This window comes from Diuraphis noxia, unplaced genomic scaffold (genome assembly GCF_037042655.1).
Source record: "Diuraphis noxia isolate RWA-SAM2 unplaced genomic scaffold, SU_Dnox_SAM2 contig0003, whole genome shotgun sequence".
NCBI classification, from domain to species: Eukaryota; Metazoa; Arthropoda; class Insecta; order Hemiptera; family Aphididae; genus Diuraphis; species Diuraphis noxia.
Window position 1 is genome coordinate 63,229,201 of NW_028301713.1, and position 64,246 is coordinate 63,293,446.

The following is a 64,246-nucleotide window of genomic DNA, read 5'->3' on the forward strand; positions in this document are numbered from 1 at the left end:
GCGTACAATATGTGCTTTTGATGCGGTATTATAGGAATTTGGATCTATCATCTATAATGTCGGCCAAATATATAATATAGTTAATCAGCAGCAGTCGTTTGAGGCATGACTTAAAATATAATATGTTTAATATATCTAACTGTATTGATGCATGTAACTTGATTTAAAATTAAAACATTAAAAAAAACCCTGGTAATATAATATAATATTACCAACATTTAAATTTGCCAACATGCCAATATTATGTAATTAAATCAAAACTAACAACAGACAATAATGGATTCTGCTCAACTTACATTTTTCACGTTGTGTGTACTGTGTATATATAATACAACAACTGATACAATCACATGTGTGGCCATCAGGGGCGTAGGTATAGATTATTAATGGTGGGGGGGGGGGGGGTCGACTTAAATTATTAGTAAATATTCAATACCTAAAAATTCTTTAGGATCTGTCACAATTTTTAAAAATTCATCATCATTTCGTACGTCTTCTAATGTTTTTTTTACGATATCTATACATATTTGCATGCTTCGGTTAAATCAATATTTTGGGTTTGAAGAATTTTAATAAGATTTGATGTGAATGACATGGATAACGTCAAAAACGTGCTGTGTTGACGTTGGTCACCGTGGCAAGATCGCGAACGTCGCGGCGATCGGCAGTGAGCGTTTTAAATATAAATGACAAAACGAAAAACAATTTGAAATAAATAATTCTGATTGTATATATATAATATAAATTATAAAAATTAATAAATTACCTGTTTTGACTGGAAAATAGTATTTAGGCAAACGTAAAATGAGGTCTGAGACAATTATTACAAATATTACAATGCGCGACAGCTCCAGGATAAAATGGCCTGATGTAAATCGGCGATTACGTAATTTCAAACTCAGTTATGAATTCTTATACTTTTGATAAACTATTATTAGCAGTATTGCTGGTATACGGTCGTATGCGTCGTGGGTAAAAATAAGACCGTCGGCTGCCGTCGAGCATGCAATTTTGTAGTTACTATTTTATATATAGCTATTACAATATTGAATATAACATTAGATATCTATCTAGATAATCATAATTTTTCGTAACAAACTCGTACTTGTAAAATTGTATTACAAAAATATTCATCTCCGCTCTTTTGATTATAATTTAGCAATATATTGATCGCTTTCTTATTTTTAACTAAAAAGTAACTTTTATTATTTGTAGAATCTATATGCAATTTTTTCCTGATTATTATTATTATATAATAACCGATTGGGATCTTTTAATGGGGGTGGTTAAACCCCCAAATCTCCCTTACTTACGCCCCTGGTAGCCATCACGTCGTCTGATGACCTTAAGCTTTTAGGCTTATTTGGATGAATGATAGAAGAAAAATGTATATGAGTATCGCTGCTATGCCCTGTAATGTATACATAATATACCGTTCCACTTGATCACGCGCGTTGTTAGCACCTCCGGTTTTCAAACCTCAAAATATTGTAGCCTTATCAAATTACATTAATTTAAAATTGGACATCCACGTATGAAAATGATCAAAATTTTAGTTTTTAAAATACAGAGATTATCGCAAAACATATAATATTTTTTAACTATTTAAGTATTATTTTACTTGCATTCAATAAACCAGTTTAATGTGTATATAAAAACATAATAATTTTACTTTTATTATAAATTCCAATGATTGCAGTTTACATATTTTTAAATAGTTGTACGTTAGGTAAAACTGTATTGATGTACTATTTTTTTTTATATTTTAACTAGCTTTTAGTTGGCAGAAGTATAATATTATGTGTGATGGTAACTGATAAGTAGTTATGTGAAAGTATGTGACTTATTGGCGTCCTAACCTAACCTAACTTAACCGAGTGATAGATTTCTAAGTTACTACGTATAGCAATAAAAACATAATTAATATTTTATATTTAAACTAACCCGTTACTCGTTAGACCGCAATCATAAAATCAATTGACATTTCTAACTCATAATGGTAAATCATATTTTTCTATTTAAAAATATTTTTTAACCATTTGTATAACCTTACCTTTCACACAAAACACCATACTTTTTCAATACCTAAGTATTTTTTTCTAATTGGCTTTTGAGAATAATGTTAAATATCTCATAAAATATGATGGTCAAAATCTTTAATGCGATTTTTTTTAGATGGATTACAACTTTGTGGTTCATTGAAAAAATCCAACTTGATTCAAAACTTTCTTAAATCGTAGGAAATAGATTTGTTCTCAAAAGTCATGTAGTCATATGATTATCTGATGAAGGTATTAAAAAAAATAATGTTTCCTTGAAATCTTTTTGTATATGCTTAAACAAAAATAAGAAAATGCCAAATATATAATATAAGTAGGTAAATATAACAAAATAAAATTCTGCTAAAATAATTAAATAAGTAATACAAATATATATATATATATTTTTTAATTTTATGGCATAAAATTAATAATAACAATTATTGACTAGTTTATGGTTGCGATTTATGATGTGATCACAATGACGTATCTACAGTTAAACGGTGTGGTGGGAGGGACAGAGGATGCTAACATCATTCCCAATTATTGGATGACGAATCAGCACTGCAGTTGATCTTTTGCGTGGCCACATCACCGTACGCTATGGTGAACACGCTCTTTTTCTCCAACATTTGCACAGACCTGCAGCCGTGTGGCGGCAACGACGTGGATAACCGCCTACGGGCCAGGGCCCGAGACCTGAGCGATGGCGTCATGTATTGTAACTGCCTGTCCAGGTCAAGCTCACGAATACTAGAATAGGACCGGGACTTGCGCTTATCCACGTCCGCAGACAACGACGACGCAGACGACGTGGCAAACAGCCTCCGACGTCCCGGTCCCGTCCTCGTCCCCACTCCGGATTCCCCAGCTACCGATCCCGATCCACCCTCTACCGATCCTGTTCCCGTGGCACCACGTCCCGCCAATGACGACCGTAAGCCGCTGCTGGCGCCCGAACCGCTGCCCGTTTCCTCCATGATCGGACTGTTGAACAATTGTCTGCGAGGCACGCTGGTCGCCCGGCGCGGACAGTGCGCAGATCTAGAACACTCCCGGTCGTCGTAACTCCGACTCCGCCTGCCGCCGCCGCCGCCAGTGGCACGCAAACACGATCTGGTCGTCTGAGTGCCGGCGTGCATCTCCGTTTGCGTGGCTATGTTAGCTCCAGGCAAACTCCTCGTCTCCAGCTTCGTCATCAATTTCTGTTGTTCTTCCGCCAAAAACCTGTAAAAATTATTTCACAACGAGTACTTAGATATACTCTGATACGACAGCTATATAACCATGCAGTTATAAATGAACAAATTATTTTCCTCACTTGGTCAATAAAACGTCTCTTTGGAATGCGGTCATCTTCTTTTGTTCTTCGTCGATATCATCTTTTTTTATTTCTTCGCGTTGCGTTTTTTCCGCATTTCCCTTGACGCTTCCGTTGTATTGATCTTCAACAACGCCCTCGTCCGGTTGGCTGTTCAAAAACTTGTTCATAATTACCTTTTTCCCGGCGAATTCGTCAAAAGCGTTGAATCCGCCCATATTGGACGCCGAGTCCATTACTTCCAACGAATCGTTGGACATTATACGTAAGATTTCCGCGTTGCCTTGTTTGAAAAACATTTCTTGTCTTGTGTCGGTCGTCTCGTCAGACCAAGACCTCCGTTTGTCTATGATCCTATATTCATTGCCTTCGACGTCCTCTATGAGCAATGACTCTGCGCTCGCTTTTTTCTTGACCATATTCGGTATCACCATTGTCCTTGTCCTTTTCGCTATTCGGATCGGAGTTACCGGTTTTTCGCTCAAAACATATACCTTTTGCCTAGGGTTGTTTTCAGTCGATTCGGTAGAATTCAGGGAAGGTGCTTGAATACCTTTGTTTTTCGTGTTACGGTCGACATGATGGAGTTTACTGAAAATTTATATAATATAAAATTAAAATAAACTACAAAACGAAATATCAGCAAACATAACTTAATTTTATTTCGTCACGTTTAAATGAGCCATAATCATTCCTGAAAAATGATTATATAACTTAATAGGTACCTAACACTCAATGCTACATTATAGGTGTTGTTATAACCTTATGTAGTATTGTAGTCATGTCATTCACTATTGTCTATTAGTCGTGAAAAACTTATAAACATCAAATTTGATTTATAGCAACCATTATTCAACGATAATCGGTATCGATTTGTTTCATTTAGAAGTTTGGTTCCTAAATGAACACCTGAGAAATCTCATAGTTGTATTACCTATATGTGTAATTTTTTTTCGTTACTGTATATGTGTATATACTGTAGTATATTATAACTTACAACATATGGTTGCAAAATGTGTAGGTATATTTAAATAAATAAATTAAAATAAATAATTTCAACAACATAAATTGTGAATTATCGATCAATAAAAATAAATATTCCATTCGCTATATTATGTCTGAATACATACAATATATTATAAATGGGGAATGGTAAACTCCTACAAATGTAGTGTAATCTCCTACAAAAGATAGTGTTAACTCCTATAAAAGATAGTGTTAACTTCTACAAAAATATCAGTCTTGCAATATATCAACACATACAAAAAAAAATTGTTTGAAAAATATAATAAAAATGTTAATAAAACAATAATCATTATCATTTACGTTAAAAACAAAATTTTTAAAATATAATAAAAGTGTTAATGATAAAATAATAGTCATAAACATTTAATCCTAAAACAAAATATGTTTGAAAAAAATTATTAAAATTATAATAAGACTATAGCCATAATTATTTAATCCTAAAACAAAAATTGTTTGAAACATATAATAAAACAATAGTAATAATCACATACGTTTAAAATAAAAATTTCCATGTAGGAGATTATAATATCTTTGATTTTCAGGTAAAAATTTTAAAAGGTTATTAGTGTAGGAGCTTACATTTAATGATGATTCAGGAAAAAGGTTATTCGTGTAGGAGTTTACATTTGGCCTTATAAATGTATCTTAAAATACATACCTCTACCTGGAAATATACCATTACTTTTATTTTTATGTAAAAATTATCACAAAATTAAATTGAAATGCAATTTTTGTACACTCACTGTAATACTACATTAAATATTTATTTCCGTTTTATTTAAATATATTTATTTAAATTTTAAATTAATATTTTAATATGCTCTAAATTGTTATGTTCAAAATGCACACAATTTTCAGCACTTAGTGATTTGGTGGTTATCTTCTCTGTTAATATAATATATTTTCAAAGAAGAAATATTTATATTATTACACAGATTTAAATAGTTAATATTTAGTACACCCTTATTATTAGTATTAGTTTATGATTTCCAGTATTTAGTATTTACAACAGCGGTCTTACCTAAATATATTATCTAAAAAGAGCTTTTAAGACTATCACTCTAGAAGATTATTTTTGATCTTTTAGTCATACTAATAATATGTTATCAATACGAATTTTTATTATTCATGTGTAGTATTATAATCAATACTACAGACACATGTTCTTTTATTTATTTTTATTTCTGTTCTATAATTAATGAAGCTTAAACAAGTTTTTATGAAAATTAATGATAAGTACACTGAAGGAACTGAAAATATTGCAAATGTCATGTGAATTTTTCTTAAACTCTAATACTGTATTGCAATTTACAATCCTATACTATTGTCAACTTGATTTTATTAAAAACACTGAAAAAAATAACTAAATTATTTAATTATCTGGAAAATGAATAAATTACCTAATAATTTATTACTTATATTAATACATTATAATATTATGCATGATAATTTCTAATGTATTATTATAATTGAAATATTTTTTAAATAATTATATACAAGGTTATTTACTGAGATTTAAAATGCGATTGCAAATATTGTATTTCATTTTATTTATATTATTCATATTCATCCAGGTATAATTTTGATTGTATACTATTTAGAAATACAAATATAAGTTTTTTAATGACTGAACAGTTTAAAATTTTAAATATTTTTATCTTAATATCGAAAAAGATTAGATTGACAATTTAGACATTTAGTTTAAGAAATCAGTACTATTTTTTTTTAAATTACCAACATGAAATGTATCTGCCATTTTAAAATATTATATACTTATATAAAATACATAATATATGTATATATTTGTTATATAAAATATTATACAAATAAATAATATTTTTCTACTAACGAACTGTTTGAAGTAGCTTATAAGTTATATTTAATACTCACTTGTGAATATATCGAAGATATTGTTGGTAACAACAGCAAAACAACAATGATAAGGCCGCCAACAATATGGCCAGTAATAATAATAAATTCAACCAGAAAGAAAGATTTTTATCGTTGCGGTAATCCACCTATAAGTAGACATTTCCTAATTTTAGTTACTTCATTAATAATAGTAAAAAAAAAAAAACATCTATAGTAACGATATTATTTTGTTATTTATGATAGACATCTGAGCAGTTTTACTAATATGGTTAAGAAACTTAAATTAATGATTATTGCCATTTTAAACTAGCATTAGTAACTCATTTGTATAATAAACTGTGATAGAGAAGCGCTATTAGGTATAGAATACTTAAGTAGGCATGACAAATATACTTGATCTTCAGTCCAATTAATGAAACGGAAGCCCACCCAACAAAAACCTATGAATACATAAATTATTTATATTTTTTTCTAAACATAGTAATCAGTTATTGCTTATTTTTAATTATTAATGTATACTGTATTGCTGTTCAGATTTTTATAAAATTAATTTCTCCATAAAATTGTTATTTATTCATTTATATATATATATATTCAAGTAATAACTAATGTGTCATTATATTACACTACAGTAAGCTACTGATTGTTGAAAAAAAAAAAATACCAAAGTAATTAAGATTTAATTTTAGTCTACATTCATGGTTTAATGAACCATTTAATGTCTTATATTAATTAAATTAGTCTCAAATGAAGATTTGAAAATTTAAACAGCTTAATTTTATTTTGTATATTTAATACAGATAATATATGTACCACATATAATAGTTCAAAAAACTAATTTAAATTGAAGTAAATTATCATTACGAAATCCATGTTAAGGACTTCTTAAAGATGATTTATGTTATCCAAATATAGGTCTGAATTCATCTGATACTGATAATTTTTTTTATTGATTCGAGGAATCATATTGAACTTATGGACATAGTTTATTTCAATTTTTTAACAAAAAATACTTAAGAAATCCTTTTTATTGCAACAAAGCTGCATACCTACACTATATCGATTTATAATTATAATAACTATATTACTTGGGCCATTTGAACTTCATTGTTGCACTGGGCTAAGTGTTTGCGGAACTCTTCGACATCGATTACGGTATTCGTATTGTACGCAACAGTGGCGGTCACAATATTTCTAAACACAGACAATAATAATAATGATATAAGCTCGTTGTATCGATTAATGGGTTAATATTAATATTGTAAATCTGGAAAATATTATATTGTTATGAGGCGCACGTAAATGTTATATTACATACTTTTCAGTGTTGGCGGCCGGTCGTTGGACGTGTTCATAGTTGGGCTTTATCGAATTGATGGTCACCTTTCCGCCTGTCAGGCGTTCTAACAGATTGTGTACCGCCGCTACATCCATCGAAGCTGGAATGAGAAACGTCATTTGTCTGGCACCGGACGACGGTGGATAAATCCTGACTTGTGTCGTAGACGACCGATGGGGCACACCTGTAGTACAAAACATAATGCATAAATTACAAGTGATTAGGAATAGTATGAGCTCTGCTTCAGACGACCTTCAGTCAGACCTGAAACATGTTAAGGTCTCACCTAAATCGTAAGCCCTGACGGTAAGTACGACGGACGCGCTGTTTGTCGAGTCCCTTCTGGTCCGACTCGAATCGTACAAGTCGCTGGACATGAACAGTTCTCCTGAATACGTATTTGAGTGAGTCGTAAAAAAATACCATGTTTGATTAATTGCCGGTGAGAGGATAAAATTTTAGTTAAGGGGTTTTAGGTGGGCTCTATATATATGCTATATGAACAAAAATACCGGCACGACACGACAATGTGCGCCGCTCGGACACAAAAGAATCGTAAATTGTGAGTATAGCACACTCACACAATATAATAACAAAAATAATAATAAGACAATATTTCATCGGACAAAATATAACGTCTGAGCGCGCGCCAGTGTGTGTGTGCGTGTGTCTGAATATATCTATGAGCCTTACCGGTTTCTGGATTTAGAGTGAAGCGATTGTTGTAGTTGCCGTTTATTATCTCATAACGCACCAAGTTGTTCGGGGCTTCTGCGTCTTTGTCGATAGCCTAAGATAAGAGCAGAACGAAAATATTATTAAAATAATAATATGATCGAGTCGTTTAAAATAGTGTTTGGTTTGTATAGCATGAAATAAAATTATGGAATGCAAATAAAATTATAATACATACACAATACACATTTTCAAGTTTTTAATTCCATATAACTAGCCATAGCATAGTTTTCATTTTTTATCAGGTAGAATCTTGATTAATGACTTAATGTATTACTATACATTAAGTCATTAACTAGATAAATGTAAATATACTTTATATATGATCAATTGTATAGATGGTATTAATGTAAAAGGAAATATTTCGGGAAAGCTATCCATATCTAAGTATACAGAACGAAATATCGGACAAAATATTATATTAATTGTTTTTACCTGGTTTAAGTTCTCAAATTTGAAATGGTTTATGTAAATATAAAATATATATATGTATATGGACGGTCGGTAATTGGCCCACATTTTATCTACTTACTTCGTATAAAATATTTAGTTATGTTTTACTACCAGGAAATTGGGCCATAAATGTTGATCATAAAAATATAAAAGTATATAACGTTGATTAACTAATTATTTTTTTTCTTTTACATATAAAAACTATTTTTTTTAAATTACGCCATACGCAGATTTCACAAATTGAATTGAATAATTATTATAAACATTTTTTTTTCTAATTACTAAATAAATACGATCTGTATAATCTGTAATTTTTTTTCTAATAGATAAAACTACAATTATTTTTTTAAATAATTTAATTCCAATTTTACAAACTCAAATATATTTTTTTTTATTTCATTCAATATATTTTTTCGAATTTAAGTTCGTTTTCTTGCTTTTCTCGTTATTTTTTATTCATGATATATTTATTTAATAGTGGCCAATTACCGGATACGATAATAAAAAATCTGTTATAAATGTAAAACTTTACGGACTCAATAACCGTGTTTGAAAGAAGGTTAATTATTGTGGTACAATTCCCGGACACCCATGACCCATATCTTATAATCGGCCTATCGGTGTCATTAGAAGTGTAAAAATCGTATACTTTGATGAAAGCTCGTTCTGTAAAGTTACGCATATCTTGAGTCAAGACAAATTGGATCGGCATGTCTTGGAAAACTGGTGTTTCGTCGTTTATGTCCAACACGTGTATAATGAGTGGCACGGTTGTCGCCAAACCACGTCCATCCATGTCACGGGCTTCCACATTTAATCTGTATTCTAAAACAAATGGTTAATTGTTCGATGTGAGTGAGATAAAATTAAGTATAAGTCTAATTATTTTTAGAAGTAAACCTAAGTTTATAAATTGTTTTATTTAATAATATAAATTATAATGTGTTTAATGTAAAATAATATGTATTTTTTCATATTAAAAAAATATAACGTTTCATTTTCTATGGATAATAAATAATTTACCTACAAGTTTTTTGATTAATTATTTTGGAATTTAATAAAATAATATTATTTTCCGAATTCTTAAGTTAAACTAATAAATTTACATTGGAGATTAGAATCTATAGTTTGAAGAGAAATATTACAAAACAATGTAAAATCTGCTCTCTATAGACAACATTCAAAATACAAGTTAAACCCCAATACCCCATTATAATACTAATAATAATAATATCAATGCACTCGACGAAACAAACACCATGACATTGATAACCATATAATATATAATATCATTGAGTATAGATAGTAAGTAAGTAGAAGTAAGTAGATACTATCTATACTCAATGATAATATATAAGACTGTGTGCGGTATAATTTAATTTTTTTTTTTCCTTATTAGTTAAGCATCAACTACAAAGGTTATTAGCTTTTTAATAATTTATTGGTTGCGCTAGTAACGGTATTAATGTATTATAGCATTATAATATTATAATATAATAAATGCTATATAGGTTTATATACTACTATTATTTCGATTTCATTACGAGAAATTAATGCCCAGATCTCTCTCGGCTGCTGTGAGACAATTCACGTTATCTGCATAAATATCTAGTGTTATTATTCCGTACAAGTGTAAAATCAACGTCGAGGTTTACGAATATATTATTATGTATGGAATATAACTAATGGGTTTCAAACGCTAGACGTTTCGTAAAGTAGTTTTCTTGTTCTTGATCCATAACGTAAACAAGAAACAGCAGATGAAACATAATTTATTAAATTATTATTAATAAACATTTTAGCCTGTAGTTTTTATTCTGATTTCTGAACGAAGCGAAAAATACGTATTAATTATACAATATATTTATTTTCATTATGGTATATTTTATAGATTCTGGGCGGAGTACCTATGTTATTTTAGTTTTACAAATAACAATAATATTTTTTTAGTATTTCTATAAATAATTTCAGGTTGTAAATTGGATTTATTTGGTGCCTATATTTTGGTGTCAAAAATCAAAAATTCTCAGTAATTTTCAAACTAATCAGGAAAGACAAATAAAGAAAAACGGAAATTTGTACGCGAAACCAGTTTTTGAGAAAATCGATTTTTTTTTATGTTGTACTTGTACTTTTTTGTTACCTATCTATAATTTGTTTATGATCAATTTCTTCGTCATATTCATCATAAGTTATGCATACAACAATTAAAAAATAACGAAAATACATATAAATATATATTATATAATCATGATTATTTTTAATTAGTATTTGAATTTTACTATATAGTTTTGTTAAAATCATGAAAATTATTTGTAGCTAACAATTCATAAAATATTAATTTTAATTTAGGTCTGAAAACTTGATACAATGTTTCTCATAAGTTTTACTTGTAAGAGATTAAAAATATTACCCAACTTTATCAAATTAGGTTTTTTTTAAATTTATTTATTATACCTATGCTGTAGTTATGTTCTCATATAAAACTATGCGCCTATAATTTATAACTTTATAAGTATTTGAACATGCTGTCATTTTTTTACTGTCTTTTTAAATTGTATACTTAAATATTATGTATCATACTGATCTTATTACGGGCGTTCATATTAATAAATAATTCGTCCTTTATTATTGCACTGGTGAAGTACCGCATTATTAAGCATAATGCAAATGTAAGTGCAAACACATGTATGTGTTGGACTTAATGCTTACCCGCAGATTCCTCTCGGTCGAATCCATGATTGTCGTTGGACACAACGATGACACCTGTAATCGGGTCCAGTACCAACGATGAATTCTTGAAGCCCAAAACGGCAGTGTAACGGACGCTGCCAAACAGTCCAGTGTCCAGATCCACGGCCTCGACAGTGGTCACGCGGACTCCGGCCGTGGCGTTTTCAGGCAGCTGGATGTTGTACTCGGCCCTCGTGAACCGCGGGGCGTTGTCATTGACGTCGTCTAAGTACACAACCACAGACGCCCTGGCTTTAGTCCGAGTGCGGTTCGTGTCGCCGCCTCCGCCGGGCACAGATAGCTCGGTCGCCAACATCTACATAACATTGGCAATATCATTATTGTAGTAATTATAATGTCGTCGTTGTTTCGTGATAAACCATTCTGGTGTCATCGGAATCTAAGTTTGTACTTTTATTGGTACTCATTTGGACAAAGCTCTTGAAATCTCAACTGTTGACCGTTTTCATCGATTAGTCAAACCTCTCAGGAATTTATCATGAGTAAAATATAACAGTCTTATCATCACAACGATAACGTCAATTTTATTCATAGAAAATGACGTTCAATTATACTAAGGTACCTACATATTGTGATCAATATGGGTGGGATTTCGATGCACTTTGCATTGTTTTTCAAAGCTTACTGTGCAATGCTCGTCTTGTCACAAATTTATTTTATGTACATTTGAATGAGAATAAGAAAGTTTATTTTGCATTTTTTAGTTTTTAGGTCATTTTCTTAATTTTTTAGGGCATTTTAGAGTTTTTGGAGTATTTTTTGAGTTTTTGGAAACCAAGTGTATGAATTTGAAATTTTATTTTAAGATTTTAAGATTTTTACACCAACATGGTTTTTAAATAAATATAACAGATTATAAGTAGTTACTCCTAATTCGTATTATATTATCGGAAAAGGTTTGAGTAACTTTTTATTGTAATTTATACTAAAATTATTAAAAATTAAAAAATTTGTAGATTTATTGCCCTTTTTTAGGGCATTTTTCGGGGTTTTTAGGGCATTATTTTAAGTTTTTAGGTCATAAAAGCATTTTTTTTAGGACATTTTTCGTGGTTTTTGAGGGCATTAAAATCCCAGCCCTAGTGATCAATCTGCAGTGATCGACAACGAATGCAGATTTACAAAATCACGACAGTAAATTATCCTCAGTAAATACAGATTTATGATTAACCTTCAATTAATATTATATAATTATTAATTAAGAAATAAATGTTAGAACATGATGCTATGGAAAAACGAATATTAAAGTTTATATTGATGTTAAGCCCGTGAATTGACTATTGACTATGGAAGGAAATAGTCAATAAGGGATGGGTGGTTTTAGTATTTATAGAAATATTTTAAACACCACCTACGTTATACTACTATACGGATTATACGTAAATTTATAATTAGATATTTTTCAATGACGAAAAAAAAACACGAAACAATAAAAGTCGTGGACTGTGTTGTACAATGTCGTGCTAGGCGGAGTGTATGCCAAAATCGTCTATACTTAACCTCGAAACGGACCGACCGTCTGCTCTCGTAGTCCAACAAATGGTTGTTGCGCACCATAATGGTGAACCGACTATGTCTGTCAATCACGGCGGGCGTCACTTCAAAAGTTCCATTATTGTTTTCCAAAGTCAGCGAGTACACAGACTCCTTGCCCTATATATATTTATAAACAAATAGAAGAGAGTTTATGCGAGTGCAACGAAGATGTATATTATAAATTTATAAATAATTCAAATACTTGATTGGCGAACGTTTGCAAGTGATGAGCAAAATATTGATCATGATCTTAACATTTTGTTTTGACCTCAAAGTAAATCCAATAAAAAGCTACAGTTTGCACCTGGTCGGGTTAACTGTCATTATAGATACATATTTTATGTATATTTTTCTGGTAAGTCCCAACGACATTTTCTATACCTACATATTATAATACCTACCAGCAGCTACCCACCTACCACCCTCTTATGATCAAATCAGTATACTTGTTTTAATTTTTTTCATCTCGTTCCAACTTAAATTAGTATCATTCAATTATGGTGTATACGCTGTGTATATATTCTATTGGTTATTAGTTTATTGCTTCAAACTCACTAATGTCTATTTTATATGGTTATATATAAAGTATTATACACCCGACTTCCCCTGGCCACCTGTTTACCGTTTTTGGATGGACCTATAAAAAAACAGCCTTTACTAGATTACTGTTATTACCTACACAGGCTACACATTCAGAGAGAAAATCGGGACATCGAGAACGACCATAATGCCAAGAAGAAGATCAATGTTCAATTGTCCACAAAAAATCCACTGTCTTACAGGTATAGGCTATTGACCTTGCTTTGTTCATCACATCACAACCCGCACATTTTAAGACTTATACGTAACAGTATTATACTATTATGTTATATATACGATATACTTACCAAACTGTCATCATGCACTTGCAACACGTAACCATCGGTGAACGCCAATGTCATCCCTTGACCGCTGTTCTCGTTCAGGCGGCAAGCATAACTATGTATACACAAATTATTTATATTTTAATATATTCATGTTGCAGTTACATTAGAATATAGGATGCTCGAAACGCAGGAGTTTCGATATTTTATGTATTCCGAGTTTGTTTAATTTTATATGTAGTACCGCCGTTATTGTCCACATATATATAATATATTTTGTATTTGTATAATATGATTTTAGAACATTTTGTCTTTAATAGATATCTACAATTATTGAAAATTGGAGTGTATAATATTTTTAGTTCACCCGTACTCAAAATACAAGAATAATACAATTTTTGTCTATTAATAATATTAGATTTACATTTGTTTACATAAATTAGGCCTAATATATGTCTCTAAAACTATTGAATTACCCACTGAATCCCATCAATAGTTCAAAATATTATTGTGCAGCTACTTTTTAAAATTTAAATATATAATGGCTCGATGAGAATACCTAGTAGGAAAAATTTTTTTTTAGAGGACAAGCATAGTCATACACCTTATATATGGAATATGTACTTTTCGTTATGGAAATACGGAGGACGGTCGATTACGTCGTCAAGTATAAGCACCAAGTCGGCTAGGGTAGACATGGCTGGAGGCTCTCCAGTTCCAGTCACTTCTTCGTCTGCCATCACGGTCAAAATGGCAGGTTGTTTGCCACCGGTTATTTTAGTCAGCTCCGACATGGACCTCTTCAATTTTACCTCACCTGCGAAAAAATAAAAAAACAACTCGTTATTACTAAAACAAAAGTTAAGTTAACCTTAACCTCGACAAACGGCTGCTAACCTGTGAATAGACCTATTTCGAACAAAACGGTGAAAGGCCTATTTTCCGACACTAAACCATATTTAATTCGCCGAGGTCGACCCCTATCGCCGTCTATTGCCTCCACCTTAGTCACAATATCTCCCTGTTTAATCATAAAACAAATATGAAATAGATGTAAATAAGTTCTAACATAGAATTTCAGATTAAGAGTATTGATATCTAAAAAGAGTTTCATGTTAGACTCTTGCGCATTGTATAATTTCTATCATACCAAAGTATAAAATCGTATTTTTAAACAATTAAAATGCTTAAGAACTGCAGGAATACATGATTGTAAATTTGAAGTTTTTGAATTAATAATATTATATACGTCAATGCCTAACCTAACCTTGCTATAATGGCACAAAGATGAAAGACGAAATATCTATAAATTTGATTTGAAAATCAAAGATGATTTTCTCACTTTAACGATTATAAGAACAATTTTTAAATTTATACTAAGCCCAACTTCATTGTCTTCGTTCATTTTATAACGCTTGACAATAAACAAAAATTACTTTCACAACTCGATTATAAAAACTAATTATTTTATAAAACACACTGATGTCTTTGACACGTTTATTGCATTCACCTCTTATTCTCAAATACGCTTGTCATTTTTACGATTACTAGTCATTCTTCATCCATTGTATATTGACCAACTTTATAATTCCACGCTATTCTCACTTTACTTTTTTACGCACTGGTTTTGTTTTTACATCCTACCTCGATTGAATAAACGTTACTGATAAATAATATTCAGTTAGTAGTAAGTAGCTCAATTTCATCAAAAATGATTTTATATTATTTCTATACAAAAAATGTTATGAAGATGTTAAGATTTGTTATAGAATTATTGTCACTTAATATATAGTACGAACGTATCATTGAGTAACGAATGAGATTTTAAGCAACGACGAAATAATTTATACCATCGCAGTAATTAAAAGCTTGAATTATTTCGATTCGTATGTTCAAAAGATGCGTAAAATAAATCGATATTTATTATTTATAGGTTATAATTTAACAGTTATATTATATACTTATAATTTATTATTTTATTCGTTACTTTTCATTTACACATATATAACTTAATAGAAATAACTATAGAGCCATATAGATGGGTACCCTTAAGAGACACCACACACACTAATGTTGTCTACGTCTTAGAAAATCTTAATATGCCAAAATTACAGTTCATGTTTATATTTGTTAGTTTTTAAATTTTTAATATTAAAGTGAACATTTAAGTGAATTCCTCTTACTATCAAGTGAGGTACTTTAAGGTAACAGCAAATAATATTTCTGCATTTTGCTATAATAGGCGTTTTTTTATTTTTTTTTATTTTAAAGCATGTTATAATAATTTATAGAAACATTTTTAATAAGTCATAACGTATACCAATAACACTAACGCGAAAACACACCTTCAACAAAACACAAACGAGACTCGAGATGGAGGTAAAAATAAGTGTATAACGTTCTTTTACAACTTACTAATGTTTTTTAGTGTGAAGAGGATTACAAAATTTATCATGCATCTCAAGAAAATTTACGATATTAAAGACAATATTTTCTCCACTTATGTCTCATCCACCTAACACCACCTGTACATTCTCTCGCGGTAGTTCGTATAGTCGTCTATCGCGGTTTATAAACATTTTGACGAGTATATGTATTATAAATTTATAAATTAGAAAATACTTTATGACCTACGTATACAGTGAGTAATAATAAGTGCATATTATCTAAATCGAATTCGACGAGGAATTCGATTTCTTCTCGATACACGTTATTATTAAAAGTTTTGTTATTATTATTGTTATTGTTATTGTTATTATTATTATTATCATGTATCATCATAATATATATATAGGTACTCGTATTATTGTTGCTATTATACGAATAATATACAATATTAATATGTGTGTTTGTGTATTTGTGTGAATATATGTGTGTGTGTAAACGATTGGTGGTGGCCTCACAATGGACATGTTGTTATGCAGATGCACTATTGTTTCGAGTCGGGTAAATATCGGCGCAGTGTCTTGCACGTCTTCCACGACCACGATGACCTCGAACGCCGCCGCGTTTCTGGAATCTTTGCCGATCTCTACGTACATATCCAGTGCGACCACTTGCAGTCGGTACATGTTCTTGGTCTCGAAATCCAGCGGCCGAGACACCGATATCGTACCGGTAGTCGTGTCTTTGTTCATGCGCAACCGACCTATGGTCAATTCCGGAGATCCCTAAGACATATGTACATTGCATTATTGCGTATACATGTATGTGACAAAATCTTCTTTTTTTATTTATTTGTATAATAGATGATAAAAAAAAAGATAAATAATAATAATAATAATACAAATACTGATAAATAAGATAAAATATTAAAAATGCATGGTAATATAAAACGAAATATTAAATAAGAGTACAAAAAATAATTTAGTTTTGCGGATATGCAAGCACAACTGCTAAAGTCGATAAAGTGGAGTAGTGCATTTGCTTTATGACGACTGTTGCGTGCGTGATAACTGATAAATAAATAAATATTGTCATATAACGACGTAGTACAGAAACGCTATCATGATATCTGACTCCATTTAAAGTGAAACCAGGTTTTTTTTTATGTATCAATTTAAAAAAAAATTAATTTCTAAATATTATTTTATAATTTCTATAATTAAGTACCTATATATGTTATTATTAGTGGTGGGATTTCGATGCACTTTGCATTGTTTTTCAAAGCTTACTGTGCAATGCTCGTCTTGTCACAAATTTATTTTATGTACATTTGAATGAGAATAAGAAAGTTTATTTTGCATTTTTTGGCATTTTTTAGTTTTTAGGTCATTTTCTTAATTTTTTAGGGCATTTTAGAGTTTTTGGAGTATTTTTTGAGTTTTTGGAAACCAAGTGTATGAATTTGAAATTTTATTTTAAGATTTTAAGATTTTTACACCAACATGGTTTTTAAATAAATATAACAGATTATAAGTAGTTACTCCTAATTCGTATTATATTATCGGAAAAGGTTTGAGTAACTTTTTATTGTAATTTATACTAAAATTATTAAAAATTAAAAAATTTGTAGATTTATTGCCCTTTTTTAGGGCATTTTTCGGGGTTTTTAGGGCATTATTTTGAGTTTTTAGGTCATAAAAGCATTTTTTTTAGGACATTTTTCGTGGTTTTTGAGGGCATTAAAATCCCAGCCCTAGTTATTATAATATACGTTACTTCAACATTTCGATCAACTAACTTTGAGATTATTTGTGTATATAAATAGGTTTTATATTGATTAAACATTGTTGTTATGATTAAAATTTATATTATTTGTATAACTTTTAACATTTCAACTAAATTCCACTTATAAAATCTCCACAAGCTTTGCTCATAGAAGGAATTTCTCGCATAGGTAATTTATAATATTTTATTTAAATTGCTGTACTTTTATCATGAATAATGATGTCTATACCTATTTATATTCTAAGCTAAATCAATTGTTATAATAATAATTATATAACTGATCTTAATAGTAGTCGGTAAATATTATATTAAATATATGAAACAAAAACAGGATTGTAAAAAAAATGTAACTATATGTAAACTAATCACTCATGTTGACTGTCCAACAAAATTAAGATACTGGCATTCGTGCTAGTAACATTACATTAAATAGGTAGCTATGGTTGTTACTGCAGTTAGTGAAAATAATATGTTCTCTCAAAAAGTATATATAGGTAATGCAGAAAGCATCGAATGGCGTAGTTAAATACATGAATTATATAACAAAGATATAAATGAATTAAATATCACTAAAATATGTAAATATACTTATTTCTTTCGAGCTTATTTTTACCAAGTGTTTTTAGAAAGTTATATTATTATTATTATTATTATTAGTGTAATAGTAGGTAAAAATAAAAATATTTATTCACTATAATTATAGGTGTATATTATATACTATATACTTACTAGAGAGTATATAGAATTATATAAACACATATTTAAAAAGTAATCATTGGTAAACAATAAACATTTACTTAATAATAATTACTTGAATTACTTTTATATAATTTCTGCCGATAAATGAATCTATTTTAATTTACTGATATTTTATGTGTATAATGTTATAACTTATAACTGTTATAAAGGATTATGTAAATATTAAAATTTCTCACCCTTAATTCAATACTAGCGGACTTCCTGGATTCCGTATTTTTCTTAACAATCACGTATTCAAGTTCAGTGTTGACTTTGACGTCCTGTTGTAGTGTTTGACGACATCAGTTCGCAAACAAAGTACAAAATAGTTTCGAAGAAAGTGTTTAATGACGAAAAATTCCAAAAATCAATCAAAAACAAACTAGTATTAATAGTCCGTACCTCGGGCACGATAATGATTGCAGGAATGTGAGGGAATATTGTTTCGACGTCACTTCGAGCTTCGGTTGCCACCAGCCGAACTGGTACTGTAGTGGTGTCTCCTCTAGTGTCCCGCACTGTTATCCTGAATTGAAACGTCTGACCTGGAATCAGGACTCGATCCAAGTACACGTCTGCCTGACACCCGGCCGTGGTGTTTGGGGGACACGGGAGATTTTCTATTCTTATCACATAGCTGCCAAAATCTATAATAAAATTTTTAAAAGAGTCAAACTATTAAGCTACGTATTTTCTAATGGCAAGTTATATTATAATTATAGATCATATAGTTTTTGTTAATTCAAGCACTGCTTTTAAAGCAATATTAGGGTTTAAAAACAAACACCCAATATCAATTAAAACCTATTGCAAAACATTTAAGAAATTTTAATTCCTAATTATTTTATAATACCTATAGGTATGTCATTTGAAGTTTTGTTCCTCAAACTTAATTTATAAAATCAACGTGACTAATTTCACAAATAAATTGTGTCTATAACAAATATAACATGATATTCAATTTGTAAATAAGTAACAATTTACTGTTATTTGGCAAATTTTCTATTTTTCTATTTAAAAAAAAGGCTTAAGCTTAATAAACATAAATACTCCTATAAATTTAGTTTGAGCATATGATTTTGAAGGGTGGTCCGATCGGAGATGTTATATTGATTATAGTTATGTTAAGAAGTACTAAAATATAAAAAAATTAAAAAAATAGTAAAGTAAAATCATTAAAATAAAGATAAACTGTTGCGGTTGTCCTTGCAACTCCTACGATAAATTGAAAATAATGCGATTGTCAACATTTTTAAGAAACTAAAATAAAAGGTGAGTAATCCTGATAACTGAAAATTTAACTTGTAAGACAATATACGGAATGGAAAAAGTAAAATATAAATAATATTGCTTAAAATTTTCTATAATTTAATCGACAGTTCTATCAATTAAATCATCCAGTGAGACAAAATATTAATTAAAATTCCACCAATTAAAATATTACGAATCGAAACAATTATCTTGACAGTTTTAAAGTGCTGCCTCGCTCCTGTCTTTATATACCTATATAGATACACTAAATATCTGTGCATGACGAAATAATAATTGCAGTTACTATACTATATATTGATAATATACAAATCACACATTTCACAACGCGAATGGACATTGGACAATAATATAATATTATTATTTCGACTTTACCGGTTGCTTGGAAATACAGCGGATAGTCCTTGTCGTGGTCGGAAGCCCTAAGTCGATAGATGAGTGATCCGACGGGTGCGCCGGCAGGCACCATCAAGTTGTCCCTAAGCTCGGTGACGCCCTCGAACGTCGGGTAATTACCGGCGACCGTGACGACCACGGCGGCGGCCATCGCCAGCAATGTGGTCCAGACGCTCATCTGTAGCTGCTAGAGCATACTCGCCATACCTCATAATCGCACCTAAACACGACACAACAGTACAGCACGCGAATTGTTAATCGTGATTTATTTATCACAACAATATCATCGGTGCGATGAGGTGTGCAATAATACACCACATTATATGTAATATATTGCATTAAATTGAAACATGGCAGCGTCCGTTTAGATATCATTTACATATAGGTAGGTAGATAGGCACTATTGGAGTAAGTACGCGAGTTATAATTTTTTGAACTAAATTTAATTTTGAACTATTATTACTATAAATTATAATACAATTATTATAATTCCATGTGTGGGCATACATCATATTTAATTTTAAACGTCTTCTTGAATATATATTATGCACCTATATACAGAGAGGTAAACCGAGATCACGCCGTGATTAATACCAGATAACTTTTGATCTTTAAACCTGCAGAATAGTTTATTATTTATAATTGAATGAAATTAATAATATTATTACAGGTACGCATAACCGTCGGGTCTTATAGCAAAGTTCTTATAGTATTCATTGAATGCGCCCACAGAACAGATACGTGTTCTATGTCTATATCATAAATGATATTATACAGTTGACTAGTTGAGCCACGATTTTGTGGTTATCATAATAATTATTTTCAAGTCGTTTATAACCAACAATTGCTTAATGAGTGTGGGTGCGTTTGTGTATATGTGCATGTGAGCGCGCGCGCGCGTGTGTGGAAACACTTTCGGTTCGATAAATGCAAATGTGACAGTCTATATACGAACGGACAGTGACGGTAAACGAGGTCACGGAATGGCTAGAGCCTTTGACCCGTGTCCACTCAGTAATAAAGCGAATAAAACGAAACCCCAATTTCACGTGACTACCGGTCGTTAGCCCTATTATACGCTCCGTGCTATTTTAAAACACTATAGAATATAGATATATAAGGAGGCCGGGAGAAGGATTTTTGGCTTTTTTTTGTCTAATATACATAATATTATATGTACCTATATATTACATAAATATATAATATTATAATATTATAATAATATATTTACACGTTAAGTATACGCATTTGTTCAATAAAACACCGTCAACGTTTCGCTGTAATGAATAAATTTCCGTCTGTGTATTTATGAGGCCGTTCATTTGTTATTTTCTTATAACTTATGTTTTTTATTTTACTTCCAATGCTACCGAAAAAAACGTGCTAAACACGATTTTCTAGACGGTGTCAGTCAACTGACACCGCGAGGAGAAAGGGTGGTTAAATATGTATTACAGTGGTCAGTTACCTTACAGTGGGGTCCAACAAAAATGCAATGCGTTCTTGACGATTTGACCCGAAACTTACGCTTATGACCGATGTTATGTGAGCATGTTATGCATGCTTGGACTTACCTACGAATATGGGTACAAAATCTAATTAGCATACTTTTTAATGCCCAAGTAAAAAAAAATCAATGAAATTCAATTTTTATTTTATTTTTTAACATTATATTGTTATAATGTTATAATAAAGTATTCCTTACTCGGTGTTTCTTAAACACATTACATAAATTCATAATACACTATTGGCTGAAGTTTTAAATAATAATTGTGCATAGTTAAAAAATAATTCTAAATCATAATTCCAATTACCAGAAGTCACCACCCGGGTTCATAGTAGTTAAAAACCTTGTACACATACACGTGTGAGCTACCACCGTAAAAACAACCTATAGGTATACCGTACCAAAAACCTTACCCCTACTACAGTTCATAACCCTACAACAGCTAATATCCTTAGTCACCGTTCTTAATATCAATAAAAAAAAAAAAAAAAAATTGGTAAGTTAAAAAGTAAGTGCAATTGTTAATGTTACTTTTGTTAGTGCGTCATAAGTGTGCTAACAACTTTATTTGAAGAATTACATCAAACAGTGTAAATTCAAAGATACGCCATAAAAATAGGTATTTGGACAATTGACATCCGACAGTTTTGTCGATATTAGACTTTTTACACTCGATAATTTTAGAACACAGACAATAATATTGATACCGAGCAATCACGATAACCACGAATAATAATAATAAAACCACAGTACCTATGGGACATATTCACTAGTTAATGTCTCTAATCTATTATTGGTTATCCATATCCGTATCACTTTCCATTAAAAATTTTAATTCATAGATAAGATTCATAAAATTATTATGATTCATTCAATATGAGCTTAGACTGTTCCAATACAATTGAAATAATTAAAACATTGTAGCATATGTTAATGGGGCATTAAAGTTAATTAATGATACGCAAGTTATGTGCTTCAAAAAGAGCCCCAACGATGTTTGCTCCATATATGTTGAACGCACATAATGTAACAAAATTAGGATATAGTTGGACTATTATAGGTGATAATATATTATTAGAGAAGATCCTCCAACATGCGCATCATGCGGCGTCCAAATTACCATTAAACACTTACTCACCGAATGCCGCACATACCACAACATCCGATCAAGCCTCAACCTTTCCGAATCACTCTCCGAAATACTTCAAAATCATCCCAAGGCCATAACAGACATCATCAAATTCATCACAACAGCAAACCTTCAATCCAAAATCTAGAATTAAGTTCTCCCTTGTACGTTTCTTACTGTAAATATTTAATTTAAGCTATTCATATTTTGTAAGCCCAATGGCCTATGCTGCCGAGGGCTCTTTCCTAATAAAAAAAAAAAAAAAAAAAAATATATATATTATTAGGTTGAAATAATAAAACATATCCATGTATATATATTGAAACTTTTCAGATGATGAATTCAATAACGTCAGTGAAGATTTTAAAGATTTTAAACAATGTGTAAAACTTCTCAATACAAAACAAATACTGAAATTATTAGTTTTTTTAAAAACATATCATTTGAAAACAAACATTAAACTTTGATATGTTTATTTTTATTAGCTACTATTTATATCTATATTAATTAATATTTACAAGATCTTAACATTATTATAATCTATGTCATATGTCTTATCAGCGAATATCAATTTTCCAATTATTGGGTATCAAATATCCTAAATTTGTAATAATGATACTTATACTTTGCAATTTTATAATAACTATAATCACAATTTATTTTATCAAAAATATTTGGTATACCTATAGTAAACAAAACAATAATAATAAATTATTACAAAAAAAAAACACTCTCCACAATGAAAACTAAGGTAGAAATACGATTATACAAATTAGGTTATTATTTATTAATAAAAAAAAAAGAAATTTGATCTTATCTTACGATTCTTCTTCAAGCATAGACTGCAGATAAAGTAGGTACGTAGCCAAACTATTGAGTACCTAATAATCTCATTATACCGTAAACATGCTAATACTAAATTAAAATACATATACATAAATTTTAAATACAAAGATCTCAGAAAATAAATGTATATATTATGCATAACATAAAGCCGCCAATAGTCATATTATATTTAACATTTACAAAATATATATTTTAGTATGCTGCGAATGATATGTGTATGTATTATAAATTAATATTATGTTAATTATTAAATTTTCTAGTACTCCTATCAACCGCTTTCTGTATACTGATGTAACTGGTATAGGTATTTCATGACTTCGTGAGACTGGAATTCGATATAACATGATTGAAAATGACTACAATTATTTGAATTCAGGAGATCGAATACCTACAAAATATTATTCATCTATCAAATTTATCTATGAGGAGAAGACGAGTTAAAAATGCACTTAACAATGCGAAAAATACATCTACCACGTCAAATTAGCTTGATAAAGTATAGTATAGATAATTCAAAATTCATAGCTACACGTATTAAAGGCTAAAGCACACAAATCATGTTCAACCGAAAAAAGATAAAACGACACTGAAACTATAATAGAGTTACCACGAAATGAAATTCGTGCTATGATATAATAATAACTACTGAACTTTGGGAGAGTATGATTTTTATCGTAATAGGAAAAAAAGCATAACGCCGAGCAAGTTTAGTGTTAAAAGTTTAACTGTTTATAAACTTACTGTATACGCATGGTTTGAAAACGAACACCTGGCATTTGATATGGCGGTAAAATGATTCATAAATAAATCAGCAAAGGTTGAATAGGTAACATTTATTTTTTTGATTAATATTTAAAAAAAATTACGATCTTGTTACTATTTTTGTAATAATAAATAATTGAATGAGTGAATGTGTAACTGACCTGTACGATGACAACATTATACAATAATATAATAGTATTGTTCTCGAGGATTCGACGGTGTTGATATAAATGGGAAGACGTAGCCGCAGCCGGTTTTGACCATTAGACGACGTGCATGCTAATTGTGTTGCCGTGGATACGCCGGACAACCAAACATTGCAAAGTACAACCGTCCAAAGCAGTCATCCATCGACTTGCCTTTATCTCCATCCAATCTATTAAATTCCCGCGAAATAGACTTTATTTTACACTAGAAGACGTCTTATTTTTAATTTGTATTGATCTTGGAGTTCTGCTGGTCGATAGTTGCGAATTTCGAACCTACTTGATACTCACTTCTGTAAAATTCGCCAACATTGGTCATTATTTAAAAAACATACAAACTACTAATTTCAAAAATAAAAATTCAGATTCGACCGTATTTAAAACGATAAATGAAGAGAATATTTGATTCAGTTAAGACTGTTGAAAGTGAACCTTTTTTACGGGGCTGGACTTAGGCAATAATCTGTATAAATCGATGAGAGTCTCAACAAGCAGAAGAAAAATTCATCCAGTACCTAAGCCCTGATTTTAATTTTGAAACGTATTACTTAAATTTCTCATTATTTTTTTGATTATATGTGAGAAATGGATTGAAATTTATTGTATTGCTTAGCAAGTTACAAAATATTTTTTTTTTAATTTTACTTAATAATTAAGGGTTACTAAAAAAATAGGACAGAAAGTGAACAAATTCAAATATTTTTTCAAAATTAAAATTGTAATTCATGAATATTATTTTCTTTTGTTTATTAGTTTAAATGCATGAATAAACGACCCGTTTTTGGCAATCTTAAAGTCTGGAATTATGTTTAAATCAATTAGAGAACAAATTAGGTAATAGACCCAGTAGAGCTCTACCAATCATATCATTGATCTTTAAGGATGCGTTTGGACTATTAAAAAGATATTATTATTGAAAAACAGTGACCTCAAAACTGAATTGTATAATATAATGATTCGTTGGTGGCTTAATAATGCACAACCTTATATCAAAAGTTTAAAATTAACTTTTTATGCTACAATTATAACTGAGTATTACACACATTTTAATGCGATAAATTATTCGAGAGTAAAATATACGAATACTTACATAATAATTATGTTACGAACATTTTATATTAATAATATTGAAAACTTTTAACATTGTTAGCTGTTACCTAATTGATTTAATCATAATTCCAGATAGAATAATTCCATTCTTGTATCAATCATTAGAATTCGAAAATCGTAATTATATTCACCTAAACCAGACATATATTAATTTTAAAAAAAAATTCAAATTGGTAAAAAAAATCAATTAAATCTCCTTAATCAATAAAAAAAAGATAGGTTATAGATCAGTAAATCAGAAAAATGATATATTTATTGAGGATAAAATCAGAAAATTCAGAGCATAACATTTTGGTTTCCTAAAAAACCCCAAAAAAAAATTGTGATACCACAAATTGTACATCCATCTGTACCTGTACCTCAAAATCATTTGTATGATCATTAAAATCACCATAAATTTCTAGATTACCTATACTTACCAGTTTACCACGTTCTAAAGTGATTTTTAAATCACTTGGGTTTTTACGTGATTTATGCTGCATTATAAAACAAAATGAATGTGTTAAATTCACGAAAAAGAAACTTTGATAATAATTAATAATTTGTAAAGTATTTATATTCCAAATCAATTCATCTAATTTTATCTCTTTCATATTATTTCAATAATAGTTATAAATTAAATTAATATTATTAAATGATTAATTGTATAATATTATTAACTTAAAAGTCAATGCTGATGTAGTAGAAGTCAAAAATCTAATAAAAAGTCTAATCTTTATTCTATGGTAGAAGTGTGTGTCCCTGGAGTAAGAAAGTGGGAACAGGTGTATGTTTAAAACACTGGGATAGATAATATAATATAGTATATACTACATTTATAATTTATATGATGGCGTTAAAACGGCTTGAAATTAAATTGGTTTTAAATTCTTAAGCTGCATACTTTTAAAACGGTTTGCATTTTTAAAATACCATTTTAACGCTATCATATAAACATTATAAACGTAATAATATATTGGAGTGCGGACTTGGCCGTAAAAACCATCGAGTTTTTATGAAACACGTAAAAGTGAAATATGATATAAAATCACGTGGAGCAACAAACTTACTCAAAAAGCAACTATACAGGAAGAATGGTGTCGTTTAGTTAATCCAACCTCCAACCAATGCGTTTGAAAGTTTTTTAAGAGATATGCAAGACACATTTGTATACAATTATTATAATATCAATGACAACTGTAAAACTATAGAGTACAAGCTCCTGCAGTGATACATTTCAGAATACATTTTTTCACGTATAGGTACCTAGATGGCTAGACAGCATACGAGTATACGACACAATTAGTCATTTTTTGTAGAAAGCATTCGCCGATAGATAGCATACGACACGATGAGTACCTAAATATACACAAATAGCATAAATAGCCCATCTAAACACTATTAAAATTTTTTAAATATTGTCCAATACTTCTCTCAAATTATATTTCCTATGGTAATGGCGCTTTCTTATTTTCATACACGTAGTTCTAATTAGTTTAAACGATGTATATTCGTGGCTAAGTGCCCTAAATCCACATTCCCTGGATGCTAATTAGGAAAAAAAAAATTAAAGATAAACTGTATATTTTTTCTATTATATTCGACAATACTGTGTGTTTCATTTTTATGTAATTGACTTTCCTAGATCACAACAACAATTAAATAGTTGAATAGCTTTTTCTAGATGCTGTATTATTAATACCTAATAGCTTTTGAAGCCTTAATCAGATTACCTCTATTTACTGCATTCACAAAAGTAACGAGTGTATAAATGTTTAATTATTATTATTATCAGATTTATGATTTTCTACCAACATAAAACATAACACTATAACAGCACACTATTTTTTTCATCATACTTCTCACAATATATGTAGAAATATAACCCAAAACATCAAATCACATATTTTCTCTAAAAGTTTTTATATTACTTATTTGTGTAAATTTATATATATTAACTAGCTAACCCGATAGACATTGTCTTGAATAATAACACGAAAGGAAATAATATATGTATTATTACTGTTTATATTATCTATATCAGTGGTTTAAAATAAAATAAGTGGATTTTACTTTATTTGTGTAACTCAAAAATTAATAACCGAAGATAGGTACTTGAAATGTTTACAAAATATTTTATTTATATTAACATTTTCTTCATACATATATTATAAATATTTGAACGTATAATATTATTTATAACTATTTAAAGCATTGGAAATTTTCCAATTTTTTTAAAAAATATTGTAGATAAAATATTTTCACTTTGTAAAACAACTTGGATTTTTAATACAACATCCTCTTAAGTTGCTGCAATAGTAGTTAAAAAACATTTAAAAGATACTTACTACTAAACCATGATAATCTTATATGCATGTAACATTAAAATTTTGACGAAATTCTGAATGGAAAAAAATGAAGTCGGCAGAATGAAAACTGGCTATTGATGCGCAATCTCTTGACGGTGGATTTCTGTAATGGTTTCACAAAATAAAGCGCGCTTATTTTGAAATATTTGATAAGGACATAATTTTCTTATATAAATGTATTATAATGATGTTGTATACGAGTTTGAAAACCCCTGTATTTGGAGTTCAAAATAGTAAAGTTGGTATCATATATAATATATTTCATATAATCATATCTATAGCCGTGCTATTCACCGACTCACCAGTCACCACTGACCGATATATCAGAAGTTCACAGGCTACTTCATTCTCTTCTCCGACAGTCTTTTTAGAACATCTTTTTAATACGGCGCTCCTGACTTTTTTTCTAGATACTATAAAAATTCTATAGAGTAGAAAGTGTGTCTCTATTTCTCTAATAGACTTCAGAGACTGTTTGTTTACAATATTTTATTGTGTGTGTCAAATTGTTCACATGGGCAATTAATTAGCCTACAATAACTCCATCCATATTATATAGTATACCTAATATGATTCATGTCGTAGTTCCTGTCTCCTGTCGATAACGGTAATAGTAATAAACTAATAAATATTAAATAATGATTTCATAATAGTATTATCATTATCATTAAGCAATAAATATATTACAAAGTAAATAATAAATGTATTGTAATATATATTTAGTTATGATTATAATTTGTTAAATTAGCAATTTAATTAATTTAAATAATTCATGATTAACTGTAGGTATTAATTTAAAGAATTTTAAGTTGTGTTTCCTATCTCTAAAAGTACTTAATTTCGTTAAATTCTTATGTCAATCGTAAAAGCAAGTCTACATCACTCTTTTGTGTAATTAATTTGTCATTTATGAGTATGAGTACATAATAGGGACTTAAATTATTCATCTTTTTTGGCTCTCATACATATCAGTACATAACTCGGTTTGTTTATGCTTTTGGACTGTTTTTGTTTTGATTAATTCTATAGTTAATCAACATATATATTTATGGATAAGAATGAAAAAAATTGTCCTGCTCTTGTTGTCTTGTGTGTTTAATTCTGTGTTTATATATTTGACGATTTTATCTTATTGTTTTAGCTAAATTTTAAATAACTAAGATATCAAGATGCCTGCTTATTCTTTAATCGAATATAAGTTACGTCGATATTTTTATTTGGGACATGAATATTGTATATATGTTCCTCCTTCAATTCGAACTTCATTTTGGAGTCAAAATCATTATGATGATGTTACTGGTGTACGGATAATAGGAAAAATTGTTAAAAGAAATAAAGCTGAAGAGATTAATTCAATAGTTCCAGTAATTTTAAAGGTTAGTTATCATCAAGCTTACATTTATATTTTTAGAGTATTGTACAATATTATTAAATATAGATAAAAAAAGAAGATAAGCTTCTTGATGATCGGCTCCTGATTTTTGCATTGGCTGTGTGTGCCAAGTTTAATTTGAAACCATGTGAAAAAATGGTTGCTGATGCTTATGCAGCAGTCTCTACAATATGTACAGATGGATTAAAACTATTGATGTTTGTTAAATTCTGCCAAATAGCTATTGGTATTCTTTTTGATCAAGGTAAATATTTTTCAATATGTTAAACCCACAAAAATAACACACATTTTGTTTAGGATTTTTAACCAATACGTCTAATGGCCATGGCCGTGGTTTTACCAAATCTATGACTAACTGGTATTTAAATAGAGATCCATTACTAACTACAGAGCAAATAGTAAGGAATAAATGTTACGATGGTTGGAGTCATAAAGATGTGATGAAACTAATTCATCTTCACTCCGACGAACCATGTGATTTAATTTAAAAATAATTATTTTTATGTAGGTAATTGAATTATTAATGATTTAAATAAATTTTAGGTCGTATTATGTACATTACTTACACTTTGAGTGGTTTTGAAAAGGTTGAACAATTATTTGGATCTCAAATGAAAGATGTTTGTATTGACGATAGAGATGAAACATTTGAAAATAAGCAATTAAAATTTATTTACAACTTTTTAAATCAAGTAGAAAATATAAAAAAAATGGATGCATGTGCATTGCGGTATGAAATTGAATTAAATAGATGGGGTCATAAACCTGAAGTTATACCTCGAGAAATGCTAAAAAATCCTACTGTGAGTTTAATCGCCCTAGTTAAATCTAGTCTAACTAGTTTAATTTTAATGGGAATTAATATTTGTTTTAGATTTTAACTTCACTTGTTATGCATTTGTCATTGGAGAAAATTTTGGAGAATACATTTTTTTTTGCTAAAAACAGATTATTTCACAATTCAACACCTGATATAGGGCTTTGGGAGTATATTTTACGGTTCAACAATACAAGTCTATTAAAAAAATCTCAAATTCATCCAATTGAACCATTTATAGAATATGCTAAATATGCTAGAACAAGCAAGTAAGTAACATACAATTTACTTAAATGTATGTATTTTAAAATATAATAATTTCAGAAATATCTTAAAATTGCAAAATAATATAATGAAAAAGGAAGAAAACACTGAAACTGAATTAATTGATAGTAAATTAAAAGTGATAGTAGAGTTAAAAAAAACACCAGATAAAGAAAAAGTTGTTATTCAATCAACTGTAAAAAATGAAGGAGTCTTATTAAATGAAGAGACACAAACTCAAAATCAGAATGATCAAAAATGTAGTTCAGCTTCAAGTAGTCACAAAAATACACAACATCAAAAATCTGCACAAAATTTAAAAAAATCATCTGGCGGAACAACATTGGAGGAAAATCAAAAAGAACATCAAGTCCAATTAGCGGACAGTATCCATCGCTTATCAAATTTAAATATCAACAGTCAACAAAAAAATCTTGTATCAACAACAGAAGAAATAGGTGGTGATGTGATTCAATCACAAGTGAATGATATCAAACAAAAACAACCTAGTGTTTTGTATATGATGAAACCACTTCCAGTGTTAGAAGACAAACTGTTGACATTTTTATCTGAAGATCTGATAAAAAAAACTTGTGAAGTATTTATTTACAATTATTTTAAGTTCAAAAATTATAAATCTATTATTTTTATATATTTATTTTAGGTTTTAGACCCTTTAGGTCTTCGTATAATGATAACATATGACAGTCGAATACGTATGAAGAAATCCATGTGTGCATGTTCACGATTGGTCAGTGTGCATGAAGCTATTACATTGATAACATTGTCTTTAATTTACCCAGAAAAATTAGAAAATAAACCAACTGTATATGGTTTAAATTCAGATTTAAATTCATCTAAGAAGATTCAAATTGATTATAACCAACCTTTGACCTTTTCCTATTTAGAACCCATATTGTTTAAAGTAATTTTTTATTTTAACATAAATCATAAAACTTGTAATTATATTATATTTATTCAAATCTTTTTTTCTAGACACCTGATAGTAATGATGGTTTAAATTCAGTAGATTCTGACAACAAAGATATTCCTCAAGTGTATCCTCATCTTTCTTTTAAGTGGGCTAAAGACAACAATAAAGAATTTGATGTATTTGTATTTTTGGGAAATAACAAAATGAATTTGAAAGTATTTAAAAGTTATATGAAAGGATATACAGCACATTTTAAAATCCCAGTGAAGTAAGTATTAGCAAAATATTGAGTTATATTTCTACTGACTTTAATTTATTTAACAAAAAGATTTCTCACATTTTCTGTTTAATTGTTTGATGTAGATAATTTTAATTCATAATATGTTTTATTATCCAAGTAACTTTAGACTCAAAAACACATTACATTCTAAAGTGAAATTTTACTAAAGAATAAAATATTCACTGTTCAATATCGTATTGATTATTTTGATGTCATAACTGCAAAGAAGTTACAGTTCTTCTGTTTTTTAAGTGAAACTTAAGGATTCTTTACACTCAATTGTTCATTAATTAGGAATTACTTTAAGTGGTTGAGTGTGGTCTAGTCTAATCATCCCATGCGTTTATACACGAATTGGAGTTTAATAGTTTAATTTTTTTTCAATAATAGCTGTGGAATCCTGATTGAATCCGATATTAATTTTTATTGCTTTGTATAAGTTTTGTAAACTGTTTTAAATTCTTTGGTTTTGTCAATATCAGTTTTTTAGATATATTTTAATATACATTAATGCAAATTCAATGTTGGCAAATGAAAAAACCAAAGTTTTACCCGACTATTTATAAACCAGTTATTACCAGTTTGACACTATTTAAAATGTTTTGTACTTAGATCTTACTTAAGTTGGGTATTTATTAATTAAAACACAATATTTTTTATTTTTTTCAGAATTGTTTTAATTTGTCTGAATGGAAAACATTATGATCAAATAAATCTTGGCCGAAGAAATACTTTATTTATTATTGGCTTTGATAAAAATGTAGGCAAAATAATTAATTCTTTCATAAAGAATGATTTTTAAAAATTAAAATACATTATATTATTTTAAGATCAAGATAAATTCATTTTTAATTTATATTACTTATTCTTTTACAATTTATAAACAAACACTTGACTTAGTTTAATCTCTGTGGCTCTATAATAAGTAATAATACATATTCTGAATGAAAGAGCTTAATTTAGTTAATATAGTATTGTATTAAAATTTTCGAATGATAATATAATAATATCTAATATAGTAATAAACTGTTTTCCATAAGCAATACTCTAATCATGTTAATTATTTTTGTATTCCCCATTAAAACCATTAATGTTATATTATTATCTTTTCTACCAGATTGTTATAATGTTATTTTTACTAAATATGATATTATATAAAAACAATTTTTATTGTTGTGGAATTGAATTTATTTTTAGCTAAGCTTATTTCAATGAGGGTACTTTTAACCAAGTTAAATATTATTAAGTGTATTCAACTAAACAAGTTTTTTTTTGTAGAAGTAGTTTCTAAGCTGAATTTTTTCAATGTTATCAAGTAATTTCTTAGTTAATTAATTTTATTATTAATTTTTAAGCACTTTTTTTTTCTTATTAAAAACCCTAAGTATTTAAAATATTTGTTTTATAAGTTTTTTTATATAAAAAAAATGAATAATCAGAAATATTAAGAAGATGTAGACATACTGTTTATTTATTTTTATTATATAAAGTAAAATATAATACCTATGTAAAAATATAAAACTGATACATCAAACCCACAAAAATCTTATCCTCTATAATTTTTGTGATTTTACTCGATAATTACTTTAAAATCATAATATATTATATAAAATATTGTTTTATGATATAATAAAAGTAAATTGCGCACCATATTAAACGATACTAATCATAAGGCCTTTTTTGTATTTAAAGAAAATTAACAAACTATGATATACACAAAATGAAAAAATATGTTGACAAATATACATTACATTTAAGTTTTTCTTACTCAACTAATATTTATTAGCTAGTTATTTTGTTCCTATTTTAAACCATTGTATAGTGTGTCGTTTAATAATACCAGAGTGCATCAAAAAATTAATATTTTGTCATGCCTGGAGCAGTGGTCGCAAATGCTATCTTCAGTTAACGCAACTGAGCATAATAGCGTTAATAATACTGTTCTATGATAATAGCAGTCACTTGGAAACGCGATTTAAGATAGTATAAAGAATAATTAATAATTATTTCTTTTACTGTCGGTTTAGATACTATCTTTAAATAAAAAATCTTATAAATCGTGCTTGCAATTGCAAGTTGGAACTTAAAAGCTCACAACTCGCAGTGTGGCCGTTTGAGAAGATATTGTTCTGTGATAATATTTTGTTGTGTAACATTGTTTTCGTTTTTCATAATTTTGCTATCAAAATTAAATTATCAAAATAATCACCACAAGTTCACAACACGAATCACGATTGAGATTTGAGATATTAAGAAATAAAAATATTAGTTTTTAATAAAATTACAATCTTAGCGAATGTAATATATTATACATAATATAATTATATGTAATTACTATTTACTTATCGTATTCTCGTCATATTGTTCCTCATTTACCCGACTAAAGCATCCTGTTCGAGTGTTTGAACATTTTATTTGTATACTACGAAAATGCTTAAAATGTATTAATAAGACATCACCGTAACTAACTTTCCAAAATGTATAATACCTAATCTATAATTTTTAACTTTAAACCTCAAATGTAACTACGGTGTCTGTAGCTACTTTGTCACGACCAACAAGATGCATTTTTATCTTATACCTTGCCATATTTTTGACAAACAGTCACACAACATGCCTTCATTAGACGGTAAAACGAACAGGTACAGACCGTGAAGCGGTGGATACGATTTTGCTGTTTGCATAATATGGGCTGTGGTCCTAGTCATTTCGGAATCTCATATTCCAGAAAGACCAAGAAGAAAAAAAACAAGCACAAAGAATCCGGTAATGCATATTATTGTTTTCGTTTGAATTTTCTATATTTTACTCTTCACAATCCATAAACAAACATTTACTTCCTTATTTTATTTGTATGAGAATTAGAATATTACTCAATTTGAATTTTGAAAACTTGTGTTGTGTATCCTTTTACGCATTACACTATTACACTTTTATTTTAAATACTATAATATATAAATATATTATTAAGTAATTTTATTATCATGTATGTGTAGGTTATCATTAATCACCAGTTAGAGTATGTATTTTTAAATTAATCTACTTAAACATGTATTCAGGTGCATAGTCTGGATTTTTTCAGAGGGGTTGTTTTTATTTAATTTATATTGATGTATATTGTATTACATGCGGGAGGATTTACACACTTACTATTTTAATCATTAATATTCATATGTTATACCCATATATATTGTCTTCATCTCACATGTGTGTAATGTGCAGCAAATTTTATGCTTAGCAGATCACGTTTAGCTCCAATTGTTTAAAAATTAGAATGAATTGACTTCTTGTAAAATTTAAACGTAAGAGTATTAATTACATAATCTTGTGGACTTTTTATTATATTTTAATTTTGAAGTGAACTCTTAAGTATTTTAAGATTTACAAACAATTTACAATTTTAAAACACTTACAACTTGCTTCAACATTTTGTCTAATTAATTATCTTCCTTTAAATTTTATAAGAGGTTAATTCAGTAAATTACCTAAATATGTAGGTAACTGGTCCATTATTTCTAAAAGTCTACCATCAGAGATATTGAGAATGTTTAAAAACTGCTGTTATATACCATAAAACAAAGACTAACTAGTAATTTATATCTAAGTCTGGAAGATTAAAATAATAAATAAATGAGGTCCAGATAATAAAAATCATTGTCAAATCTTTATATTAGTATAATATGAACACAAAAATATTCCAAGCCAAAAAAATAGGACTGTCTAATTTTTTTTCTCTGAACTTTTTTATCTGGACTACAGTATAAATTACTTGCCAATCCCTATTATAAGCTTAACAATAATTAAAGAAATAAATTTCAAAGTTAAAAAGTTCCTAATAGAAACTTCTTATTATATAATTTGTATTGAAATAATTTATTTTGAATTTTACAAAACAAATTTAACAGTCAATTTTATGATGTATTTATAACCATAACACAACAAAAGTTTCTTATTAATAAACGTTTGTTTTTAGATGATGAAAAAAGTGAGGGTAGTGCTTATGAAAATCATGTTGAAGAACAAATACAGCTGACAAGTACACCGTCTGTAAACAACTTATGTGACATGTCTGAAATGGATGATTCAAGTCCACTACATCAACGTGTGTCAGGTCCACAGTCTTCCACTTCGTTATTTATCAATCCGTAAGTAACTAATTTTTTATTCATCATTAACTATTATAGAGTACTTATACATAATTCTATGTATAGACAATTATCTTCTAGTCAACTCAATTTCTTTAGAATGTTAGATGAAAAAATAGAAATGGTAAGTGATAATCAATCTTCTATATTCTTATTTTGAAAAAAAAAATATTATTATTTTCTATTAATACAATTTAAATTATATCTTAGGGCGCAGATTATACACAAACTATTGAAGAACAACGTTTGGAAAAAATTCATCGCACGCATGCATTATTAATGGAATGGGAACGAGCACGAATTCGCAATTCTCCAAAACCTTGCTCAAACTCTAGATCCCGTTTTATACGCAACCCACGACAACCACAATTTCGAGTTTCCCATTCGGTAGTTCAATTTGACCAAGAACTAGGTGCTTTCCATACTGAACTCTTATGAAGTACAAAATTTATTATTTATTTTAACATATTAATTGGAATTTTCATATTATTTTACATTTATTGGTAAAATATTGTTGAATGGTATTAATTTATTACAGTATTAATGATGGTTAAAATAATTTAGAGCAAATTAAAGAAGTTATTATTTACAGTTTTAAATAAAACTTGGACATCAGTAAAAATCTATTAAAAACTGACTATTATATAAGTACTGGTCAAAGTTCTCTATATTTTAACATAATTAAAAAAATTATTTTAACTAAATTTATTGTGATGATAATGCTTCTCAGACTGATCATCATTTATTGTTTTTTATTGCATATTGAATCTCTTTATAATAATATTTTAATATTTAAAATATTGTTTAATGTTATTGATGTTAAATGTTTATTATTTAAAAAAAAAATGCAGCTAATATTTTACCCATAAGACTTGAAATGTGCTATAATTTAAATATTATAAATAGTTATAATTTAGTTTAGTACTGTTTTTTTTCTAGTCTGTATATCATAGTCTTGTTATTAGATTAATTAAGTTTATATTTTAAATCATTACTTTATTTTAGTAAATTGGTGTGTGCAATATAACGTCTGACATACATTTTTTAATATTGTGTATTAGAATATGTCTGATAAACTATCACACTTATTTGATAAATTTTTAATACTGAATATATTATGCATGATTCCCAAAAAAATATGTATGTCCATTTGTTTTGTTGGTCAGTATTATATTAAAAAAATTGAGTTTAAATAAACATAAATCATTTAAATTTAAACAACTCACAAGTTAATTGTAAAATACAATCATGAGTAAGCTTATTAGAAATTTTCCTAGTCATTAAATATTAGAATTCTGTAAAGTATTTGTATTGTTTACTATTGTTACTTATTATTAATTATTAGCATTTAATTATTCACTGTAAGTGTAAGTCGTTTTGTTAAGTACATAGAAATATTTACTTGTAATCTAAACTATATATTATGTTAATTTAATTTCTTAAAAATGAAATATTTTAAGAAAAAGTAGTTAGTTCTGATTATATACCTTTATAATTTTTGCTTGGTAGTTTGTCATTAAATTACTAACTTTTGTGACTAATATTTATGTTTTTTTTTTTTTTTTTTTTATGAGTGTTATTTACATTCATTCATAATAATGTTGTGTTTTTATAAATGTAACTAATATCACTATAACGTATAGTGTTAAATTCAATTCTTACTAATATTTATTTAAAAGTGTATCTTAATTTTGGGCGATAATTTCATGATAATGTTTTCGAAAGTGGATTAAATTTATCAGATACTTAAATTGTATGTTCAACTATTGAATCTCAGTTGCTTTAGTTCATTACTATCTAGTTTATTTTAATGATGATAGTAAATTTGTGACATTGGTGTTTATTCATGCTATATTTACAATTTTTATTGATTTTATGTCATAAAGATAAAATTATCTATGCCCATGGCAAGCTATGCGTTAAGGTGTTACATTAAATTATTTAAGATAAAATTACATTTATTAAACTTAATACATATTTTTATTGTTGTATATTAAAATAAAACAAAGGCTGTGAGTCAGAGTAATTTCAAAGTTTTCCTTATATTTAACATGTATTTATTAATATATGACTGATTTTTTTTTGTCCTTTAATTTACCTAGATTAAATTAGTATTTTGTAAATAATAATTTACTCTCTCAAAAAATATAAATGTTTGTGGTTTTGTGTGTAAAATAAATTTTGTTTGGATTTGCTTTTGTTTTTATCAGTTGAAGCTTCAAATGTATGTATTTCTATCATTTTTTAATAATAAATAAATAATGAACTACGAGTGTCCAACAAATATGTATGTAAATTTAACATTTTTTGGTACTTTCTGTTATATTTATAAATCTTATAGACTATAAGGTCTGTGGTTATTTAAAGAAAAATGTAGTATGTCCCACACTACCATTCCAGGGATAAGGATACTACACCAAAATAATGACCAGTACATTTCTACTAGGTAACATTAACTATTATTAATTATTAACAATTATCCACAAAATAATAACACGATACATCAGTTTACATTCTACAGTTTAATATTATACTTAATGATTATAAATTTATAGTATTGATAAACAAATACAATTTAGAAAACAATAAATTTCATGTGGGTATGGTAATTAGCAGATATCTTTACGTTATCATTAAATTAAATTCAAACCACTCTCGTTATATTTGGTTAAAACTTAAAATTGTAAATCGACATAGATTTCAGATTATTAAGTTAACCCTATCTTATTTACAAATCTTTAATTATTATTAGAAAACTTTTCTGATATTACATTACATATATAACATGTTCAAGAGTGTTTTTTAATAGTGATTGGATAGTTAATTTTTCTAAGTGTAGCATTAAATGAATTGATCTTACGAAGATGTATTGATGTGTAATTCTTTTTGCTTGTAACTGTCAGTGTTGATACATTAAAATTTTATCAAATATTTGCATTAAATATTTTATGGTTTTTAAATAGGCACTATTAAAATACTTACTCGATTAAAAATTTAAAACAAGGTTTCTCATAAGTGGTTAATGCTGGAATTAAAAATAGACTAAAGTAGGTATTTATTTGAGATTTTCAAATTTATTCATTTATTTTAATTTTAATGTCTTGATAAAATACTAAATAGTTAAAGGATGAACACACTATATCCCTTTTCCCTTAGTTAACAATGAATCACCTCAATCAACCCTAATATGTCTAAAAACCATGGTTTATGAGGAATAAACAAATTCATAACGATACAGAAATCCCATCTCTCCAAGACCTAATAAAAACACAATTTAAAAATTTCCACACTCAAATTTAATTATTAACACTATATTACAAACACAAGGTAATTTTTAATTATTGAACGTAATCAAACTTGTAATACCATGTAAAATGCAGAAACATTTCAAATTAATTACATTGTTAAGGCTTAGTCAAAAATCTTGAACAAATAAAACAAGTTGAAACAGGAGCTATTGTTTTACCAACTTAATTAAGGCTACCTACCTACATAATTAAATTTTATAATTATATAGATCAGTTGTTAACCTATTTGCCTATTTTATACCTGTATACCTCCTAACGTGAATGATTAACAAGTTGTTCACACCGTTCTAAATGGTAGGTCGGTATTACCTCAAAAGTCAGTTGGTAATAAGTTATTACTAATAACTAATAAAATTACAATATCATATGCCATATTGTATATTTGTATATGTGTATAGCCAACACTCCAACAGGCACATTGGACGCCCACACATTAGGTACAGAGATATAATGACCTATGAGCAGAAGATAGGCAAAGTCAAAAAGTGATTGACCCAAATATCATTCAATTGAATATTTGAATTGTCTCGCTTTTTTTCAATAAAACGATTAAAATTATGTCAATTACATAATGATAAACTAAATTGAATATCGTTGTAAGATAATCTTAGTAAATTTTAACCGTTGTTTATCTAGATGTATAAAAATATTGCTAGCATAAATACAGTAAACAGATTTAACACTCAGTTAGAGACATCCATAATAAGAGGTAGGATTTTTAACGGGCTACGAAGAGCACGGCCACACGGGTTCAGCTAATATGTCATATTTGCGGTCCTATAGGTCACAATGTTACATACTTAAGGAATTCCCAAATTCATTTAACGCTCAATTTAGAATCTAAATTGTTCACCCGGATTGTGAAGAGGTTAGAGGCTGAGAAGACGAGTCAATGACTCCCCTCAAAATTAAGACATCTGATGCACTTTGCCAGTTTGCCACCCTATCCCGAATAAGACATAGGTAGTAAGTTATAAGGGCCGTTCTTACAATGTCCGGTTAAGTGTCGGTTAAGACTAACCGGTAGAATTCTATCGGTTAACTCATGATAAATTCTTCCGATTAGGTAAACATTTTAATATTTGAAACATAGACATAGAGACATATAGACTAATATAATTATAAATAATTACTCTAATACTCTATAATTTGAAATCTATGAAAAACAGAAATAGAGAAAGACTGAAAGACTGAAAGACACCCTACTCCTAATGCGGCCCTCACACGATCAATATTACTGACACTATGAATATTGACAGTATTTACTTTACTGACAGTATAGTCCTCAAACGGTCATTACAAATTACAGTCAATACTCAGTATTTTTTACTTTCACAGTAGTTCAGATCGATTGTTGTCTATTGATATTGTATATTGTCGTTAATTTTTTTCAATTTTTTCCGAAAATTGCTTCTTAATGTATTAATTTTTTTTTTTACATCTTCAATTGTAGAGTCATTTTTCAAATGTTTATAATAAACTAAGAGTTTTTTATAGGCAGAATTTTTTTTATCTCTATTGGAGTACTCTTTACAACGAACATCCCACAATTCGGGCAATTGTTTGTACTTTAAAATAAAATCACGCAAAATGGACCGATCGCGGCATTCGCGGGTTGTGATTTCACTTCCGTCATCCATCGCTGCGATGTCAATACTGACGAAGTGTCAATATCGACCTCACACTATCAATATTATCATCAGTAAACAAATACTGACGACTCGATATCCGAATTTTTCATCAGTCATCAGTATCGTTTTTCCATACTGACAGTACATCAGTACTCACATTACACGATCAATAATACTGTCAGTATCAAAAATACTGTCAGTAAAATTGATCGTGTGAGGGCCGCTTTAGATAGTTGGATCATGTACATATATACATATGATCTAAGAAGACACCTGAGTTGGTAAATTGTACAGTGTGTCTTTGTATTGTGTAAGAATTCTTATAATATGTACTTGAAAAATGAACGTTGTCGACAGTGGTGATAAAAATAAATGATAACAGAATACTGAGCATTAAAAATGTGTGTTATTCTTTTGAAATAACTAAGTTTAACAATTACTGACAACTATTGAACTTCAAAATTTTTGACGTATAAATAGCTAATAATGTTGTCGTTAAACCAAGACGATGTGAAAAGTCTTTTCAATAAAGAATTCGATTTCGTCAGCGCCATCCTAAATCAAGTGAAACTGCCGGAGCGCGTAGAAGACTCAGGTACATTTTTTAATAAACATGTGCATTTTCAATTTTCATGACCAAAAAATACTACTGTACTGACATACAAAAAAATGCATTAGAATCAAATGATATTAGTAAGATCATTTTGGTCTCGAGTAGCTGATATTATTAAAATTTATATTCTGTGCATGCAATGTGACTAATTCATAACGTGAGTTTATTAGATCAATGTGATGGTTGACATCCATCCTAAACTTGAGTGTGCCTTTTATGAATCACTAATTGTGTGGTAATTTATTTTTATGTATATATTTTTTTTCAGATTCAGAAGTAAGCGATACTAATGAAAAAGTCAGAAGTAAGCTTTGCTTTTTTTTTTATTATTTACATATTTTAAGTATGTTTTTGACTGTATGATTTTGCTTAGAGCCAATACTTGCAAGTGATGAAATAAACAGAGCCCAAAGCTTAGACGAACTACACACAAGACTGGCTGCAATAAGAGGTAATGAATATAAGTGTAGATATTTAACATCAGAATTTTATTTATTTTGCTATTATTTTATGAAAAAATATTATTCATTTGACTTAAAATTGTAAGATAGTACTGTATTTTTTGTGTTATTTCCAGCTACTAGTTACTAAAAGAGTGTGGTTCAAACCATGTAATATTTTCATTTTTATCAATACTATTCTCTTTAGACATTTTTTAAGTTACCTCATATTAAAAATTAAAATGTAAACATTTTAAAATGGTTTTGGTGGTGAAAAATGTTGTACAGTTGGTAGTGTTAGTACATAAATTGTTTTTACTCTATCATTATAAATTAAGTTTGGTGTTACTTAAAAAGTAGAAATGTATGTAGCTGTCATCAATCAATTATGATAACTGTAATAGCCAGTGGCAGGTATAATAACTTAAGTCAAGTGATTAATGTTATGAATCAAATATCAATTGTACACATAATAATACAGGTAATTAAAACGAATATAATTTTTTTAACTTTTATTTAGAGAAAAAATATACTTACCGAGGAAAAATAATCAAAAATAAACTTCAAAATAAGATTAAGAGAAAAAAAAAGGTACACGAAAAAATAAAGGGTGAAAAAAAACCAAATGACAGTGTTGAAAAAACAAATGAAAAGCCTCCTAAAGTAAATGGTACTAATAGCAAGCCTAAATTAGTATTCAATCGTATAAATTTCTTAGGAGAACAAACTGAAATAGCTCCAGCTCCAACTAGTACAAATGCAAAGGTGGCTTTAGATGAAATTAAAACAAAGCAACAATTGTATAATGAACTTGAAAAGTCAGGTGAAACTGAAAAGGCCAAAAAGTTAAAGGAACGCGATGCTTGGAATAACGTCTTGGCTAAAGCTGAAGGAGTAAAAGTTAAAGATAATGTGGAGTTATTAAAAAAGACTATAGCCAGAAAAGAAAGACAGAAAAAGGTTAGTAAAACAAAATGGGAAGAAAGAAAAATTACCCTAGAAAAGACCAAGAAAGAAAAGCAAGAAAAACGTACAAATAATTTATTGAAAAAGAAACAAGAAAAAAAGGAAAAAATAAAAAAGAAAGCAATAAAAAAAGGCAGATTTGTGCCAGGTATAAATTAGTAAAAAAAAATTTTAAGTTTGTAAAAAATTGGTGATCTTATTAAAAATTATAAAATTATCAATATTATTTCATATTTTATTATTATTATTTTTTTTTTTTTTTTAACACAATAATATGTAATATAATATATTATTATATTAATTGTTCTTATATTTATTAGATAACAACTAAATGTAAAAAATTATCAAGGTAACTCATGTGTTCACTCATCCATTGAACTGGCGTTTCATGAGGTATACATATGCCATGAGTAAATACTTTAGCTGAAAACAAAAAACATTTTTCAATATTGAAACAAGTTTTTAAATTCTATAAACAAACTTACGGTTATCTACCGATGGATAATTCAGTTTTATCAGTTCTCCCAAAGTTAAATGATTTCCATCATCTGAAACTGGCTTAACTAGTGTTTGTGTCATAACTGATGATCCTGATCGATAAAAATGAACAGGTATGTGTTTGAAATGACTTCCTTCAGATGGTTCCATTAGTTTTTTATTCTCTGACCAAAACTGATCGAATTTGTCTAAAATGTAATATTTTGTTATTTTATAAACTAATATTTAAAAAAAAAAACCACCATTAAGTAGTCCAGTCCATAATTGATTGTGCTGATGTCGCTGCATAGTTGAAAATACTTGACTTCTGTGTTTTAACATATCAGCTTCTTTCATAGATGACATAAAATTAGATTCTACAGATTCTCTATAAAAATAATTAATTAATTATCCGTGAGATACATTTAACATAAATTATCTTACCGGCATGAGCATCGTAATAGTTGATCTTCAGGAAAATTATCAAAGTGAACAGTTATTTGCCATGGTAAATCAACTTGTTTATTATCGATTGTAAAGAGATCATATAGAACACCAATAGGATAATTCCTATATAAATTAAGAACTATTAATAACAATATTTTTGCCAATGATTACTAAAATCATTATTAACAAAAATGTATACTTCTAATAAAAAAAATTATTATTGTTGTTGATTTATATTGTAGAGTATAGATAATATCAACTGTACAAATATACATATTATTTCATCAAATCAATAACACTGATGGACAAGAAGAATTGCATTAGGTAACTACTGATAGAAATAAGATTTTTTTCAGAAAAAACAATTGTTTGTAGGTTGACCCTTGATGGGCTGTGTGATGTAATTTGACTACTCAATTACCACTAATTCAGCCATAATAATAATAAAAGATAAAACAATTAGATATAATGTGTTACTCTAAGAATATAAGTGTAATGAATCATTTCAAATGGCCAAGACATAATGATTTTATTTTGTTTAAAATAAAACTCCTCTTTCCTTTGAACACCATATTGATATCACTGTTGGTAGAGCGTTAAAAATTCTGGGGTTTTTAAAGCGCAACACTAGTCTTTTCACATCCGCTCTTTGTCTTTGTTCGCTCTGTCTTAGAATATGGCACAGTTATATGGTCCCCATATCTAACTAAAGACCAATTACGTTTAGAGCGAGTCCAAAACTGCTTCCTTTCCTACGCTGCATTTAAACTCAACATTGATCACCCACCCCATGATTACCAATCAGTCAGAACTTCCTTAAATATCCCTACTCTTGCTTCTCGCCGTGTAGATGCTAATCTCTCCTTTATCACCTCTCTCATAAACAGTACAATAGATGCCCATGACCTTCTGTCCTCTATGTCTTTCCATGTTCCTGTACATTTCACTAGAAATCACTCCCTATACCTTGTCTCCTCTCACCGTACTAATTACTCCCATAATAACCCGTTAGATAGAATGCTTCGCCTACTCAATAGCTCCTGATCAGTAGCTGACTATGTTTATGTTTATCTCCACTGATTGTTTTCGACTTTAGTTTTACTTTACTTTAGCTTATACTCCTTATAGCTTAACACTGTTTAATATAAGTTTAAACTTAAGTCTTTAATTATAACTATACTACTTTCCATGTATATTATTTCATTACTATCTTTTCTTGTTAATCTACTAATATTATTGCAATGTATCTATAAATTGCCGTTTGGTGTTAAATAAATAAATATGTATCATAAGTTATAAGATATAAGGTATCATATTACAACATTTAAGTTTTTATTAAAAAAAATATAACTAAATAATGTCAATCATTTAGCTGGTCTTAGCCCTTAGAGTAGGGAATACACACCCAGTTGGTCAAGTTCTGTATAAATAACAGTGAAAAATATTTGTATTACCTACATGCTACATGGCTATAGATATATCAATTATCAAATAAATATTACATATATACATATTGTAAATTACATGACGTGAAGTTTAATAAGAAAACAAGGTAAGTATAAATTTCAAAGTTGTGAATTATAATATATTGAATACTGATGTTTTTAACTTAATGAAACATAAATCATAAGCAAATTGAAATATCTTTATTTTGATTAGTATTAATATAATAACTTACCATTTTAATGGAATATTCTTAAATTCTAACCACATTTCCATTTCTTGTTTTTCAGGATCCACATGTTTCACAAAATGTTTTTTTACCTTAGGAAGAAGTAAATCAGATTTTAACCAATTTATAATTTATACAAGCTAGCAGAATAAATGATAAAATAAGCTAATAAAGCTTGATTGTAAAATACTCAATTTACACAAGGCTAATATTACAAGGTAGCGTTAAACGAGAATCTCTAACTTCACGTAGAAACATCTAACTTTGTTACTAAGCCAGTGAAGCTACCATCCTCAAGTCAAGATGTTAAAGTTTTGTACAAAAAATCTGTGTCCAAAAATAGACAAAATATTGTATAAGATGTATTTTAACTAAATGTATTTATAATTAAACTACAGTACCACAGTACATGGCCATCAAAAGAAAAAGTATACATTGTTGAATGTGTTCCATGGTCTATGACCAATAATCCGCAGACAATAGCATTTAGTAGGTACCTATGGATTGTATTCATATTGTTCAAAAACTTACTTTATCACAGACCAATGGAAAGTAACTCATCCTAGGTACCATCAAGTAAAACGGCTCTGGATTTTGTATACCATGAATTTCTTGTTCATCTAATTGAAAGCATACAGCTAACTTCCCATTCCATAAATAATGAAGGATGTCTGTATCGTTTGCCATTAGAAACGAAACGGTTTTAATGAATCATTCAATAAAAATTTTAATTACGACGTCTTCTATTCTGCGCAGCTACTATCGGTAATTAATTAGTACCTTTATAAACATTTTTTTGATTTTCTAGAAATACTCTAGTTCTCTACCATAATACTACTATTATAATTTTCGAGACTATAAAATTGAAAATATTAATGTCGGTGGTGTATACAAATTACAAATTAGACGTAGAGTCCAATATAAACGTAGGTGCAATTGCGTTATCTATATTAAGTCTTACCTCTCTTATCATTTTTCGGACAACTACTGCAGCTGTCTGCTGATCTCTCGCAAAAAACATTGATATTAAACTCATTAAAGAATAATATCTCTGCAAAAAAACAATAATTGCTGTGTTCAAATAGTAAATATTAGGTAACTAAACTATACTTGTTGATTATCAACGTAGCTACTCCTACGGTTTTCTAACCACAATGAAAATTTTCAAATATTTGTGTACCACACTACCACATACATAATATCAATTGCATGATTTTACGATTCATTGATATTGACTTATTAAGCCATAATTCATATTCATATAAGTTATTGTTATTACCAATAATAAATAGATATAATATGATGATATTATTTTTACCCATGATCGTGGGTTACCTAGCTATAATTGCGATGCGATAATTAATCAAAACTTAGTTCAACCTATAAGTAGGCAGAGGCGCCGACTTATAGATATTAGCGCGGGGGCAAACTCTTCTATCACAGATTATATAATCTGTGCTTCTATTAAGAGGACGTGATACCCGCATGTGCTGTCTCTGTCTTACAAGTGCATTATATGGTAAATTTTACGTTCAACAGAACACGTGTAGCTCCGTTTGCTTAAAAATTAGAGTGAATTGACCTCTTATAAAATTTAAAGGTATGATTGTTATCTATTTAGTCAACCTCATATGCTTTTTAATATATTTAAATTTTAAAGGAAGTTATGAGTATTTTAAGATACACAAAAAGTTCACAATTTTAAAATACTCATAACTCGCTTTAAATTTGATATAAAATAAAAAGCATGTGAGGTTGTCTAGATAATAATCTTACCTTTAAATTTTATAAGAGGTCAGTTCACTCTAATTTTTAAGTTAACGGAGCTACACGTGTTCTGCTGAGCGAAAAATGTACCATGTTATGCATTTGTAAGACGGAGACAACACATGCGGGTATCACGTCCTCTTAAGTGAAAAAAAATTCTGTAGTATGCTGTAGTTTACTTACCGGGAGGAGTAATTACCAAATTGTCCCTTAACTCTATTTTAATACTCCTCTATGGTGCTATAAATATATTTGTTTATAATTTATAAATAATATTATTTGAATTGAAAATTTTTAGTTTATATACTATAATGGTAATAAAATCAGTTCCGTCTCTATATTTCGTGAAAAATTGAAATGACATATATTTTTAGACAAAATATAAAACCAAATAGTAGTGAGCGTCGAGCGATCTATAGTATTTATAGATCATATTTAGGTAATATACAAATATACAATCGTCGATGTTCTAATGAATATTTTCATGTTATAATCTGATATTTTAACCAAATAATTATTATTGTACACAACGGGGCACGGGGGCGAAATAATACTTTTGCCCCCTTTGCCCCCGCGGAGTCGGCGCCTATATTAGTAGGTAATAGACTAAGATTATTATATCGTATATAAACTACAGGTAATAGTATAAGTAATACATCAAGCATGACATAGGCGGACATCGGGGGGGGCTTAGGGGGGCTTAGCCCCCCTAAATATTTTAATAGCCCCCTCAAAATCGAAATTTAATTATTAATGTTATTCGTTGATTTAATTATTATGTTTTCGTTTTATTTGAAAATCGTAAAATAATATTTAACCAACAAATGACGCTAATATAATATCATTAAAAATCTTAGAATATATAGCCATCAAACAATCAAATCCACCGCCACCAACAACTGACCGAATTCATTTAATTTACGAACACGCGGTCACGCGGATATCCCATAGACGACGCGTTATCACGTCTTATCGGTATGCTAGGCGGCGGTTAGGTTACTCATGATAGAAACGGTCTCTCACGTGCCGCGCTGACATTCTGATAATAATAATTATTATTATTAATTAGTGTATAATCACAGATATATAAAAATTTTTATATATCTGTGTGTATAAAAATTGTTTAGGTTTCAACGTTTTTGTGGTTATGACAATTGAGTATTGACGCCATTGACGGTTAATATTGTTGAATACGAGTATACAACTATAATAATACTATAATAGTTTAATTGGTAGTTCGGTTGACTCGGTTGAGTGTCTTATCAAAGGTATCATTGCTTCTTTTGAAAATTTAAGAACATCTGTAGGGTTTTCTGAACTTTGGAGTGAGATATCAATGTTTTTGAATGAACATAACATATTGATTGAAATTCCATCTCTAGGTAAATATCAAATATTTTATATAGGTACAGGTATTAAAATAAATTAATGTTTCAATATTATGCTTACTGTCATATAGGATCAAAAAGAAAAAGAATGGGGCCAAAAACTTTAAAAAATTATATTGTCAATACATCTACTAGTGACCAATATATATCTAATGAAAAAACAAAACAGTCTACTGCAGAAGATTATTTCAGGACTAATTTTTTTTATTCTGTCTTGGATGTAGTTATTACAAATTTTAAAAAACGATTTTCACCAGAAAGTCTAATGATGGCTTCATCTATTGATAATTTTTTCGAGTTGAACTTTAATGATAGTCTTCATTTCATTAGCCATTATCATGTAAATATCTAAAATGATATTAAAATATTGCTTCATAAATAACAGTATTGATAATTTCATATATAATTATTAGTATATTATTTTATATTTATGTTTAGTCTTTAGTGGATGTGTCCAAAGAATGTCTTAATTCAGAAATGACAGTGGCCAAAAATGTTGTACTTCAAAATATTGGTTATGATGTGAATTTTAATATTGATGATGTTTTAAGAGTTTTGTCAGAAAACAAAACCATATTCCCTAATTTGCAAAAACTATTTATAATAGCATTAACAATACCAATTAGTTCAGCTACTTGCGAAAGAAGTTTCAGTGCAATGAGGAAAATAAAAACATGGTTAAGAACATCGATGCTTCAGGATAGATTCAGCGATCTTTCTATACTATATATTGAAAAAGACATGTCTAAAAATATAAATAGCAATGATATTTTGAATATTTTTGCCGATAAAAATAGATATTTGTTATTAAAATAAAATATTAATTATTTTTAAATTTACCTTATTTAGTGTTTTTTTTTTTTTTTAATACAAATTAAAAATATCAATATTTGTATTAGTTATATGTTTATAGCATGTGGGGGTGCGGGGGCGAAGCCCCTGCGGTCCACTTTACATTGGATTATTATAGCCCCCCTAAAAATTGAACCAAATGTCCGCCTATGAAGCATGATCATCCTTTTTTAAATAATAAATATTAAATACAGACAAATATTTATTCAAAATCTGATTTTTAGAATTTTTTAGTATTGAGACCTCTATACTTTTTGTTCCAAATTCTTGAATTGTTTTACGCTTATTATACTACTTAAATATAGTGCTATATGCTTATTTAGGCACAATTAGCATTTGTAATTTTTTGGAGGGAGATGGCTAAACCTTTAATCACTTTACTACTTGCTGTATAACCTGCTGTTGAGACACAAAGCACAGAATAGATTAAATTTAAATTTAATCTATATTCTGTGCACAAACTTCCATTTTCAATTAAGAACCCCTTTTTCTATCGTAAATTATTTAGAGGCTTTTTTTTTAAATTTTAATGTAGGTACCTACCTAGCTCAAAATTCAAACGAGAAGTTTAGAGTTATTTAACTTAATGTAGAAGTTACGGGCAAAAGTCGAAATCGGGTAAACCTCTGAACTGCCCGTGCAAAACGCAAATCGTCCACAATCCTTGAGCAAAGTGTCATATTTAGCTTTTGCCCGGGCAAACCTAGTTGAGACCAACCTCATTTGGGCAAAACCGTTTAATGGCTTTATTGGAAAGCCCAAAGTATTAATATTAAATGTAAATATTTATTTATATCGTACGTATATAGTTATTATAATTGTATGATAATATTTATTTAAAATATTGTATGCCAATTATATGATGGTAGATGATCTGACAATAATAAATTAACAAGATTAGGCCCGATGGTAATTTCAAAATGTTAGTGCGACTACCAAAATTTATTAATATATATGAATACTATAGATAATAATTTGTAAAAATGATCTAAGAATAATAAATACTTGATCCAACATTAAGTTAATTCTATGTTTTTGTAAAATTATACTTTTAAAGACTATTACATCCTTAGTATAATCATATTAATAAGTTGGTACCTATAACTATATAAGAACTATCTTTAATAGCTATATTATAAGCCTATATTTATTCTAATTTTGAATTGCGGGTAGGTATATCTACCAAAAGGGTACCTATACCAACATCCACATTGGCGTCCGCAGGGCTGCCCCCCCATTGCCGTATTATTGTTTTTATATTTACTTTGATTTAATATAGTTTCTTAAATCGTGTGTTTACCTATTTATTGCAAGCAATGTAAACCATATTGTCCTAAACTGGCTATAGTTTATAAACTCCTAAGGTTCATAGATAATATTTTATACATTCCATAGTCGCGGTATTAGTCACGATAAAAGACACAATCTTTAGCCGTGCCACAACTATAGTCTAGCTATATAAATCTATAATCTATTATGATAACAAATTGAACCGATGTTAGCAACACTATTTCCGTCTAACCAAGCATCGTTATTACGATGCCCGAGTTAACCTGTGACAACTGAGTAATTATTTATTTTCAAGCCCCCCCCCCCCCCCCCCCCCATCAATTGAAAAGTCTTGCGTACGCTACTGCAGCCTATATGTCTTTTCAGAACAAAATTACACTCTTTTATGGAGCACCTACAACAAATTTGAAGAATTATGAACATATATACAGAGCTTTAAAAGTAGGTATATTAAAAAAATCCAAAAATTTGAATTTGAAAAAATATATTTTTTAATTTAAAAAAATGGACAAGTGCTAGCTGGATACCGCTTATATAGCTGTATAGTATATATATATATAGGCAGTTGTCAAGTACCTATTATACCTATGTAATTTTAATGAAATATAATATGTCGTATTCGTATATGTGATATATTTGAAATCAATAATAATAACCATATTGTCATCCTATAGTATGAAGTTGAATAATCAAATTAATATAATCCAAGTATATAACTAAAAAAATCTATTATTGCTATAAATAGAGTAATTTTCGGGTTAATTTTTTTTTTGTTAAGGTATAGAAGGTAAAGCATTTTTGATGAATTTTGTTAAAATTTTAACTTTAATAATGAAATTATTAGTTTTTATTACACCATATATTGATGAAATATTGAGAAAATAAATGATTTTCTTGAATAGATATATATATTGTAGGTATATCTATATAGTAGTTTCTGAGTTATTAAAATGTTGATACTATAACTTATTATAGTAATAGCAGTGCTTGAAATGGTTTAGAAATAGTTATATAAGCTAAATATTATATAGTATACTAGCTATAGCATATATATTATATAGATGTAGTAATTATTGTTCTAAGACCGTTTTTTATGATTGGGCCAAGCTGCAGAGTGCAAACAGTTTAGTTCCATATAAATGATGCCGCAGTGGCACAGTCCACAAGGAAAAAATAATGTTGTTACAAATTATTTATATTGATGGATCAATAGGTATATGCGATATTAATAAAATCTCCCAAGATGCCATAGATAATATTCTTGCCTTTAATTTTATAATATAATACTATAATATAAAAATAAATTTTATTAATTCACTCTAATTTTACAAATTATAGATTAAAAGTATTAATGTGCAGATCATATAATTATCGGTGTTGTTAGAAGGAGAAAACAATAATGCCCATCGTGTGTGGCGTTCTCTTAAACCTCAACATATTGATAACATATATAGGTACCAATAGGTACCTATCAAGTCAGTTATATTGTCAGTACCTACTTATATCTTCTTATAATCCACTATATCCGCGCGCATAATAGACATAATATTACTATAATTATATATATTATATACCTAGTTAAATTTATATAGTTCAAAAACTACTCTTTCGATTTTTTTTTAGATATATATATGTATAAATGTAGACAACGTTCATAAGTAGTACTTCACTTGTAGTAAGTTGAAATTAAAAAAAAAGTAGAGCGTAAATCCACAAAAATTTTAATGATCGTTTTAAGGCAAATTAAGATACCTATATTAACAAAAAAAAATTGTGAGTGCTGCTTCATACATTAATTTTTATATTTTATTAATCTGAAATAAAAATAATAATTCTCATTAATATACATTTCATTATATACTGCAGTAACCAACAATTTAAAAAATATTTGAACACAATTAGTCTTACAGACATTTTAAGTTATTTAGACGAAAGTATAAATAGGAACAATATTATTACCTATAATATGGCTATATACAGGGTGATTTTTTTATCGAAGAACACTCATACTCATACACTCATACTTTTTTAAATAATGAGTGTTCTTCGATAAAAAAATCACCCTGTATATTATATAGACGCAGGGTGTAACAGAAATACTTGACCAAGAAAAAAATAAAAAAATATGGTAATTCGACGTAATATGACAACAATAAAATTGTCAACATCATATGCATACTTATAATGATAAGTAAATAATTTAAAAAATACGTATATTCATGTCAACAAATTTTAAAAAATCATATTTAAAAAAAATTTATTATATTCCGAATTAATTTAACCATAAAATGATTGAATTTTAAAATAAATTACTTGACTTAGATAAATCATTTTACCATCAAAATTGTTCTAAAAAATAAATAAAAAATATTAATTTGAATAAAAGTTATTCCAAAAGTCAGTTCTATTCGTTACACGCCTTCCTTATTATATAATATATATTATAAGACCAAGAATGACGATTTTATATAAGTTATTTTGATGTAAATTTGTAATATAAAAATATTATTCCTGATCAGTGGCTTATTGTTTGACCTATATAGTAGTATTATATAATGGGCCGGTGAGATGAATTAAAATTATTACCAGCTATATACACAATAGAGCTTAAATTCTTGATAAAATCTTATATATTTTACCATGAACTGTTGTTTTTCTATTTTTGTGTCTGATATGAAACTTTTCTAGCAGAAATAATGATAAATATTAAATTACAAAGACATTTCTGTAGGTAAAGCATATTTAATGTTACTTGTATTTTTTCTATGAAAAGAATATTAACTTATCAATTCATGGAGGGCGATTGCTTCCATCCCCCCACCCCTGCAGAAGTACCAAGTACGCCACTGTTCCTGATGACTATTTGATACTCTTATAGAATAGAATATATAATATACATGTACGATATATTAATGTATAATACAATATATTATTATTTATTGCATTAAATAGTCATTGAACTGTATATAATAATGATTATAATATAACATCATATTCAAATGCAATTTTTTTGGAAAAAATTAATTTAATCTACATCATATAATGTATATTAGTACTAACGCCTAATAGTATAACAAATTACTATTATTTAAACATTTTAAACTCAATAATATTTTAAAATTTATTTGGGTAATATATATTATATGATATATAAACTGACAGACACTATATATATAATATATATTATATAGTATTGCTTTACTCAAAATTGTTTTTTTTTTTAATACATATTGGTTATTATTGAACTCAAATTTAACACATCTATTATATTACATAATAATGACTATAATATTGAGTCACTTTAAAGTCACTCCCACTTTATATGTACCTACATCAAAGTGTCACTCACTATTACTCGCTTTTAGATTCTGAGCGGAGCAAATACAAAATATGTAAAAATCACGAAAATTTGCAATTTTTTTTGAATGATAATTTATAAAAATTTATCTTTTTAAATCTAATATTTGAAAATTTGTGGGGTTTATGGGGTTATTTAATCTCTCCGGAAACTATATACTAAACCTGTAATTAAACATTTTTTTACCGTTAGAAAGCTAAACTATATATGGATCTATATAAATTATATTTTATCTTGATAATAATATAGCTAGACAGCTATATAATCGTGTTCCTTTATTAATTTTTTTATTGAAAATATAATATTTGAAAATTTTTTATAGAAATAATAAATATAGTAATTAATATATAAATATATTTTTGTTTAATATATATAGGGTTGCTATTGGGTATAATAGTAACTAATTAGGTGTGTATAATGAAATTATTGACACGGTGTGAATATTTTAATAAAACTTATTATAGCCTATAGATTCTAATCACTTAGCTAACCCTCAAGAAGATCAGCATTTCAAATATTAACCTTGGACTATTGGCTATTAACCAAATAATATAATATAATCTGTGGCATGTAACGTAAGATCAGTGTTGCTCAGGGAACACCTTAAAATATGTTTTGGTGAGTTTTGATAGAAAGAAAATTGGACAAATTATCGACAGGTATTATATAGACCTAATAATATTTTGAGGGATATAAGTCACCTACAATTACTTTAGCAACAACAATTTTTTTTTTAATACACACCAATGAATACAATATATAATAAGTACTTATAATCATAGAGTTTGTCTGCACTAATGTAATATTATACTTATTATAATATAGTAAAATAAAAAATACTTACGATGACATGATTGTGCGTTGTTCCTTGTGCCTTTTTCAATGTTCAACAGTCGCAAACTCGCAAATCGAAAATATAATATAAATTGTAGTTAATTTGTAACTGCAGTGCACGTGCACTTAATAGTTAATACGTAAATAATACAATAGACAATAGTACATAATTATTGTTTGATAATAAAAAGAAAAAACAATTTTTTCGTAGATATTTGTGAAATGATATTTGATAATAAATACCATCATTGACCAGATAAGACCTAATGAATAAGAATAATATTAACAAAACTATTTATAGTTTACCGCGTTTTTTTTTTTGTCCACGACCGACAGCCGGTGGCGCCGTGGCGGTTAACTACCAGTTACCACACGGCTTGTTACAACCAAACTCCGCGGTATATTATATATACGAGCACAATAAATAATAATATATAATATTCAAAAAACTGTTCCAAACGGCTATTAAACATATTAGCTGAACTATTTAATCGAAACGGTGTGTTTGCACGGTCTCAGTACCGCGTTCAGTGTCGGATAAACTGACCATCAACCAAACAATTATTATCATCAATGTTCGGTTAAAATTTGTACCGAATCCCTTATACGTAACCGTTACAGTGTTAGAATGGTGTCTAAACATTTATTCTGAACCGTTCAATTTCCGTCAGTAGGTTTGCACTTTCTCAGCACCATTTACTGTCGGATACACCGACAATGAACCATACAATTTTTTTTACAAAATATTCAGTTAACATATGTACCAAAAAACGTATCATAAACCGTAATGGTTCTTCAGCATGGTTCCTAAACTGAGTATGCACTGTTTAAAATGCACAGTTCTCTAGAACCGACACTGAACATTGAAATTGCTACTCGGGTATATACAATTTAGTATATGATGGATTAATATGAGAAATTAGCAATTATTATTATTGTTATACATATATATAAGGTATGATGGGTACCTACAATTTTAAAAATTGTTTCACTTTTACAAAGCTAAAATTTCGAGAAATTATTATGATTGAATTGAATTTTATATGACTGCATCAGCCGTGTTAAAAATCTTAAATGTTGATTAAGATAGAATAAATTAATTTGAACATCATGCATAAGCATAATCTATCTATAGTGCACTAGCTTATACGCCGGGCATATAAACGAAGAATTAAACACATATTTTGAATCATATATTATTATATAGGATTATAGGTTTCAATATAATTTTTAATTGAATAAATCCTTGCGATTGCGATAATAATTAATAATGATTGTATATAAACCAGTTTATATCAATTGACAATTCGAGTATATAGGTATAACTCAAAAAAAGCGGGAAAGTGGGTATCGCTCTGCTGTACATTAGGTGGTGGGGTGGACCTCTGACTAGGGTAGGTTAGATTTGAATGCAATGATAGGCATCATTGTATACGAAAAACGATTCTGAACGGAGATGATTTCATTTTGTCAGTCTAGGATATATTATATTTAAATATTGTCATATATTCTATTTTGAAACAAATATTTTATTTTCAATTAGGACGCATTTTTCATAAGGCATGGTAAATCAATTTTTCCAAAAATATTGCATGTATAGTTATCATAATTCATAATACCTTATATTATCATAGATAAGAAATATACCTGGTTTGAGGATAAATCGTTATCATTACGCGATTTCATAAAAATTTAAAACTCAAACGCTCAAAACATTTTCCTATAATGACGCTTCAAATTTTCTCTATAGCTATTTAAAGTAAAACTTATGGAAAACTTAGTGTTGAGTTTTATAACCTTAGATAAAAATACAAACAATATTATGAATTTTGAACTACAAAATAATTCATGGTTTTGACGAATTTTTGTCAATATTTGAAATTCAAAAGCTAATAAAAATTTAATTTGAATTTCCGGTGGACATTTTTTTTTGTGATAAAGATTGAAAAACTTGTAAGGAATCTTGTATTAAATTTTTAAATCTTAGATTTAAAAAGAAAATTTTTTATGAATTTCTAGCTTAAAATAATTTGTGAATTTTCGTGATTTTTACGTATTTTGTCAAAATTCAAACTTTGAATGCTTATAAAAAAAAATTGTGACTATGAATTTCTTTTATTTTTCAACTGCTATTGTAACAATATGTTAAGAGCCTTGTATTAAATTTTCAAGCTTTTCTGCCTAACAAATAAATTTTTATCGATATAAATTTTAAAAAAACTAATAATGATCGAAAATTTGAAATGCCTATGAATAGTTCAACTTAAGTCGAAATTTTTTGAAAATTGCATGGTGGATAGAATATATTTATATAAACATTAGGTGAAAATTTCATGTATCTATGGTCATTTGTTTTAAAGTTACATCAAAAATCAAAATCGATTTTGTCGAAAAATGATTGTGCGTAAAATTTCCCGTTTTTCCCTTAATTTTTAGTTTGTTTTTCTCAATTATTTAGAAAAGCATAAAGAATTTTAACTTTGGACCCCCAAAGTACCAACTAGATTCACTATCTGATCGAACGAGGTACTGAAGTCAAAAATCGAAGCATTTTTAGTGCCCCAAAACGTGATGACAGACACAAAAAAAAAAACACACACATCATGGTAAAATCAATACATTCATCGCTCCGCTCAGAATCTAAAATTATAGATATTATTTCATCAAAAAAATTACTGTTATTATAACAATTTAATATATATAGACACCTAATATAGTTCGTAGTACTTATACATACAAATAATGGTTAACGGAAAAAAGTCTCCTGCAGCATATAATTTATACATTTTTTATATCATACATACAATGTACAATATACACTTTGTTTATTGAAACAATAATGTTTGATGAAATATAATATAATAAATAGTTTTATTATATAGCCATATAAGTAAAACCTTATATATTGACCTAATGGAAAAAAACCATTACTCATGTCCTATATCTATAAGTACCAACGATTACACACGCCTTTAAAATTTCATCATTTAACGATTGTAAATCGATAAATTTGTGGATGTTGATGATATTGTGTAAACCGTTTTTACGTCCACAAAATAATGTTATTTTATTAATCTGTGTTCAATCTTTGTACAGAGTGCATCATGGAAGTTTTAAAATTTAATAAAAATAATGAAAAAACTGTCTAAACGGTTATATATATGTACACAAAGCATTGAGAATGTAAGCAATTTATTCGATGGAAATGTGTAAAAAAAAATTCTTTTAAGTGTCAAGCTATATAATATTAAAAACAACTTTAATCAAAAACAAAGTTTTAAGTGTGCATCACGATGAAGCCGTCAAATCTAAAATTGAAATTAAACAAATCGCCAAAGTTTTTGGTACCTGCTATACTACACCTGCAGGTCAAATTTTTAACGAAATAATAAACAAAATACCGAAACAAGTTTTGAGAAAAATGCCAAGAAGCGAGTCAATAAAACGAACCATGCATTCGAATGCAAAGAAGTGGAAATAATCCTATCGAGCCAACAGATATTATATAACAATTTAGTTATTGAAGGTTGGGTTATTATAGGTTAGGTTAAAATATTTTTAAAAATACCTTTAATCATGATAGAATTTAAATTTTAGAGGAATGATGGTCTTTAAATGGAATAATCAACGTTTATTCTTTTACACGATAACAAATCTGAAAACACTGATGAGAAGGTTATTGTATTTGGTACTGACAACATGTTAGATTTATTGTTTTTATCATCTATTATGATGTAAAAGCTGCAGTAAGCAGTCATATAGACGCATACAAAAATTAGGCTTGTATATAGGAGACTGTAAATATAGGACAGACGAGGATTTCAGCCATTTTTGTGGTAGGCTGGATATAGCTATTATAGCTTTTTTCCACTAAGAAAGAATGGAATATCCAAGAACTATTTCTCCTCCTGCAGAGGCCGAGAACTTAGTTATATAGTTATTTTGATTCTGTTTATGTAAATGGCCCTTTGCGAAGAATAGGAAATGATGATGATTTAAATATTCGCTTTCGTCGCCTTCCTTCTCAATTTCCTTCTTCAACATGGAATGTTCACCAAACCACCTTAACAGATAGTATATATAGCATATAACCAACAGCGTATGTGAAGGATGGAATAATAGATTCAGTCATTTGGTTGGGCATAAAAATCCATCGATTTGGAAATTATTAAAAAATATAAAAAACGAAGTGGGGGCCGATAAAGCTATAAATTATTAACATATATTAAGTGAAATTGAGCAATCGACTAACTGCAAATAACAAAATATAAAGGGCATCATGTAATGCAAACTAGATCGAAAAATATGTGTGAACAATTTACTAAAAAAAAAAAAAAAAACTGAAAGAGAATTGAGTGTAAATGTATATTTTTGACTAACGTAGGACATAATATAAGGCTAAAATGTGATTAAAAATATGTGATGTGTAAATAATAAATATGTTTAATAAACCGACTTCATAATAATAATTGTATATGTAATATTTATTGATATTTAATTTTTAATTTATAATATACCGCAGTCAAATGTAAATGCATATAGTTTTGTTTTATTATTTAATTTTATTATAATAATAGGGGACTTTTTTCCGGCATTCACAAATAATATACACATCATATATTGACGTGTTATTACGTGTACGTCGTCGCCTCTATATATGTAGGCTGTGATCGATTAAAACGCGAAGACCTGCAAAAATAAATTTATATTCGAATAATCAAATTCGATATATACATACAAATCAATTTTCATTAAAAATTATGAAAATTTTTCATAATAATATAACAAAAAACAATAATGTTCTTATTGTATAAATGTTTTAAATAATAATATATTTATTAATATTTTACAGATATATATGAATATTATGTATATTTTACATTTTGCCTATAATTTCCTTTACATCATATTTTTCTACAAACATGTTTAACATGCATGAAAATAAATTTATTTTTACATAAAAAAAGCCGGGATGATAACAGAACAGAATTTTGAAATTCGGTATAGGTATACTTTATTCCCTATAATATACGGGATATATCTGACTGATGCATATAATTATAAAGAGTATATTATTATTATGGTATCAGGTCACTTCCCCGTCTGCCATTTCCCCGTCAGACATTTACCCGTAGCCACTTCCCCGTAAGACATTTCCCCGTCCAATACGTTTCCCCGTACGACATTTCCCCGTCCATATTATATTATTTATATATAATGAATTTTAAACGTCTTACGGGGAAGTGGCTACGGGGAAATGGCAGACGGGGAAGTGTCCATGAATCATTATTATTACCTCGGAACTTATTATAATCATTAATCGTCCTATATATATATATATATATATATATATAGCCATATATATTGGCCTGCACCAGCTAGGATGAAAATAATTAAATAATTTTAGACATTTTTAGTTTATATTATATTAAAATTTAAAAGTATACATCATCATGTATATATTTATAAGCCAATAATGCGGTATTATATATATGTATATCATCACTATTATTGACTGTATTGTCTTTTCCTCTTAAACATATATAACCTTAAGTACATATATATATATATATTAAATAATAGGTAAATATAACTATACATTGTATATATATATATATAATAGCATCATTAGTATAACTTATAATAAATTGGGATACAAATCCAATTGCATGGTTTGGATCCCGGGGCATCGTATTGGTAACCCGGAAATGAAGCAGCTAACCAAGAAGCTCACAAAGTCGCAACGCTATAACCTCAATATCCTCCGCAACTATAATTACTCGCTATCATATATGCGCTGACGCCAAGAACGAAATCAACATCCACATAAAATAATCAATGATGGCACTCTCAATGGCGAAAACTCTACACTTAAATCAACAAAATTAAAAACAACATAAACCTATGGAAAAACCCTAAACTCAATAAAAAAGATGAAACAATAATAAACCTACTTCGAATTGACCATCACACACACTTAACTCACAGCTACTTGATGAGTATAAAGACGATCGAAACGTTCGAACCTCCTGCGTATAGCGCGTATATGCAATACGTGTAATAGCGTTCCTCTTATACAGCTATATATAGTCAACCACATGTGCACATCATCATCGATTGCTACAAATACATTCAGGATCGAAATCAATTCCAAATATCCGAACAAATCTGCCAAGACCACTGGGATCAAATTCACGGGACATAAGAAACCTAATTTTATTCTTAAAAAAACTATAATTGTACTATTTAATTTAAAAAAAAAAAAATGTAAATAATACCTATTATAACAAAATGTATACTGCTATATAATAATGTTCTTTGAATTAAGATGTCGATGTATTTAATGATCAATAAAAGAAAAAATAAAGAATGCAGTATATGATGTGTTTTAAATTTGGTTGCAGTCTAAATATAGGTACATGAAGTACCTATATATATATCAACATCTCAATTCAAAACTGCAATACCTAATTATAAATAGTACCTATTTGTCTCGAGCTCGAGTTATTATAACCAATCCGAGTTATCACTATATCTTATTGACACTATCTCATAACTATTTCAGCTAAATAACGTATAATAAAATATATTATAATATTTAAGTTTGAGATCCAGTTGATTGCTTCTGTAGGTATATGGCCATCATGTGAAGTAACCCCTTTCGGATGAGTATAAAATATATTACGTATAATTTAACCTGCGTAAAAACCTAGTGACTTTGATGCAAACGTTTTAAAAAATGGGGTGTATATATATAGTTCAATTATACCGCGTTAGTCGTTAAAATAATTAAATACTATACGCCTACCTACATCTGAATATATACCTATATAAGTATGAGATTTTATAATTTTAATATTACTTAAATTTGAATAAATTTACCTATATATATATACGTATTCTATAAAGTGTTTTCAAATATTCCATTTCTATATACTTATTTCATTGCTTTAATGAAACAATTGTCTACATTTTATAATATATAGTATACATATATATAGGTATATAGGACATAGGTACTTTAATATATAACTATATAATTTACATAGGTATATTACGTTTTTAAAGGAACATCCAATTTCTATGAAATATATATAGTTGTATTGTTTTCGTGGTTATATATATGTTATCTTTATTTCATACTTCTATACACATATTATATTTTATTATTTGATTTTGATTATTTATGTATTAACTGATGATAATATAGTTCTATCTGCAGTGTGTGCGGTATTGAACGGTGATATTATTTTGAAAGTGTGCGGTTATTGTGACGACCGCCATTTAAAAATATAGTGCCCATTATTAATAATTATTTCTATCCATGTGTTTTATATATAATCTGCGACTTTATTTTTTCAATTTATAAATCAATTATATAGGTATACCCATAAACCTAATCATATACTATTATTCATCGTGCACAAATGGTATTTTTTGAGGAATAAACAGCCCCAATCGGTATATATGTATTATATAATGTTAATGTATATATATAGCTATTATTTATCGGTATTTAAATATTAAATAACAGCTAGTACCTATTATAAGACCGTTGAAAGATGATCTCGCCAGTCGCCTTATATTTGCATGTCAACAGTGTGATGTTATACTATATGTTAGTTGTATATATATATATATATATAATGTATATATTATATATTTATACATATATGTACAAATTATTTATTATATAGCTATAATGGTTAAGTTTTACATATTACGATCAAAGCATTTACCGGCCTATGTATTACTACGTTTATATTACATTTATGTATATACCTATTATATGGCTATATGCACATCATATTGTGTGTAGAAAAAAATATAATAGAGAATATATAGGTAAGACTATACATGTATTATTATTAGTTATGTAGGTGTGTATATATCTACGATATTTTATATGGCTGCAGTCTCCAATGAGTCCAATGTGCTTTGTCTTGTTAGCACAAACCAGAAATCAAACTTACATTATATGGGAATAATATCATCATGTGTAAGCATTATATATGTGTATATATTATAGTATTTATATTATATAATATATATACCTATAATTTATACGTATATATTAAATGCAAAAACACAATGAATGACATTGTGATGCGTGTCGGTTGGTTTGGTGCTCGGTGGGTGGGTTCCTAAAAACTTTTTCCACCTCCCGTGCGTGCATTGGATGAGTCCCGCGGTCTACGACGCAGTATGCCAGCACGGCGAACCGTATTTCTCCCGTTATTGCGCACGTAAACATATACACCGACGGCCTGGTCGTGCATGTATACAGGGCGCTTGGATAAATACACTTTCTCGTTGCCAATATACGCCTTGGAGACGTTAAGTAATTTAATTTTAGTGCTTATATAGGTACGTATACGTATAGTTATGTGGCTATATATTATATATTTACATTATACATTTAAGTATACCTAAGCCTAGCTATGGTGACTGCAGACTGTATCAGTATCACACACATATTTATAAATATGCATAGGTACTTATAAATATAGAAGTACGTATAGCAGGTCAACATACCTTTAAATAAAATATTTAAACTCTATTATGAGTTCAACAAATAAAATGTCATCCTAAGAGGGTTCAAGTGTCACTTGTCGTGTTACACTTGAGATATATATATATAGGTTAGGTTAGGTTAGGTTAGGCCCACCAACTTACTGCGTAGCCGTGAAGTCTGTTGTCTGAAATTCGTGTTGATCTTCGAGAATGTGGGATTATTATATTATACACAATTGTATACTGAACCATCTAAAGTGATAAATGTAGGTATAATACCTATAGGAATAGCGTATATAGGAATGTTTTTTGTTATACTCATATATATATATATATATGTCATATAATGCATGAACCTTATATTTTTGCCCCTATTTTATAGCATTTGGGCGGACGCCGGATGTAATTTATAGTCAAAATACACATAATGCTATATT

The 64,246-nt window shown here is 28.3% G+C and overlaps 6 protein-coding genes across 11 annotated transcripts; 4 read left to right on the plus strand and 2 right to left on the minus strand.

Annotated features, from left to right (window-relative positions):
* Positions 1-2,423: 2,423 nt before the first annotated feature.
* Positions 2,424-25,197, minus strand: LOC107165862 (Cadherin 86C). Of its 5 annotated transcripts, none has more exons than XM_015514286.2 (19): positions 24,917-25,197; positions 21,980-22,085; positions 20,491-20,731; positions 19,249-19,493; positions 19,044-19,127; positions 16,842-17,108; positions 14,836-14,959; positions 14,563-14,755; positions 13,963-14,053; positions 13,040-13,192; positions 11,498-11,834; positions 9,435-9,610; positions 8,291-8,387; positions 7,884-7,985; positions 7,577-7,781; positions 7,347-7,452; positions 6,277-6,404; positions 3,361-3,951; positions 2,424-3,266 (listed from the first exon to the last, which is right to left on the minus strand). In XM_015514286.2, the coding sequence occupies exons 3-19, from the start codon at positions 20,687-20,689 to the stop codon at positions 2,573-2,575; spliced, it is 3,792 nt and encodes a 1,263-aa protein (XP_015369772.1). In that variant the 5' UTR covers positions 20,690-20,731; positions 21,980-22,085; positions 24,917-25,197; the 3' UTR covers positions 2,424-2,572. The 5 variants fall into 5 exon arrangements, with proteins under 5 accessions (XP_015369772.1, XP_089080094.1, XP_015369769.1 ...); XM_089223968.1 differs by lacking the exon at positions 21,980-22,085 and adding an exon at positions 24,735-24,762; XM_015514283.2 differs by having other exon boundaries at positions 24,735-25,197.
* Positions 25,198-28,724: 3,527 nt separating this feature from the next.
* Positions 28,725-34,879, plus strand: LOC107165841 (uncharacterized). Its single transcript, XM_015514246.2, has 10 exons — positions 28,725-29,026; positions 29,561-29,795; positions 29,858-30,056; positions 30,110-30,286; positions 30,356-30,615; positions 30,687-30,898; positions 30,954-31,491; positions 31,558-31,818; positions 31,890-32,095; positions 32,777-34,879. Exons 2-10 carry the CDS (start codon positions 29,589-29,591, stop codon positions 32,907-32,909), a joined length of 2,193 nt encoding a protein of 730 aa, XP_015369732.1. The 5' UTR covers positions 28,725-29,026; positions 29,561-29,588; the 3' UTR covers positions 32,910-34,879.
* Positions 34,732-38,446, plus strand: tow (target of wingless repressor). Its single transcript, XM_015514265.2, has 4 exons — positions 34,732-34,873; positions 36,081-36,252; positions 36,319-36,376; positions 36,463-38,446. Exons 1-4 carry the CDS (start codon positions 34,795-34,797, stop codon positions 36,688-36,690), a joined length of 537 nt encoding a protein of 178 aa, XP_015369751.1. The 5' UTR covers positions 34,732-34,794; the 3' UTR covers positions 36,691-38,446.
* A 2,947-nt stretch (positions 38,447-41,393) lies between these two features.
* Positions 41,394-43,436, plus strand: LOC107165854 (Surfeit locus protein 6). Its single transcript, XM_015514270.2, has 4 exons — positions 41,394-41,786; positions 42,073-42,108; positions 42,178-42,255; positions 42,765-43,436. The coding sequence occupies exons 1-4, from the start codon at positions 41,678-41,680 to the stop codon at positions 43,367-43,369; spliced, it is 828 nt and encodes a 275-aa protein (XP_015369756.2). The 5' UTR covers positions 41,394-41,677; the 3' UTR covers positions 43,370-43,436.
* Positions 43,380-46,942, minus strand: Atg5 (autophagy protein 5). 2 transcript variants are annotated; one of them, XM_089224039.1, is made up of 6 exons: positions 46,768-46,942; positions 45,813-45,898; positions 44,132-44,257; positions 43,951-44,075; positions 43,696-43,896; positions 43,380-43,633 (listed from the first exon to the last, which is right to left on the minus strand). In XM_089224039.1, exons 1-6 carry the CDS (start codon positions 46,840-46,842, stop codon positions 43,527-43,529), a joined length of 720 nt encoding a protein of 239 aa, XP_089080165.1. In that variant the 5' UTR covers positions 46,843-46,942; the 3' UTR covers positions 43,380-43,526. The 2 variants fall into 2 exon arrangements, with proteins under 2 accessions (XP_089080165.1, XP_015369757.1); XM_015514271.2 differs by lacking the exon at positions 46,768-46,942 and adding an exon at positions 46,338-46,757.
* Positions 46,943-48,357: 1,415 nt separating this feature from the next.
* Positions 48,358-49,805, plus strand: LOC149057653 (zinc finger MYM-type protein 1-like). Its single transcript, XM_089222972.1, has 3 exons — positions 48,358-48,955; positions 49,033-49,301; positions 49,400-49,805. Exons 1-3 carry the CDS (start codon positions 48,910-48,912, stop codon positions 49,775-49,777), a joined length of 693 nt encoding a protein of 230 aa, XP_089079098.1. The 5' UTR covers positions 48,358-48,909; the 3' UTR covers positions 49,778-49,805.
* The last annotated feature ends 14,441 nt before the right edge of the window (positions 49,806-64,246 follow it).

Coding starts and splice junctions, on each gene's coding strand:
- LOC107165862 (XM_015514286.2), bottom strand. CDS start 20,689: ATGAGCGTCTGGACCACATTGCTGGCGATGGCCGCCGCCGTGGTCGTC. Junction 14,960..16,841: donor TGCATAACAACATGTCCATT/GTGAGGCCACCA, acceptor ATGATTAAACAG/GGAGATATTGTGACTAAGGT. Junction 11,835..13,039: donor GACGGTCGGTCCGTTTCGAG/GTTAAGTATAGA, acceptor AATGTTATGTAG/ATGTTGGCGACCGAGCTATC.
- LOC107165841 (XM_015514246.2), top strand. CDS start 29,589: ATGCCTGCTTATTCTTTAATCGAATATAAGTTACGTCGATATTTTTAT. Junction 30,899..30,953: donor AAATATGCTAGAACAAGCAA/GTAAGTAACATA, acceptor TAATAATTTCAG/AAATATCTTAAAATTGCAAA. Junction 31,819..31,889: donor TAGAACCCATATTGTTTAAA/GTAATTTTTTAT, acceptor CTTTTTTTCTAG/ACACCTGATAGTAATGATGG.
- tow (XM_015514265.2), top strand. CDS start 34,795: ATGGGCTGTGGTCCTAGTCATTTCGGAATCTCATATTCCAGAAAGACC. Junction 34,874..36,080: donor AAACAAGCACAAAGAATCCG/GTAATGCATATT, acceptor GTTTGTTTTTAG/ATGATGAAAAAAGTGAGGGT. Junction 36,377..36,462: donor TAGATGAAAAAATAGAAATG/GTAAGTGATAAT, acceptor ATTATATCTTAG/GGCGCAGATTATACACAAAC.
- LOC107165854 (XM_015514270.2), top strand. CDS start 41,678: ATGTTGTCGTTAAACCAAGACGATGTGAAAAGTCTTTTCAATAAAGAA. Junction 42,109..42,177: donor TACTAATGAAAAAGTCAGAA/GTAAGCTTTGCT, acceptor GATTTTGCTTAG/AGCCAATACTTGCAAGTGAT. Junction 42,256..42,764: donor AAGACTGGCTGCAATAAGAG/GTAATGAATATA, acceptor ACTTTTATTTAG/AGAAAAAATATACTTACCGA.
- Atg5 (XM_015514271.2), bottom strand. CDS start 46,493: ATGGCAAACGATACAGACATCCTTCATTATTTATGGAATGGGAAGTTA. Junction 44,076..44,131: donor CTATTACGATGCTCATGCCG/GTAAGATAATTT, acceptor TTATTTTTATAG/AGAATCTGTAGAATCTAATT. Junction 43,634..43,695: donor TTATCCATCGGTAGATAACC/GTAAGTTTGTTT, acceptor TTTTGTTTTCAG/CTAAAGTATTTACTCATGGC.
- LOC149057653 (XM_089222972.1), top strand. CDS start 48,910: ATGTTTTTGAATGAACATAACATATTGATTGAAATTCCATCTCTAG. Junction 48,956..49,032: donor GATTGAAATTCCATCTCTAG/GTAAATATCAAA, acceptor ACTGTCATATAG/GATCAAAAAGAAAAAGAATG. Junction 49,302..49,399: donor ATTTCATTAGCCATTATCAT/GTAAATATCTAA, acceptor ATTTATGTTTAG/TCTTTAGTGGATGTGTCCAA.